This window comes from Leucopleurus acutus (assembly GCF_964270905.1).
Source record: "Leucopleurus acutus genome assembly, chromosome: 7".
Lineage (NCBI taxonomy): Eukaryota > Metazoa > Chordata > Mammalia > Artiodactyla > Delphinidae > Leucopleurus > Leucopleurus acutus.
In genome coordinates this window covers 41255524-41327612 of record NC_139150.1, presented here as the reverse complement: position 1 = coordinate 41327612, position 72089 = coordinate 41255524, and the positions used below count along the sequence as shown (strand labels likewise).

Below are 72089 nucleotides of genomic sequence, written 5' to 3'. Positions count from 1 at the left end.
TGGACTACCCAAAACTTGCTTATTTCTGACCTACTCTTAGTTAAATTCAGTTTCCTATCCACTTTTCATTCTAATTTCCTTTGAACATGTAGCAGCTCCTATGATCTTAAAGTTTATTTTTACTCTTTCAAGCTCCTGACTTTGACTCCAACTCAAAGATTCTGGTTTGGATTGACCAGTAAACATTCTTAATTTTAGTTATCTAATAGTTGGATGTTTTCCCCACTTGACTCAGGCCTAGGACTCTAAGTGCTTTCTTATCATATGCGAGCTTGAAGAGGGGTAAGGGTGGTGAAGCTTCAGGTACTCTGCTAGACAACTAGAATTCAAAGATGGCTAAAACTGTGTCTTGAAAAACAGCACCAAGTTAGCAATTATTGGTGCAGTGGCTCTAAAATTCTAAGGGAACACCCTTAAAAATACATGGAAAAGGGCTTCCCTGGTGGCGCAGTGGTTGAGCGTCCGCCTGCCGACGCAGGGGACGCGGGTTCGTGCCCCGGACCGGGAAGATCCCACATGCCGTGGAGCGGCTGGGCCCGTGAGCCATGGCTGCTGAGCCTGCGCGTCCGGAGCCTGTGCTCCGCAATGGGAGAGGCCACAACAGTAAGAGGCCCGCGTACAGCAAAAAAAAAAAAAAAAAAAAAAAAAAAAAAAAAACATGGAAAAAGGAGAAAATTTGCAACACTATTCCAGCTCTGAGTGACAGTTAACCTACTGCAAGTAGAGATGTCCACTTATAACCAGGTCTATGGAATAGAACTGACAAAACATTGGTGGCATCTGCTGCATAGTAGCTATCTTGAAAGACAATAAGGAGATCTTTCATCAATTATATGCTGCCTATTCCTGGAATTTAAAAGACAAGGTCTTTTGTTCACCCTATCTAGAAAAATGGACAGCTATCTTTCTAACGCAAAGAAAATACTTTCTACAATGCCAGAATGCACTCTTTTCTCTAGCATCAATACCAGTTCCAAGATTTTGTACCAAGCCAAGTAGCTGTTCATGTGTAAGGGAGAGACAAAGATGCTTAGAAATGGGTAGAGGCAGAGGCAGGTGGGCATACTCAATACCACCCATGAATAATTTATTAAATAATAATGTATAGATGAGAGACAGTTGACAAGGAGAAAAATCAACACTGAGAATTTAGGAACAAAAGAGGTGTTAGTATAAAATATTGTCCGGTTAGGAGTAAAACCAGTTAAATTTGACTAAAAATTATAAATATAGTTTTAATTTTAAAATTAGTCTGAAAAGAACACATATGTATGAAGAAGTAATCTGAAGCTATAATTTGATTCTAACTCCAGATTTTATTTATTTTAATGCAGATCATGAAATGGAAGGAAAGTTTGTAGAAAGAAATAAAAATTAGTAAATTCCTCATTTTATATAGGGGGCAATTATTTTTAACTTTGTTAATTAGCTTTATATAGGATAAAGTTCTGTTTTGAAAACCTTGAAAGTAACCACAAATAGATTAAGATTTATAGCTTTCAAATTACTAAGGAAAAATGGAGGCAGGCATTTTGTGAAAGAGAGGGAAAAGAAAGAAAAAAGCAAAAATTATATTTTAAAGAAAAGTTTTAAAAGTTATCATATAAAAATATTATAAACAGTTTAAATTATTTTGGTGAAAAAACAAAGACCCAGACTTGGCTGAAAGCAAAATTTAAATGTGTGATGTTAAATTGATACACAGTTGGCCCTCTGTATCCATGGGTGCCACATCTGCATCCACATCCACTGTGGATTGAAAATATTCAGGAAAAAAAATTCCAGAAATTTCCTAAAAGGAAAACTTGAATCCGAATTTGTCATCCACTGGCAACTATTTACAAAGCGTTTACATTGTACTTACAACTATTTCCATAACATTTACATTGTATTAGGTATTATAAGTAATCTAGAGATGATTTAAAGTATACGGGTGGATGTGGGTAGGTTATATGCAAATACTACACTATATTATAGGAGGGATTTGAGCATCTGTGGATTTTGGTATCTGAGGGAGGTCCTGGACCCAACCCCCCATGGATGCCAAGGGACAATTGTATTCTTAAAGCAAAGCATAATTAAACAAAATTTACTTGGGTTTAGAACAGTAAGGAGTAAAATTTAAAATAAAAGGTATAATTCATAATAGATATGGAATAGTAGTTTATCATACAACATAGCATCAATAATTCAAAAGCAAAAATAGAAATACAAAGAGTAATTGATTCTAGCATAATTATTGCTGAATATTTTAATGGAGTTAAAAAACTGAATAACAATTTTATATCAACACACTCACATACACACACACACACACACACACACACACACACACACACACGTACCTAGTTGAGACTACGTATTTTTCTTATAATTCTGTAAACATTTCAAAATTGATCATATGCTAGGCCACCAAGATATGTAAAGATACTTTTAAAAATTTTAAATTAGAAATAAACAAAAAGAAGTTTAAACTAATAAAACACTGAAAATGAATCTTTTAAAATAAAACAAACATAATTTTAGGTAACTATTGGGACAAAAAGAAATTAAATTTAGAAATACATAATTTTAGAAAATAATTAAAATTTAAATTCTACGCATCAAAATTTATGAGATGTGACCAACATGGCGAAGAGAAAAAAAATGCATAGCTTTAAATGTTTTCATTATTTGAAAATAAACACTGATAGAAGTGATTAAAATGCTTCATTCAAGAAGTTATGTAAAACATAGCATACTTGCCTAAAGAAAACAGGAGAATATGATAAAAGCAGAAATCATTAAATTGGAATGCAAAGTTAAATTGATACATCAGTATTTTGTTGAGAAAACATTGAAATAAAAACTTCTAAAAAATCTGAAAAAATGGATATGACGCATAAAGAGAAAATGAAAAAAAATATGGTCTTTTCATCATTCACATCCCTGAAGACACATAAGATAACACATCTGGTTAGTAATGCAGCTGACAGTTAACACCGCCAGAGATACAGTCTTAAATCTTATTGCCTGGTTAAAAGAAAAGAAAAAAAGAAAGAAAATAAGTAATTAAATTTATCTCAAAAATTTCAAAGCAGTTTCTTTAGGAAATAAAGAATAGGAAACTAAAGCTTAGTCTTAAAGAGTAAGTTACATAAAATGTCAGTTAAGAAATGGTAGAGATAGGATTCAGATTTAAGTTTGCTTGATCCTAACACTTTAATCTCTGGAGAACTTGCACAGAGCACTTGTCATATAGTTCTATGTCTCACATTTGGCTAACACACAAAGGCAACTCTAGCAGTATCAGCCTGCATAGCTATATGTGATTTTCTCTAGCAGTACTTTGCAAGTGATTATAGGACTAGATCACAAGGTGTAGGTCCATGCTTTCCCAAGGAGAAATCTACAAAGGACGCTCTAGTTTAAACTTGCAACAATAACAACAAAAGGAGGAATGCATGAGGAGCAAGTTCCTCTTCAACTAAACTTCATCAACTAAAAGAAGGACAATTTGCATACTTCCCAAGGTCCAAATATGGGTGCTAAAGAAGGAAGCAGGTCTGGGTTCATCGGAAAAGGAATACCATATAAGAAAGTTTCCTTGAGGTGGGGATAAGACCCCAATGTGTGGAGGCCAGATGGAAGACTAGGGACTGTTTGGAGGTCCTAAGTGGCAGTCAGATAGGAATTCTTGTTCTCACCAAGTAGCTTCAGTCAAAATCCCAGCAAGGGATCCCTAAGGAATCCACCTAAGTGCTCCAAAAGAGGAAGAATCCTCTTTTTACACATTTTAACACATGGTATCCTAGCAGATAACACTAACCCCAGATCATTATTGCTTTGATCAAGTATATCCTGTCTGCTCTTTTCTTTCCTCCTTCCTTCACCCCAGCCTAAAGAGATCAGAGGAGCAGTTAGGGAGTGGAAGAGGAGGTGGAGAGAGGAAGAGGGAGGAGTTTGGCCACTGGAACTCCATTGCGGGTTCCAGTCTAGGGCAGATGAAAGCCAGGGAAGGAAGAAGCTTTAAGTGGGACAAGAGTCTAGAGTTCTGAGATTACACTGCATGGAAATTGTTAATTACAGAAACAAGATAAATCTTACGACTGAAAAGACTTTTAAAAACTGTTTCTGACCTGAGATTTTACATAAAGGATGGGAAAGCATGAATTCATAGGACATGGCTGAAATGGCAAAAAAAAATACTATACCTACAGACTTTCAACAGGTACATGAAAAGGGGCTCAACCTCACTAATCATCAAGGAAATGCAAATCAAAAACACAATGAGCTATCACCTCACACCTGTTAGAATGGCTGTTATCAAAAAGACAGGAGATAACAAGTGTTGACAAGGCTGTGGATAAAATGAACCCTTGTGCATTGCTGGTGGGAATGTAAATGGTGCGGCCACTACAGAAAACAGTATAGAGGTTCCTCAAAAAATTAAAAATGGAATTACCGTGTGATACAGCAATCTCACTTATGGGTATATATTCAAAGGTAATGAAATCAGGAACTCGAAGAGATATCTGCACTCCCATATTCATTGCATCGTCACTCACAGTAACTAGGATATGAAAACAACACTTGCACAATGGAATAATATTCAGCCATGAGAAGGAAGGCAGTCCTGCCATTTGTGACAATGTGGATGGACCTTGAGGGAATTATGCAAAGTGAGAAAAGTCATACAGAATAACAAATACTGTATGGTCTCATTTATATGCAAAATCTGAAAAAGCAGAACTCAGAGTAGAATGGTGTTTGCAAGGGGGAGGGGATGGGGTGGTGGGAGAAATGGGCAGATTTTGGTCAAAGGGTACAGTTACAAGATGAATAAATTCTGGAGATTTAATCTACTGCATGATGACTATAGTTAACAATACTGTTAAGTTGCTGAGAGATTTAATTTTAAATATTCTCATCACAGAAATGAAATGGTAATTATATGAGGTGATGGAGGTGTTAACTAACTTTACTGTGGCTATCATTTTGCAATATATAAGTGTATCAAATCATCAATATGTACACCTTACACTTACACAATGTTATTTGTCAATTATATGTCAGTAAAGCTAGAAGGAAACTAACACCCACAAAATCAAACCAGTAAATCTAATCATCCAATGATCGAATTTTATGCTTCTGTTGTTTTTCTTGTCACCATCTGATGTCGCTGTGGAGCGCATATTGAGTGAAGCATGGTGAAGTCCTCTAGAATTGCAGCAGCATGATGGTGACCCAGGGACATATGGCTAAACAGCTGGCACTCTAGTAGGTACTTAAGCACTGTCACAAGCAGTGTGGTGACGGAGGTCAGAGTTGCTTGCTGGACAGTAATTTCTCAAGGTTTAAAATAAGTTGAAGTCAGTGTTCCATATGATTCCCCTAAGCTACAGTAGCCCCACTATCCCTTTAGCTCTGCACGTACAGTGTTACAGCCCTTTGCTACATCATTTCCCAGTGCACAGAAGTCCTTTACCTTACCAGTTCCAAAACTTGTTCCATTCTCTGTTCTAGGACATCTGACATTTCCTTGTTCAAATGGACGAGAGAAGGAGATACTGAATTGATTTTGTTATAATTACAAGATTGGAAGTAATTTCTTTTTTGCTTTTGATCATTGTAGGAGTACTGTTTATGTCATTCATTTTCTTAAAAAGAAACCTTCCAAAAAGCATGCTGGGCAAAGTCTTGATTTGACCTCCAAATGCTGCATTGTCTCCATGCAGATTAATCAATATCTTTCTGTTGCTTTGTAAATTGCCAGTCTAATGCACACCAGCCTCGACCAGCCAAAGAACAGAATGGCTTTACAGCACTTGTGGATAGATGGACAACCATCTTCCTCTAAGTTGTGCCTGCTGCCCAGTTCATTATTCTCATTAATGACTCCAACCTCCTGGGGAAATGAAGTGCTTTGTCACACACTGATCTTGCTTAAAAGAAGGTGTCTTCATCCTCTGCTCTTATTATCAAACAGAAAGTCTATTGTTACTCACAGTTCACTATTAACAGTGCAGGAGGAAGGGGTGGACAATGCATACCTGGGCTTTGCAGTGAGGTCTGGCAGGTCTCCTTAGGGAGAGACCAGGAGAAGCGTTTCCATATAGATGTTTTGCCCAGCTTCCCCCATCTACCTCCTGCTCCCATCAAAAAGACGTCATGATTAATAAAAGATGGATCTTTTGAACAAACTTTGAATTTGGTCTCTGAGGCTTTTATTTTTGTTGCCACAAATGGATTAGCAGAGCAGCTTCCTGGCCCCATTGTGTATCTCAGGGCAAGGCAATGACAGTTGTTTCTTTCAGCTTTGATTAGTGTTTGCTTATCTGGGTTCATTTTCAGAAAATTCTAAGCTGAGTACTTTTGCTCTTTTAAGATGTGAATTGTCTCCCCTACCCCAAAATTCATATGTTGAAGCCCTAACCCCCCCCCCCACCCCCATCCCCCGCTTTGACTGTATTTGGAGACAGGGCCTGGGAGGAGGTGATAAAGGTTAAATGAGGTCATAAGGGTGGTGCCCTTGTACTGTAAGTTCTGTGATAGGAGGATTTGTATCTGTTGTGAATTTATCCCCAGTAACTGCCACAGACTTGCCAAAGGATAAGTGCCCAATGAATATTTATTGAATGAATGAATTTGAATAAATGAATTCCTGTTTCATCATGGCCTAACTTATGTTAGGGCTCAAGCCAAAATCCCTGACATCCTAATTCAGGTGACAGCTCTACATCTGGCAAGATTACAGAAGATCACACATAAAGATGTTTGGATGCATGTACTCAGTTTTGGCAGGAGGGACATTTGTCAGAATCTAATCATCCATATCTGTATCAATTCCTCTGCTTTTTTACCCCCTTCCCATACAGCCCACACAAGATCTTTGCAAAATTCTTTTCCCCTTCCCTCCAGTTCAGGGATTCCGAGTTAGATGGTTGTTATCTACCACAGTTCAACCCTAGAAAATGAATCTGATCAAGCAAATCTAAAGACTGAATGAAGAGGTTAGCAGTAAATGGATCCAATCCCTGGATGGCTCTGTCTAATTATTAGCAACCTACACTATATAGAATTAATCAAATTATGAAATTATTTTGGCCAGCGTGCCTGTTAATAAGTTTAATTATTTTAAAACATACATGCAATTGAATTTATTAAATTGTCACAAATTAGGGTCACACCTCAGTTATCCACAAGTTTGTGCATTGTGAATCAGGGTCTTGTCTTTGTACTGAATGACCACACCCTAATCTAAAGAGAATAGATCTGTACTGACAGGGGTTCAGGATAAGCAGAGAGTGCTGGACACTCCAGCACCTTGAGAATTTCCCTGTTTCTAAAAATAAAAAGTATTATTGTTGACCTGGGGATTCATACTTTCTCTAGGTTCTCTCTACCCTATCTCTCTTTCGTCTGCATGGAGTCTCACAGTGTCATAGAGAGAGAGGATGGCATCCTCGGAGATTTACTGTTGCTGGCATTTGTCTTCCCAGGCTTCACTGATGGGGAGGGGGCCATATTTCGAGGCAGCCCATTTTGTTGATAAGCAGCCTAATGGTGGAAATTTCTTATGTTGATATGAAATCTGTGCCTTTATGCCTTTACATGGAGTGTGTGTGTGTGAGAGAGAGAACCTACTGTATGAAATTACACCGATATAGATGACACAGGTTTTTTTTTGTTTTTTTTTTTTTGCGGTACGCGGGCCTCTCACTGTTGTGGCCTCTCCCGTTACGGAGCACAGGCTCCAGATGGGCAGGCTCAGCGGCCATGGCTCACGGGCCCAGATGCTCCACGGCATGTGGGATCTTCCCGGACCGGGGTACGAACCCGTGTCCCCTGCATCGGCAGGTGGACGCTCAACCACTGCGCGCCACCAGGGAAGACCTAGATGACACAGTTTTATTCTTCCTTCCTGCCTCCAGCCTTTCAATCCGTACTTGGGAGCCAGTTTTTCTTTTGCTATTTGGCTGACATTTCAGGCAGCTCCTATACTTTTTGTGGTAACTTGTCGAAATACAAACATCCTCTGGTTATTACTAGTCATTAAAAGTCTCTTTTCAGTAGTTAAATGTCTATTCTGAAACTAATGCTGCTCTAGTCCCCCAGCTTCTTGGTTGCCCTGAGCTCTGAAGTCCTGCAGTGGGGAAGAGCTGAAATAGTTGTCACCTGGTGGTTGGGTCCCAGCCTTTTGTGATCTCAGCCAAAGGGGAGATAAACAGATGCTCCATTTTAATATCCTCTCATGTTGATAGAAAACCCAATTCTTGCTGCATCTGAACAATGCAGATAGAACAATCCTATCTCGCATTTACACTCAACCAGTTCAAATGTTTGAAGACAGCTATTTTGTCATCACTTATACCTAGTCTGCTTTCCATTGCCTGTTCCTCAAAGATGATGGCGGCTTTCAGACCCCTCCCCACTCTGATTTTCTCTTCTGGTCATATTCTAATTTGCCATGGTCCTTAAAATGTTGACCTGTAATTGAACATAATACTCCAGATGTGGCTCAATCAGAATATAGAATACTTCCCATAAACCAGAAATTACACTTTTATTAACGCAGTCTAAGATCCTTGGCTTTTTAGCAGCCACATCACACCGCATTACAGAGTTGACTGTAATTCAGAATAATATCCAATTTAAAGCAAGTGCTATTCCCCTGCCAGCTGGATAGGGTTTCCCATTCAAATGGAGCATTTAAGCCAAAATGAGGTTAATATGTGACCAGAGGTGACGTTAGACCACCAAATCACGTTGTGCTCCTAAATTGGTTGACTAATAAGTGTCACAAATCAGCTCAAGTGAAAGTGGAAGTGTCAACTACCCTGACTACTTGTCAACAGGAGGAGAAATTGGGGTGGTGGTGATAATAAGTCATTTTCCAGAATTATTCATAGGTGTTTTGTCTGAAGGAATAGGCTTATTTATTATACAACTTGCTCTCTTCAGATGTTAATGGAATATTTAAAGTTCGGCTCCCTTTAATTTTTAAAAACAACATGTTTCTGATTTGAAAATACTTGCTCATTGTAGAAATTTGGAAAATATGGTAAAGTGTAAAGAAGAAAAATTAACCTGTATCTGCAGAGATAATTACTGATAGCGTTTTAGTGTCATTGCTTTTTTGTTTGAAATTGCTTTAGCAAAAGGGAACAGTCACATGAATTAACACAGGTTTATAATATTCATCTTTACTAATCAAAAATAAATGCCCCTGAGTTTCTTCAACCAGGAAGAGCTTCCCTGAACAATGTTCATGGAGGACTTGACTGATAACTTATTATGCAAGAATTAGAGAAGTGTGATCCATAACGTGTCTGCGTCTTTGTGACACTACCATATTTGTAGGTAAAAAATAGTTGAATATTGGCAATATCATATGGTTCAGCATAGTCAATTTGTGACAGTCTTGCAAAGAGTTTCTTGAATTTTGTGGGTGTTAAGACAGTTCTTCTGTAGTTGATATAAGTAGCTCCATTTGACAGGAGAATGTCGGAGACTAGATAAAAGCTGCCCACTCTTATGTTTTTTAATGATTAAAATGCAAAGACTAAACAGCCAAAACACTTTGCATAAATGTTGATGTGTTAAGTATATTTTAATATACCTTTAATGTGCTTGGTAACTGGTCTTAGATAATGTACTTCTAAATATGAGCTTTTTATTGATGGTGTCTCTCTGTTTTGCACTCTCTGTCTAATATAAATAGTGCTGACCAGGAGCTTAGATTGATGTCCTCAGGAGGGATGAAATAATGCAGGAGTTCTATTCCCACTCATTTTCGTTTTAAGGAAATCCCAGGCCTGTGTGTCCATACAAACACATTTTCAAATAGGTTGAATAAAGCATCCCTCTCTTGATCTAAATAAAATATCTTAAGAAGAGTGGTATAAATCTAATTACTGGTACCAATCTTCCATGTGGGCAGCACTTGCGTGAAAGAGAAATAAATACATTTCTTTGTGGTGATTATTGCTTAGTGATCAACTGTTCAATTGAATTAGCCTTAATTTTCCATTTTGCTTGCCTTTCAAGGTATAATTAAAGGCTGATGTCAAATCTCACTCCAGCTCTCATCGATAACTTCCACTTAACCACTTTTAAGAAGACAGCCAGGCTTTAGGCTCAGACAAAGAGGCTACAATTCACAACTTACTGTTTAGATGACCCTTGAAAGCCATCCCTGGTCGATAATTCAAAACAGTGTCCAAGTCTCTGTATAAAGGGAAGGAATTAACCTTTCATGCCCTCATAGCAATGTTTCATCTAGGTAATGTAAATCATTTAGACTGAAAACATAACAAGATAAAGAGCAAATTTTTTCTCTGAATGTGAGTGAAGTGGGCTAAGAAAAGAAAAGCAGTCATTTCCTTTATATTATGCTAGAAACAGAAAGAATAACACTTGCTGTGGTTGGGCTGAGAAAGCTACTTGTTAGGCTGGTGTTGGCAATGGAAGAGGTCAGAAGTGGCACCAGATAGCTGCAGGGATCGCCAAGAAGCAGGTTACACGGGAAACAAATGACGTGCAAACTGTTATATTAACCATTGTTTCGTTACTTACAGCAGAAGAATACTCTCCTATTTGTAACCTCCATTCATTCCCTCAAAAAATCTCAAACACCTCTTTTACACAAAAGAAACTGAATCGAGGAGAAATTAAGTGATGGATTGGATACGGCACAGTAGAGTCAGAACTTGAATTCAAAACTTCTAAATCCATGACCCGTGCTTTTTCCACTAACCCACAGCTGCTGGAATGGCCTTGTGTCTTCCTCTCCATTCTCATAGAAAGCCACGTAGGGAAGTACTAATATATCCACGACCAAGTGGTGGAGGGGTTCATCTCTCTTCTGAGTGCTGGATATCAGAGGTGATGACCTTTGACAAATGAGGGTGAAATCAAATTCAGTGTCATACGTAGAGTTAGCAATGAAGTCAGCATGGCACTTGACAAGTAAGTGTTGTTGCGTAGTGCGGAGTTTAGTCACAGTGATGATATTTTCTCAGTTCAATTTCTTGGAAATCATAAAATAAGTACATTCTTTTCTTTTTAATTGAGTCCAAATAGTACAGAAGGATATAAAGTGGAGACTAAATCATCCTTCCATCCCACTTCCTCACTCTCATGCCCACTCCTGTTCCTAAACTGTAACCATTTAAATTATATTCTAGTTAATCTGGTACTTGTCACCTTACTTTAAAATCGTAGGCTCACACTTGACTCTGTTCTTTGCTTTATAAATTTACAATTTTCCTTTAACTTGTATTATAGAAGATTAAAGTAAACCCATTTTTTACTCCCTCCCATATAGCCTCCATTCCTTTTTTCTGCTTTTAAAACAATAAGTATTACATCATATATAACATATTATTATATTTTATAACATTATAGTTAAGAACACTATTATATTATAATTTGTGTATTAAATATAATATTGTATGTTCAATTTGTAATGTATGGTTATAATATAATATATATTATTTTTATTTTGGATACCTTTGCAACTCCAAATAATTCAGCTGTTTAAACACTCATATGTGAGACTGAAACAACAGAAGGTTTGATAGAGAGTTTTCATACATAGGTAGGGCTTGTGGATGGGGGGAGATACAGGCTTTACATGAGAGGACTTGCTATAAAGCTAGCTTCTATTTATTGCATTAAAATATGGGAAAAAATTTAACTAAAGTATACATAGGAAATGTTCTTTATCATAAAAGATTCTATATTTGACAATTAATGTGGGAATATTTTGTATGTTATATCTTGTTAGTAGAAGTAGACTTCATTAAGTCAGGAGATTTAGACAAACATTGCCCCATCAAGAAGAAGAAAAAATTTTGGTCAGAAAGACACTTGATCCAGAAATGATAAAGGAGCAGAGGTAATTCTTGAGGCCATCACAAAGGGAAATGAGAAGCGGACTCTGAAGTGTTTGAGGAGAAAACAGTAGTCAAAATATCATCATCATTATGTAGATGTTAAACTAGGGGTAGAAGGGCAAACAGTGAGTCTGCAAGATCTCAAGAATGTGCGGCATGTTTTTTGTCTTTCTCCCTCTGGCATATTTTTGAACAGCAGAGATAAACCAAGTGTTTCGGAGTCAGCTTTGATTTGCATGTATGACTTGCTAACTCTGTGAAGGAAACCTGGAAATGAGGAATTGTGGAGGCCATTCGCCTGGAGGTTTCTGTGAATTAGAGTAGAGCAGGTTGCTAGAAACCACACAGCAATTGCTTGCTCTCCCTGTCTTTCGTACTCACTGGCCGAGAGTCTTTGGCGCCCTCAGATAAATTAAAGACACGCACGCACACACAAAACAAGCAATTATCTTTTACATAACTGCCCTTAGCGTAATGAGTTCTGGCCGAGATTCTGCTCTTCTGTTTCTGTCTTTCCCATCTTCAGCAGATAGAATTATCACATAAGATTTTAAGGATATCTCTCTCTCTTGAAACAGATATATGGCCTCAGGACTAGAAGCAGTTATTTCTTCTGATCAACACTGATGTAGATATCCATAGACACTACATTTGATCATTAAGAAAAACTGAAGCAGTTTCAGTGTAGAATAACAGTTTCATTTTGCCCATGAAAACTCACCCTCCGTGCATGCTCTAAGGAAAAACTCACCTCCTATATTTCTCCTCTTCTGTCAACTACTTCACTTCTGACACCAGGTATGTGGATTTTCTACATACAAAGCAATGCTGTAATACCAGCTGGAGGTTGTGCGATTTAACTCTATTCTGACACTGTCTACCTGGAGTTAGCGTCAGATACCACAGGCTAAGGGTTCAGTCCCACAAGCCTGTCTTTCCCTTTCCCCCAACTTCAAGTCTAGGCTGTTACCTATGCTATGAATTGTTATGTTACCTGTGCCATGACTGGATATGAGTTAGAGGTTTGCATAACCCCCTCCTCGGATTCAGTAAATTTGCTAGAACAGCTCACAGAACTCAGGAAAACAGTTTACTTAGTAGAGTAGCCATTTATTATAAAAGGATATACAGTAGTCTCCCCTTATCCATGGCATATACATTACAAAACTCCCAGTGGATGCTTGAATCTGCAGATAGTAGTGAATTCTATATATACTGTGTTTTTTTCCTATACGTACATAACCTGTGATAAAGTTTAATTTATAAATTAGGTACAGTAAGAGACTAAAAGTAATAACCAATAATAAATTAGAACAGTTATAACAATATGCTGTAATAAATATGGTGTCTCTCTCAAAGTATCTTATTGTACAAATTTAATGCCTTTTCCATTTTATCTGAGCACTGTCACATACCGTGGCCATAACTTTTACATTTTGGTGTATGACGGCAAAATTAGCACACATTTATTCTTCCTTTTTCACACTTCCATGGGTAGAAGATTCATTCTTATAGTAGATCTTAGCTTCCTCAGCATATGATTTTTTTTCTTACTAAGTGGAGAAGTTTCACCTTTTCCCTTAAAGGAAGCACTTTACGGCTTCTCTTTAGCATATCTGAATTGCCAGCATCACTACTCTTCGATTTCGGGCCGTTATTAAATAAAATAAGGGTTACTTTAACATGAGCACTGCAGTTACGAGACAGTTGATCTAATAAGACGCTACTAAGTGACTAAGGGGCGGGGTAAGCTGGACAAAGGGATGACTAACCTTCCAGGTGGGACAGCGCAGGACATACTACTCTGAATGATGCACAATTTTAAACTTATCAATTGTTTATTTCTGGAATTTTCCACTTAATATTTTCAGACTGTGGTTGACTGTGGGTAAGTGAAACTGCAGAAAGTGAAACTGCAGACAGGGAGACTATTGTAATTCAGATGGAAGAGATGCATAGGGAAAGATGTGGGAAGGGGCGCAAAGCTTCCATGCCACCTTCAGGGACACCACGCTCTCTGAGCTTACACAAGTTCACCAGACCAGAAGGTCTCCCCTTAGTTCATGCATTTTTAGGGGAGACTTCATTAGATAGGAATGCTTGATTAAATCACTGGCCATTGGTGATTGATTTAACGTCCACCCCTCTCTCCACCCCTGAGGTCATGGTGGGCTGAAAGTTTCAACCCGCCTATCACATAGTTCGCTCCCCTGGTAACCAACCTCAGTTCTTATGCTTTCTAACGGTCACCTCATTAATGTAAACTCAGGTGTGGTTGTAGGGGGCTTGTTGTGAATAACAAAAGACATCCATTTCACCTTTATGGATTTAAAGCTATTTCAGGAATGGAGGACAAAAATCAAATATTATATAAAAAGAGGCCAATGTTGCTCTAATCACTTGAGAAATTACAAGGGTTTCGGGACCTGTGAGCCAGGAACCAGTGGTTAAGACCAAGATATATATTTCTTATTATAAATCACATTATCAGACAAGTGTTATAAACAAAGGTGAAATTAATGATGAGATTAATTCCCATAGTAAGATGAACTATTTTATAGATTTATAGCTTATCATTTCTTCTTTACCAAAATATATTGATGCTTGGAGTTTAAGAAGTCAGTCGCTTTTCATCATCATCAGTTTTAGGAAGAGAAGCTGTGAAAGTATTTTATTACTAAGTCCTAACATAAAACGTCATTTATGGTTCAACAGTTTTCCTTAAAATGTGCTTAATCACCACGTATTTCACAATCTACAGTTTTCCAATATACAGTTTCTAGATAAAATTCTGGAAAGTAGAAATTTCCAATACCTATAATAATATTTTTTATTCTACAGTTGAAGTATGATTTGATAAACATCACCAATAGGAGACAATACTACATAAAAATAATCTACTGTTACTATAAATTTCATATAAAAGTTTTAAATTATTTTTCCTGCATTTATTAGGAATTTTCTTCTACCTGTATTTTTTAATTGACTTGGAAATATAAGGAGGAACAGATACTGTCTTTTAAGGTTTTCCCCATACTAGTCCTTCTAATTTAATTATAACACATTTCACTTGCATATAATTTTAAGATTCTTGAAGTGACTATGAAAGGAACATCACAAGTAACCACAATTAATTTAGAGACATTTTGATTCATCGTGATTTTTATCATATCATTCATATGTCAGTAAGCTTGTAGAGTTGAGTGAGAGTTTTGATCTATAAATCAGTGGTGGGTAGTGTTTACCCACTGGGCATGGTATGTAGTCTCTGATGACTGTCATATGTTATAGTCCATTGACTATGCAGCATTGCTGTGGTACATGTATATCCTCACAGTTTGAGGACACATAAAATTAGCAGCTTATACAATTGCTTTTAATAATGATTTCCTGAATATATATCATGCTTGAGGGTAACTCTCTCATGGATCTAGTTTCTCATTCTTTCCAAGATTAAAGCTGCTATCATCTAATTGCAAACAGTCCTCTGACATTTCCTAGACTATTCATTATCACGTATCTGTCATTTTATCATCAGTTAGTAGACATAAGTATGAACTTCATTAATTAGTATATGGTTGTTCATAGTACCATGTTAGTTGATGTGCAAAACTTCTGCCAATTTTGAGCTTTTTTATATATATTTGAGATAGATAATATTTACATGGGTACATTTTCAAGGACCTCTAGGTAGCCAAATAAAATAATACACCCAAACACTGCCATGAGGTTATATATTTCAAACACCAATCTGAGTAAGTCCTCTTTGATATGGGAGAAGGGGATTGATGTATAATCGGGGGACTAGATAATAAAGTTCCAATTGTAGAGTAGAATTCTAGGGCAGTTAAGAAGAGCTTCATTATTCAGCACCATGGACAGCTCTGCAAGGATCACAACGAATGAGACATTTATGCTATAAACAGGTTCAGAATTCATCAACTTTGCTCTATAAGGAAACAGAATTTAACTTTAAAAAAATTGAGGGATTTGGTAAGTATATAAGTGGTAGAACAACAGCACAGTTCCTTGCTAGTGGTACTCACTGATTAAAGGCTGTCTGACTGAACGGATGAATGAGTGAGATGCTCATGAAATGAGTGAGTATAAAGAAATAGTGTTAAGAAGTTCATGAGTTGGGTACAGGTGGCTCCTACGGATAGAAAGTCTGTAACTCAGATATTTTGGGTAGGGATAACTTTAAGTGATCGCAGATTTACTGTTTTCATGGTCCAAATATTACCAGATTAATTTTTTTAAGGAGAAAAAAAAAGCACTGGAAAAATATGTTTCCTGATTTGGGGCTTGGAAATTGAGGTCACCATACTTAATCAGTGTGTATTTTAATAACACTGATGGGCTTTAAGGTCTTGGGTTATGTATGTTTCCTTCCAGACAACACAAACTACACAAAGATTAACTTCTCCAAGAACGTACTCTACACTAAATATCAAATATTTGAAATGAGAGGATTTATGGGAGGTTTTGTGCTTGCTATTTTAGCGTGGCCTGTCCTCTTTTGCTTATATTGTTTTTTCCTTTCTATAACAGATCGGTAAATTTTACCTGACTAATAAAGCAGTTATTCAATTCTGATTTATTCTGAGTGGTTCGCGTCAGTGACTGGGAGATAATTCACAAGATCTGTCTGCTGTTTTTCTGCTAAGGGGTCTCAGAGGCTGGCCAGAGAACAGTTGTATCTAATCCTTCTCTTTAACTCCTCTCCAGAGAGTCTTCATTCAGCTGGTCTGTGAAATTGCTTGGGTGGCTAGCATTTAGGAACAGGGACTTAGAAAGATGAGGGAGACAGAAAGAGAGGTGGGGAGAGGAAGAAGAGGGAGGGAGGAAGCAGGAGAGAGGGGGAAAGAATAAGAGCAAGAGAGAATTTTAATTTGGTCCGGTGGGAACAAATTTTTGTTGTACATGTTAGGGGTCAGTGTTTCCTGACAGAATGAAATAAGCAATAATGGTGGGTTAGCAAAAGGTCCCAGTTTATTAAAGGAAATGTGGTAATTTTCTCAATTGACATAGAAGCTCACAGGAGGAAGCTTCATAAACAATGCATGGCTTAACAGCTGTCTTTTGCAGCCACCAGCATTTTTAATATGGTGGGAAAAGATGGAAAGCCAACATTGTAGAGTCTTCATTTGCCTCTTCTTTCAACACGTGTGCACACACACACACAAGGCAAATGTTTTAATGATTAACTCTTCAGACTTTCATTTGAAAGAGATAAAAAAATAATAAAAGGTGCCAGCAAGAACCACAGCTCCTACTGGCAAGTGGAACAGACCTATAAAGGGCTTTTATCTCCTGCCCATCATCTCCGATTGTATTGTTTACCCCCCCTAAATCCTGATCAGGCACCATTACTGCACTCAGTGTCCACAGCACTCCTATGAAGAAAAAATTAATTCTGAATTACTGGCCCCATAACTGCCTGTTCTTCACATTATCTGTCAGGAAAATAAGCAGACAATAGCTAGCTAAGTGGATTTCTTAGCCACCATTCAAAAAGAAGGGACAGGTGTTCAACAGGGCTTCTTTCTTTCCTCAACTGCTATTTAACAATACATACAGTAGGAGTTTAATTGCCTACACCCACCTGCACCCTTGTCATTTCTTGGTTTTATTGGTTTTAATGAAAGTATTAAGTGCACTCTAGGCACAGCGGCTAGGTGACATTTTGATTGAAATATACAGGGAAATGTATAATGGAAGCAGGCACTGTTACAGTTTTAATAGAAACTGAAAGAAGTAACCTCCAGAACAACATTTTTTTGCTATTATTATGCATATAGCTAGTCCTGAGAAGGGTAACTGGGGACTGAAAAAAAAAAATGGTTGTTTTAAAAAAAAAAAAAAAGAAACAACTTTTCACCTTAGCTACCTGACACTTTTTTTCCTAGAAGAATAAAGTGGCCAGGCTTTGACATGTTTTCTTTCATTAGTTGCCCCTCAGGTAGCATCCAGGTCAAGTATGCCTTGGAATACCTTTCCTCTTCTCTGGAATCACAACACATTAGCGTTTCTGGAGAGAACTTAGATTCATTGGCAAAAGTGTGGGATGAAGAAGAAAACAATGATTCACTGCAGCTGACCTGGTGGGATAGGGACTAGTGACTTTTCTCACCAGCCAGCAAAGACTTGTGTTTGTCTGAACCCATCACCCAGACTCAAAATAGAGAAAGAAGAATGTCAGTGTAAAAATCGTGCTATGAATCATCCTCACTGCACATAATGGCTTTCATTTTTGCTGTATTTCAGTCATGTTCATTATAAGAACAATAGCTGATTGTGTAATAAACATAAAATTAAAAAACCATCATTCCCACGTGCATGCTCATACATGCACACAAATATACAAATTACACCTTCGAATTTAAACTGCTAGTATTGGAAATTAAAAATCCCAGAAGTTTCCCATTTTTCTATTTAAAAGAATATTTTCTAGTGGGTGGCAGAGAAGAACAGGTGTCCTTCATTGAGAAGGTTCCTGAATGTATATAGCTATGTAAATGGGTAATGTTCATACTCCTTTAGTAAGAAGTTCTCTGTTCACACATGATTTTAAAAAAAGGAGAAGTTTAAAATAAAGTAAAAGTGCAGTGGGACATGTGTCACATACCTGTGCATACATGGAATTGTCCCAGGTATTTTTTTGCCCAGTACACATCTAAATAAATGATCTCATTCATTCATCCATTTATTCATTCATCCTTCCATGCATCCACCCATCTGTCCATCCATCCACTGTAACTTTTTGCTGCAAGTTATAGAATATTCAATGAAAATTGCCCTAAGAAATGAAGGTCATTTGTTGACACTTCACAAGATACCTGAGGCAGGACATTTCCACATTTGATCCTGGGTCATCAGAAACCCAGGGATTCTTTTTTCCTTCATATTTCTTTTCATTCATTGTAAGCCTCTTTTTCATTTCTAAGCTTGCCTCTCTGGATTGCAAATTGGCTACAAGTATCACATTTTTAAAAGGCAATATTCAAAGGTAGGAAATCCAAGTATCTTTCTTTTTATTTCAGAAGCAAATCCAAGAAAGCCCAGATCCCACTGATAGAAATGGGTCACAGGCTCTTCCCTTAATCAATTCCTAAAAAATGAGGCTTGGGATTTCCATTATTAGCTTAGACCAACCATGATTCTGGCTGTGCCAGTAGTATGATGGTAAATGTTTAATAGCCTGCACTCTGGGGAGGAAAAAAAAAGCAAGCACTGATTGCAGCATTGACTGATTTCTGTGGTGCAAATACTCTCATCATGGCTGATGATTTCAAGCTACAAACATGGCTTCACTAAGGCAGAGTTGGGAAGAGAGGTGCGTAAACTGGCTCCCTCAAACCAATGTAAGCTATCTCCAGTACCCCACCAAGCTGGGTCCACATTCCCTGAGCCTAATTCCACCTAATATTGAGCTAAAGAAGGATTACTTTAGAGGGAAGTAAGGGGAAACTGTTTGACATGTTACCTACAATGTCTGCCACATTCATTTGTTCATTCATTTAAAACATAATTTTGATGGCCCTTAGGTATCAGGTATTAAGTATGGGACACCTTTGAGGGAACTGCCTTGTTTGTGCTGCTTTATTAGGGAGTCTGCTTATTCCCACAACTTTTGTTGCTTGGGGAGTGAGCAGTGTACCATATGACTGTTCCCTTTCATCCCCCACTAACATTGACCTGAAGGGAAGTATGTATTGATACAGGCTGATGATAGGGCCCTGCACAGGAAGAAACTGGACAAATTAGACTTTCTCTATGAGCACTTGGAGGTGATTTATCAGTATTTAATGTTGGACTAGGGAGGTTTTATTGAAATAAGCTAAGCTGAGTTCATGCAGTATGGATAATCAATAGCATGTGGTCAAGAAAGGGAAAATGGAGAGCTACTCAAGAGTAGGAATAAACAAGAGACATGATGGGGGTCAGAGAGATGTAAAAAGAGTGATGTCGGTTCCATATTTTTATTCTAATCCACCTTGAGGTCCAGCTGCATCTCACTCCCTGTACTTGGATAAAGCCTTAAAATATATTCTTGTGGGCCATTTTATTTAGTCCATATTAGGGTTTTTTAAACAATTATTTTTATTATCTCAAATGTGTTCCCATCCTTTGCCATCAAAACTGGAGTAGAACACAACAGTGAGTATGAAACTACTCTGTCCTCCACGAACTCATGATCCAGTAATGACAATACAGAAATAAACCAACAGACAATGACTTTTCAGTGAAAGAAAATGCTTCACTTAGACAAAGTACACAACATAGTGGGAACACATTGGAGGGACACTTTTGCCTAGTCTTTATGAGGCAAGAGGAAGTTCTTTGATGATATTTTAAGAGTTTCAGAATTAATGTGTTATGCTATATAAGAATTCTTGTTCACTCTGGCTATAAGATTATGTTTTCGGGTATAAAATTTTTGGCCTCAACTCTGTCCCTATTCTTTCAGGTTTTACATTCTGGGGACTCTTATTTATTGGATCACTTTCAGACTCAGATAAAAAAATAACCAAGTATCATCAGCAGCTTTAAGTCAAGGTAGAAACTCTCCCTAATGAAGTAAGGGAAAGGTATGTGTCTCACAACCTTTAACACAGAGCACATTTGTGCAAAGGGCCTTAAGGAATGGACATGTTGTCATTATTTTCTCTAAAGTACTTGTGAAGAATTAGTCTGTTCAGGCACAATAAAACAAGACCAAACCAAAAACAATAACAAGAAAAAAAATCAGGAAAAAATATTGTTGAAAACACCTTTCTTCTGCAGTGTGATTTAGGAGTCCTACCTTGTATAGGTAAAATAGAGTGTGTGGCTCTGTAAGCAGAGTTCTGTGTTTTAGGGGACTGTTGACACTCAATTAAGGCCTTCCCAGTGATTTCTGGGTTATAGACAATCTTATTTAGAGGCATGTTTCTACGTAAAATACAAAAGAGTCTGTTATGTATTTCAGAAAAACCCTTCCTCTTCCTTCATTGTTGGCCTTTACTCCCTAGCTTAATTCCAGTTTATGCAATTACACCCTGATTATCTGAAGCTCACCTTGCTGTCACTTCAGTTGGCTAAGGGGTCCTTCTTTATCTCTCCTTCAGCAGTCTTGCTAAGTGGCTGAAGAGACTGTTATTACATTTGCTGCATCTTCTGCTATCACTGAAATGATCTTAGGGCCACATATTAGTAGCAGAGACTGCCAGTATTGTATGGCAGAAACCATACAAGTGTGTTAAAATGTCTTTGTCTTCCAATGAAAGAGTTGAAAACGTTATCAGTATGAACATAAAAGGTATGTCCCGTCAGCCAGTATGCATCAGATTTGTGGTAAAAGGTAACCCTTTATAAAATGACCTTAATAATTTATTTTATTTATAATAATTTCCAAAATAGTTAAAGCTGTGTTTCTTAAGTGTGATTCATAGATCACTGGCATTAGGACTCTAGGAATGAAGAGCTGTTAAACTGAAGATTTCTGTGGTCCATTTCAGACCTCCTGAATCACAATACCTGTGATTAGGGTCAGGAATCTGAATATTTAACAAGATTTCTAGGTGATTCTGATAGGCAATAAAGTATGAAAACAACTGATTTAGATGACACTTCTAGAGAAACTGACAAGAAATAAGAATTATTATGAACTAAAGTTCTCTGGCCTTACCAAAAGCATGGTATATCATATTTAATCTTTATATTCCTTTTATTTTTCTTTGGGTTCTCCTCAGAGCACCACCATCTCCACTGAACTGTTAAAATAAGACATTGTATCAATTAGAAAGGGCTAAGTTTTAATACTTGCAAAAATAAACGCCCAAACGTCAGTAGCTTACAAAGAAGAACTTTTTATTTCTCATTCATGCTATTAATACATGCCCGTTGTAGGTTAACTGATGGCTGTGCTCCATGTCACCTTTACTCAAAGACATAGGCTACCATCTTAAGCATTGTATGTCACCTTGGCAGAGGGAAAGAGAGCTCTGGAGGGTCTCCATTAGCAATTGAAGAATCCTTCTGGAATCACTTCCTTCCAGAACTCAAATTATCCCAACCAACCACCAGGGCCCAGGAAGTAAAGTTCTACCCTACCCCAGGGAAAGAGAGAGAAAGAAATCATTTTGAAAAAAACATTAATGACTATGATGCACAAACCTGGAAAATTTCTCTTGGGCAAGACCTCTAAGCAGAAGGAAAATCAAATCACACGTTCTTGCTTCTTACTTTTTATTCTTCCTCCCTTCACAGAGAAAATACAATCCAAACACTGCTAATTATATTGCAGGCCATAGAGAATACAGTCAGTTCTCATTATTCACAGTAGTTATTTTATATAAAATTATTGGGAACACTATGGTTCATGAATACTGAACCATTGCTCCTAGAGGAAATACAGGGTTATATTCCTGTGAATCTCTAGTCACAACATTTTTGTCAACCAGTCAATACAGAATCTTGTTTTAGGTGTAATTCTGTTTAAATACACTTTATTATATATTGTTGATTCATTAACATTGAACTCATGGCCAACAGCACTATAACTCATGTCTGAACAAGGCTTACCTGGTGCATGTATTTTCTCCATAAGGCACATCCCAATCTTCTTGCACCTAGGAACACTAGGCAGCACTTCAGCACTATGCTTAGGGGACATTTTAAACAGCAAAATCACCAGGAAAAAAAAAAAAAAAAAAAAAAAGCACAGAAATGAGAGACATTTGGCACTAAGTAGATTTTAAAAAGAACACGCCTACACACCTATTAAAGTGGACAGAATCCAGAACACTGAAAATACCAAATGCTGGCAAGCATGTGGAGCAACAGGAACTCTCATTCATTGGTGGGAATAAAAATGGAATAGCCACTGTGGAAGACAGCTTGGCAGTTTCTAAACATACTCTTACCAAATGATTCAGAATCTTATTCCTTGATATTTACGCAAAGGAATTGGAAAAACCTGCACACAAATGTTTATAGCAGCTTTGTTCGTAATTGCCAAGACTTGAAGACAGCCAAGATGTCCTTCAGTAAGTGAATGAATAAACTGTGATACATGCAGACAATAGAGTATGTTTAACACTAGAAAGAAATAAGCTATCAAGCCATTAAAAGATATGGAGGAAACTTAAATGTATATTAGTAAGTGAAAGAAGCCAATCTGAAAAGGCTACGTGCTGTGTGATCCCCACTCTTTGACGTTCTGGAAAAGGCAAAACCATGGGGTCAGTAAAAGGATCAGTGGTTGTCAGGGGTTAGGAAAGAGGAAGGGATGGACAGGTGGAGCACAGAGGATTTTTAGGGCAGTGAAACTATTCTATATGATACTAAAATGATGGAATCATGTCATTATAAATTTGTCTAAACCCACAGAATATACAGCACCAAGAGTGATCCCTAATGTAAACTATGGATTCTCCTACCGTGATTCTTGATTTATAACATATATCTGGCTTATGGTAGATTATATCTATCATTCATGTTATTTTAATATGAGAAGCTAAATTTCCTTTTCCTCATAAGATCTCATCGTTGTTGATTTTCAGAGTGATCTGCTTTCAAATACTGGTTTGACCATTCATTAACTATGTGTCCTTGGACAAGTTGATTAACCTCTTTGAACTTGAATCATCCATAGATAAGAGGAACTAATACTGAATCCTGTATAATTATTGTGAGAAGTAAGGAGATGATGAATGTAAGACAACTACCACCCTACCTGGCCCATTGTAGGAGTTAATATACGGTAACTGCTCTAATACCTATTACAATGGCTACCAAAGAAAACTACACTTATCCTTCAGTATCCATGGAAGACCGGTCCCAGGCCCACGCCCCCCCACCATACCAAAATCCACAACTGGTCAAGTCCCTTATGTAAAATGGTGTAGTACTTGCATATAACATATACACATCCACTCATACTTAAAATCATCTCTAGATTACTTATAATACCTAATACAATGTAAATGCTTTGTTAATAGTTGTAAATACAATGTAAATGCTCTATATAAGTAGTTGCAAGCACACAGGACATTCAAGTTTTGCTTTTTGCACATTTCTGGAATTTTTTTCTGAATGTTTTTGGTCTGTGACTGATTGGATCTGCAGATGTGGAACCTGTGGATATGGGAGAGCTGACTGTAATTAAGTCCTGTGAGTTTGACACAGGTACATATGGGAACTCACTTATGTAAAGATTCATTCTTTCAATCATTCATTCATGCATTCAGAATTTACTGAACGCCTACATAGAATAACATTGAATTGAGTAAGGATACATCTAAGCAAATCACATAAAATATAGAAATACATGTTTGGTTGAAGGCAGTACAGACTACCAAGGTTAGGGAAGTCTCCACCAAGGAGGTGATGACTAAGCTAAATCTTAAGGAGGTATAAGAATTTACCACATGAAGAAAATCGAGTTTGCATGTACAGAAGCATTGAAATGAGGGAGAATATGGCGTATTTTGAGAACACTAAGAATTTTGATATCACACACACAGGGTTGAGTGTCCAAAAAGAAGTAAACATGTATGAAGAAAGCAAATCAGTCTAGCTAAAAACTTTAAACCTTACTCTGAGGTCGATGGAAAACCAAAGCAGTGTTAAAACAGGGATTGATATAAATTTGCATTTATGACAAGCACTGGGTCATGAATGCAAAACAGTTTGGAGGAGCAATACTGAGGGAAGGGAGGTAATTTATGAGGTTGTTATACGGGTTCATGGTGGAGGGGTTGGCAACTAAACAGTGGGGTGGAAATAAACAAAGGCCTACCCAAATGATAACAATTAAAGGCTCTTTATTCAGAGCTTGCTGTAGCGAGGAAGTCAGCCACAACCAGTTGACGTTTGACAGAGATTCAAAGCAGGCAAAAGAGTGGAAAAGCTTTATACTGGAAAGAAAGGGAAAGTCTCCGGTATCCTTGACTGGAGGAAGTTGACATGCAGAAGCTGTAGGCAGCTAACTAGAAGCAGGACATATTATGTGATTGACTTTCTCTGGTTGGTCCGAAATTGGAAATAGAGGAAAAATTCATGACGTTTTTAATCGTTACTCAAGTCCTGGCCATTTGGAGTCAGTAGTTTCAGGGATGATTGTTTGGCTTCCTGGACTGCTTGACAGTGACAGTAGTCAGACTTCTTGGGTTTATTATTATAGGTAGTAAGTTGGCTTCCTGTGCCGATTGCTGAAAACTGCAGATCAGAATTTCATTTTTACGTATAGTCTGGCCGTTGTCTGATTGTGTATCTTAGTCTGTAAGTGGGTAGTGCATTCTAGGAAGATCACAGGGGATCACTGAAATAGAAGAGAAAACTGATATTCAGACAGGATATATAACTTGCTCATGGTCATATATGGCAACTCTCAGCCCAATCTAGTGCAATTACTAATTTACAAAACTGCACCTAAACTAACTGATAAACAGCTAGGGTAAAAGGTGGAAGCATGGCACAGAAAATTCCCCTTCTACTTTAAGAGCAAAAGTAAATGAGATTAGCATATACTACCATGTTATGGTCTTGATATAATCTCCACAGTGGGGGAAAAATCTCCATTGTTTGAACTTCAAAATATTATCTCCTGTCCTGAAAACATGATCCTTTTCATCAAGTGGCATTCTGATTTTCCTACTACTATGTACTTTACTCTGGTATATTCTGCACAAACTAGAAACTGAGGATGGAACAGTTTTTATTTGGATGACCTGCCTAAACCTGTATGTTTTATGTCAAGGAAGGATACTTCTTTATTTCTTTTCTTCATGCCATTTAAAGTACTTTTTTCTTACAGGATGAAAGGAAATACTGGACAATTTAATTTGAGACATTGAATTAAATGTTAGTAAATTTTCAGATTTAGTTCTGAGTAATAGGGATCAGTGTCTGAAGATTCAAAAGCTATTAGCAGAGCAGTGAAGCCTGACAAAAACTACAGCTGAAATAGAGCTAATAAGTGTATCAACTTGGTCATTGGTGCCCACAAAAGCCCAGGACATAAATACTGATGACATGAAAGTGCTTTTTAAAATAAGGGGTTGGGGGAAGGGATGAACAGAAACTTCTAGCAAATTGTTTCAGAATATCAAAAGCAAAATATTTCCTCTGCCTCAAATGCAGTTATTTGAACCCAGTCAGTAACAGAGGCAGGGTGAAGAAGCTGCTTACCTAGAACTAAGGCCTTTTGTACCCCGGCCTCTTCATTTATTTAACCTTGCCAGAGTCCTCACATTTTGTAGTCAAGTTGCACCTCAGTGAACACCTTACAATGTCTAATGACTGAAACCCTTTTACTTCATAATTCCTTCAGTTTTGTTTTCTCTCTCTGAAAACTATTGGAAGAAATAGTTTAGGACTAGAGCATTTCCTGTCTCCTCCCTTTTAAACAGGGGCTTTAAAGGAAAACCATAATTCAGGGAGGGGAAATTCTCCTCCCATGTTGGGGTTCACATTCCCCCTCAACCCTGTCTATGCCCCCAGAACTAACTACCTAGTGTCAGAAGTATGAGGAACCACGACTAAAACGTCACTATGATCTTCAGGAGGAAAACACTAACCTTAGACCACAAGGCTGAACTTGTGCTCAAGTTTTACTGATTGACAGTATTAAAATAATATCCATAATCATGTGGATCAGACACTACGAATCTCCTTTCATTGTTTTACCAAAGTAGGGCCTCCAGTTAGTCAAAGAAGAAGTAGACTCTCAAGACCTCATTTCTAGATAACCACATGCCCCCAAAATGAGATCTGCAGAAGGTACTAGGACTGCGATTGCGGAAAACCCTAATACTCCTGCTTCCTGGGAAGATGGAGAAGCAGCAAGAACCCAAACAACTGAGCAGCAGAACTGTCACATTGTGTTAAACCCACGATTCATAGTGCCTCCCTCATTAAAATTCTTCAACAGCTCCACACAGTGTAGGATAAAGTCACGCTCTTGGCCAAGCATGTTCAGCCTCTTGACAACATGGCCCTTGGCCACTTTTCCAGCTTCTTCTGCTGTCAACCCCCCCGCCCCCAACTTCCCCAAACTCCACTGCCCCCAGTGCCCCTCTCCAGCCATAGCTGGAGCATTTTAGGTTGCCCTTCCCTCCTTATACTTTTCCTGCCTGACCAACTTTTCCATTTCTTGAGACCTTAGGCCATTATTATTTCTTCTATGAAGCGTCTTCTGACTTCCCTTCTTTTGTCCCAGAGAATTCTCTCTCTTCTTCCTTTGTTCTACCACCATTTCTTGTATTTGCTCAATAATCTTTGCACTCTGTAATGTTTATTGCAAATATGTCTGTCTTCTCTCCCAGAAGGAGAGCCCCTTGAAAGCAGTAAATGCATCTGTCATAACTCATTTCCAGATCCAAACACATTCCCTGGCACAATAGTAGGTGATTGATAATTATTTACTGAATAAATGAATTAATATATGACAGAGGTAGCCCCAGATTCTGCTTCTGACAATAGACTTAGCATTTTTTAAAAAGATATACCCAAATAACTTGCATTTCCGTTGTTAAGGCATTGTAAAAATAGCATTTGTAAATGTAACTAAAGCTTTTATGATATACATATTTTTTAACCAGCACAAACTCTTTAAGTAATGCAATTCACATTTATTTCACACTTTCTAAATGTTTAATTCATCTCAAAAAACTTTTGTTGCATGGTGGGGCAGCTTCAGGGGATAATATCAATTTCTAAAATCTGCTGCATAAGTCCAGTCGAGTTTTGTACTATTTTGCCTCTTCATGATTTTCCGGTTATACTTTATCCCTTTGGAAGACTGAAAAATCATTACTTTAAAACAGTGTATTGGTCAGGATAATGGGAACTGACTGACACATGGAATTTGGAATTCTGGCCAGAGCTGTACCTAGCAGTTCAAATGATGTCATTAGAAATCTCACATTTTCCCTGTTTCTCCCAGCTCTGCTTATCTGTGTGTTGCTTTCTTTCCAGGTAAGCAATATCCATATGATAGCAAAGATAGCCACTGGCAACTTTAGGTTCCCCTGGTATTTCCAGTAAGCGATCCTAGTTAAAGCCTGTATTTCTTTCCCCATAGCATAAACACAAGTCATGTAGATGACTCACTGGCCTGAATTGTATCCCATGTCCCTCCTTGGATCAGCCACTATGACATTCAACACTAATTGGATAGAATAGGTTATAAATAAATCTTCCTGCTGGGGATGGTATGGGATTCATTCTGGTGTACTCTGTGAGAACTGCATTTTTAAAAATGTAAAAGAGATGACTTCCCCAAAGAGATGCCAAATAAACAACACAAAACAACAAAAATATTTTGACCCACCACAAAAGACGCTTGTTGTCTCCACAGCTGTTCTGTGTATTCCTTGAAGTTAAGGCAATCAGAATGCCATAAAGTATACAGTATTAAAATGGCCATCATATTATACAAGACAGTAACATTTTGTTTTGCTTCTAAACATTGGTTCTAAACATTAGATGATTTATGTGTTTCTTTTTTGACTTTTTTCTCCATAAAGCTTCATCTTGAGAAAGTATTTACGATAATTCTTTGCTCCCATTCCTGAATCATAATTGATTGCTTTGGGCCCAAAGCAATTGGATTCTCTGAATAGAGTTCAACTTTTATTTTTCTTGAATGTTTTGCCTTGCCCTAAGATCATATTAAATTCACTTGCCACTTTTCTGCTCACTTTCACAGCTTCAAAACTTTCCCTACCATTACCGTACCCTGTATCTATCCAAGGATGGAGCATTCAGAAGAGTTTACTGTAATACTTAAACTAAGATTTTTGTGCCTATTTTCTTCAAAGTAATTTATGGCATCATCATCATCATCATCAAAAAGCAGTTACAATGAACTTAACAACAACAACAACAGCCACAAAATATGCAAGCTTGATAACCCTTGCTTTTTATACTGTGAGTGTCAGTGATCTTATTCTCATCTTCTAAGCCACAGGTAGACCTGGGGGATGGGATTATGGGAAAGGAAATTTCTACTTCTGGAGTGCAATAATAGTGGGGGAAACTTCATTCCTGAAGAAGACAAAACCTGACTGCAGCTGATATATCATTTCCAAATATCCATTTGAAATTCATCTCACCGGAAGGAAATAAGGTTTCCTTTTCAGAAAGTCCCTTTGATCAGTTATACAAAGAAAAGTGTAAAGAAACAATAAAATACTTCAGTAATCATATGGTTAATTGGCAACTTCCCAGTTACCAAATACAACAATTTCTAGAATTTTACAATTTCTAGAATTTTTTATTGTAGTGAACTGTGAGTAGATTTTGTAAACATATAATCATCCATATTGTTCATAATGGAAATTATGGCAAATGGAGCTTAACTCTTGTAAAAATTTTTGTGTCCTTGCATTTCACATGGAGTCAGATGGTGAAAGTAGCTGTTTACTGTCTGTCTAACCTGAAACAGTCATCTTCGGAGTAAAATTCCTATTAAGGTAGACCCTTAAGAAAATCCCTTACGTGGGGCTTGAGAGCCTCGTGACCTCCATTTTTCCTTCTAATGGGAAGCAGTTCAAATGGAAAGACTTTAATTATTATGCACAAGCAGCCTATGCAAAAATCTCTGACTCCTTCCAGAAAAAGGCTCTCTGTTTCCAATTAGAGAGAAGAACCTGTAATTTCTGTGAGTCCCCTGTCATTCATCTCTTACTTGTTTGCTTTTTTGGTATACCTGTAGGATCTCTCTTTTTTTGTTTTCTGGAAAAGATTAAGGGAAAATTTGTTTATCAGAGTAATCAAGAAGGGGAAAGAAGAAGATATGATTCTAAGTCATGATGGATACTTTCATTCTGCAGTGAGCAAGACAATCCCCCATTCAACATTTTCTTGATCGTCCCTTTGGGAACTTGACTATAGGCAACAGGGATATACCTCTGGAGTCTATTCCCATTTTAGCTCTATGATCTACTCCTATAGGAGTAATGCAGTCTAGAAACGGCTCAGGCAGCTGAATGTTTTATATATATACTCTCAAAAACTTTTTTTGGTTTAAAGCCACTAAGATAAGTGTTTAATAGAGATGATATTCCACTGTGTGACTCAATGGTATATGGTTACCATCTGTTACATACAACCTTGAATAACATGAGATAGTTTAATATTGGAGGCTTCGTTCATCTCACATCAGGGATACATTAAAAACCATTCAGTTTTACTAATTAAAACATATTAAGTTCACACATAGCCTAAACGCACTGAAGGTTTAAACCCAGCACTATAATTACTAGGACATAATTAGACTTTGATTTTCATTACCTTATGACTTCAATTTCATTGCAATCAAGACCTAAAATATGATCTGCTCTGGGGAGAGGAGGGCAGCCTTAATTTGGAAGACTCCAAGATAATTCTTTTCTGCCTTAACTCCTTCAGTAATCAAATATCCCTTTTATGGCTTACCTATACTTCCTTCTTGCTTAGCATCTGATAGTCAACCTTGATCACTAGCATCTGATAGTCTATCACTTCATCACTAGTGAGTCATGTTGACTCACTGAAGACAAGTATTACAACTTTGAATCTTTGTGTCCATGTGTCTACCACAGTAAATAGCAGATATTTGCTGAAAGTTTGTTGACTACAAAATCAACCTACTTTCTGATCTCTCTACTTAAAATTATTTTTTAAAGCAGATCTTAATCTTGACACTGGGAACTCTCCTGTGTATATCACTCCCCTGTCCAAAACCTTTTATTGGATCTCTGTTATCTAAATACTAAAGTTCAAAATCCTTAGCCTGGTATCTTGCACAATCTGTTGCTAATCTGATTTTCCAACTTCATTTTCCATTCCTCCAAGGTACCCTTACATTTTAGCCATCGAATTTATTTTCTGTATATATGCTGTATTCTTCAACGTACATATCTTTGCACAAGCCTTTTCAGAAGTCTGAGATGTCCTAATCTCCATCCTCATGTTTTCAAATCCTACCAATCCTTTAAAGCCTCCCTCAAATAATAGTTTCTATCGAGGTACAGCCTCCTATCCTGATCCTTCCTGTGCCAGTCCTTTATCTGCACATTCATTAGGGCACTTTATCTGCACCTTAATTAGGGCACTTATTCCATTATTCCAATATTACCATTATTGTTCTGCATGTTACTCATTCCCCCAATCCCAGACCAAACTAAAGCTTGCTTGAAGTCTGTTTCTGATTCATGTTTTTTCAGTTCCTACACCTGTGTCTTACACTCAGCAGGTATATAATTATCATTGTCTGAACAGATATGTATTTAACACCTATTATGCTTTCCAGAACATCATTCTATTTAAACATGACAATAGTCCTGTGTATTTATCATTATTATTATCCTCATTTTGCAGATGACAGTCTAAGACTTCTTGTGTTGTCTATGACAGTGCTCATCAAACTTTAGGGTGTATCAGTATTATCTGGAGGGGTTTTTAAAACACAGATCACTGATTTCTGATCCAGTAAATATGGGGTGAGTCTAAGAATTTGCATTTTTATCAAGTTCCTAGTGATGATGGTTATGTTATTCCAGGGACTACATTTTGAGAACCTTGGTCTGTGGCCTTACAGCTGCATTCCTATGTCAACTTCATTGAGTGAGGCGGAGTGAGTGCTTGAGCAGTAATAATTTTCTTTATTGACATATAGTTGATTTACAATATTATATTAGTTTCAGATGTACAGTGTAGTGATTCAGTATTTTTAGATTATACTCCATTTAAAGTTATTATAAAATAATGGCTGTATTTCCCTGTGTTATGTAATATATTCTTGTTGCTTATTTATGTTATACATAGTAGTTTGTATCTCTTAATCCCCTAACTCATCTTGCCCCTCCCCCCTTGCTTCTCCCCACTGGTAACCACTACTTTGCTCTCTATATCTGTGAGTCTGTTTCTGTTTTATTTTTATTCATTTGTTTTATTTTTTAGATTCTACATATAAGTGATAACATACAGTGTTTGTCTTTCTCTGTCTGACTTATTTCACTAAGCGTAATACCCTCTAGGTCCATCCACATTGTTGCATATGGCAGAATATCATTCTTTTTATGGCTGAGTAATACACACACACACACACACACACACACACACACACACACATCATATCACATCTTCTTTATCCATTCGTCTGTTGGACATATGGACACTTAGGTTGATGGACACTTAGGTTGCTTTCATATCTTGGCTATTGTAAATGCTGCTATGAACATGGTGGTACATATATCTTTTCAAATTGTGTTTTCATTTTCTTTGGATATAGATCCAGGAGTGGAACTGCTGAATCATATGGTAGTTCTATTTTTATTTTTTTTCGTATGGTCCACACTTTTCCATAGTGGCTGCACCAATTTACATTCCCACCCACAGTATACAAGGGATCCCTTTTCTCCGCATCCTCTCCAACTTTTGTTATTTGTAGACTTTTTGATGACAGCCATCCTAACAAGTGTGAGGTGATCTCTCATTGTGATTTTGATTTGCATTTCTTTGATAATTAGTAATATTGAGCAACTTATCATGTGCCTGTTCACCCTCTGTATGTCTTCTTTGGAGAATTGTCTATTCAGGTGTTCTGCCCAGTTATTGATTGGGTTGTTTTTTTGTTTTTTTAAAAATTTATTTTATTTGTTTTTGGCTGCATTGTGTCTTTGTTGCTGCTCCTGGACTTTCTCTAGTTGTGGTGAGCGGGGGCTACTCTTCATTGTGGTGGCTTCTCTTGTTGCAGAGCACAGGCTTCAGTAGTGTGTCACACAGGCTCAGTAGTTGTGGCTCGCAGGCTCTAGAGCTCAGGCTCAGTAGTTGTGGCGCATGGGCGTGGTTGCTCCACGGCATGTGGGATCCTCCCGGACCAGGGCTTGAACCCGTTTTCCTGCATTGGCAAGGGGATTCTTAACCACTGCACTACCAGGGAAGTCCCCAGGTTGTTAGTTTTTTTGATATTGAGCTGTATGAGCTCTTTACATATTTTGGATATTAACCCCTTTTGGGGCATATTATTTGCAAATATTTTCTCCCATCCCATAGGTTGTCTTTTCCTTTTGTCAATGGTTTCCTTTGCTGTGCAAAAGTTTTAAGTTTAATTAGGTCCTATTTGTTTGTTTTTGCTTGTATTTCTTTTGCCTTAGGAGACAGATACAAAAAATATTGCTACAGTTTATGTCAAAGGGAGTTCTGCCTATGTTCTCTTCTAGGAGTGTTATGGTTTCCGGTCCTACATTTAGTAGTGATTTAGTTCTTTAATCCATTTTGAGTTTATTTTTGTATTTGGTGTGAGAAAAATGTTCCAATTTCATTCTTCTACATGTAGCTGTCCATTTTCCCCAGCACCACTTGTTGAAAAGACTGTCTTTTCTCCACTGTATATTCTTGCCTCCTTTGTTGTAGATTAGTTGACCGTTACTATGTGGGTTTGGCTCTGGGTTCTCTGTTCTGTTCCATTGAGCTGTATGTCTTGTTTTTGTGCTAGTACCATGTGGTTTTGATTACTGTAGCCTTGTAGTACAGTCTGAAGTCAGGGAGTGTGATTCCTCCAGCTTTGTTCTTTTTTCTTAAGATTGTTTTGTCAATTTGGGGTCTTTTGTGGTTTCATATAAATTTTACAATTATTTGTTCTAGTTCTGTGAAAAATGTCAGGGGTGTTTTGAAAGAGATTCCATTAAATCTGTAGATTGCTTTGGGTAGTGTGGACATTTTCAAAATATTAATTCTTTCAATCTAAGAACACAGGATATCTTTCCATTTCTTTGTATCATCTTCAATGCCTTTCATCAGTGCTTTACAGTTTTCAGAGTACAGGTCTTTCAGTTCCTTGGTTAAGTTTATTCCTAGGTATTTTCTCTTTTTTTGATGCAATTTTAAACAGGATCGTTTTCTTTCTTTCTCTGTCAGTTCATTATTAGTGTATAGAATCGCAACAGCTTTCTGTATATTAATCTTGTATCCTACAGCTTTACTGAATTCATTTACTAAATCTAGTGTTTTTTTGGTGGAGACTTTAGGGTTCTCTATATAGAGTATCATGTCATCTGCAAAAAATGACAGTTTTACTTCTTTCCTTTCAATATGGATGTCTTTTGTTTCTTTTTCTTTTTTGGTTGTTGTGGCTAGGACTTCCAATACTAGGTTAAATAGAAGTGGCAAGAGTGGGCATCCTTGTCTTGTTCCTGATTTTAGAGGTAAAGCTTTCAGCTTTTCACTGTTGAGTTTGATGTTAGCTGTTGGTTTGTCATAAATGGTCGTTATTATGTTGAGATATGTTTCCTCCATATCAGTTTTGGTGAGAGTTTTTATCATGAATGGATATTGAATTTTGTCAACATCTGCATCTATTGAGAAGATCATGTGATTTTTATTCTTCCTTTTGTAAATGTGGTATATCACATTGATTGATTTGTGGTTATTGAACCATCCTTGCATCCCCGGAATAAATCCCACTTGAACAAGATGTATGATCCTTTTTATATATTGTTGAATTCAGTTTGCTAATAATTTGTTGAGGATTTTTGCATCTATATTTATCAGAGATATTGACCTGTAATTTTATTTTCTTTTCCTCTTTTTTTTTTTTTTTTTTTTAGTGTTTTTGTCTGTTTTTGGTATCAGGGTGATAGTGGCCTCATAGAATGAATTTGAGAATGTTCCATACACTTCAATTTTTTGTAATAGTTTGAGAATAGGTATTAGTTCTTCTTTATATGTTTGCTAGAATTCCCCTGTGAAGCTCTCCAATCCTGTACTTCTGTTTGCTGGGAGTTTTCTTTATTATAAATTCATTTTTACTACTAGTGATTGGTCTGTTCAGATTGTCTGTTTCTTCTTGATTCAGTCTTGGAATGTTGTATGTTTCTAGAAATTTGTCCATGTTTCATAGGTTGTCTAATTTGTTGGCACATAACTGTTCAGATTATTCTCTTATGATTTTATTTGTATCTCTGTAATATTGATTTTTATTTCTCCTCTTTAATTTCTTATTTTGTTTATTTGAGGGTTTTTTGGTCTCCTTTATTTATTTCCTCTGATTTTTATTATTTCCTTCCTTCTGTTGACTTAGAGCTTTGGTTGTTCTTTTTCTAATTCCTTTATATGGTAGGTTAGGTTGTTTGAGATTTTTCTTATTTATTGAGGTAGGCCTGTATTGCTATGATCGTCCCTCTTAGAACTCCTTTTGCTGCATCCTATAAATTTTGCAAAGTTGGGTTTTCATTTTCATTAGCTTCAAGGTGTTTTCTGATTTCCTCTTTAATTTCTTCATTTGCCCATTGGTTGTTTAGTAGCATGTTGTTTATTCTCTAAGTGTTTGTGTTTTTCCCATTTTTCTTCCTATAATTGATTTCTAGTTTCATACCATTGTGGTCTGAAAACATGCTTGATATAATTTCTGTCCTCTTAAATTTTTTGAGACTTGTTTTGTGGCCTGGCATGTGATCTATCCTGGAGAACATGTGTACTTGAAAAGAATGTGTATTCTGCTCTTTCTGTATAAAATGTCCTGTAAATATATATTAAGTCCACTTGATCTATTTGATCACTTAAGACCACCATTGCCTTATTGATTTTCTGTCTGGATGATCTGTCCATTGATGTAAGTGGGGTGTTAAAGTCCCTTACGATTATTGTATTATTGTCAGTTTCTCCCTTTATGTCCATTAATATATGCTTTATATATATAGGTGCTCCTGTACTAGGTGTATATATGTTAACGAGTGTTACATCCTCTTCTTAAATTGATCCCTTTATCATTATATAATGTCCTTCTTTGTCTTTTCTTATAGCCTTTGTTTTAAAGTCTATTTTGTCTGATATGAATATTGCTACCCCCACTTTCTTATCATTTGCATTTGCATGAAATATCTTTTTCCATCCTCTCACTTTTAGTCTGTGTCTTTGGCCCTGGTGAGTCTCTTGTAAGCAGCATATACATGGGTCTTGTTTTTTAATCCAGTCAGCCACCCTGTGTCTTTTGATTGGAACATCACTTCCATTAACATTTAAAGTGATTATTGATGGGTATGTGCTTATTTCTAGTTTGCTACTTTTTTTCTAGTTGCTTTTGTAATTCTTCTCTGTTCTTTTTTTCTTCTTTTAGTTTCTTCCCTTGTGGTTTGATGGTTTTCTTTAGTGCTATGCTTGTGTTCCTTTCTCTCTAATTTTTGTGTATCTACCGTAGGTTTTTGATTTGTCATTTCCATAAAGTTCATACATATTGCCCTATATCTACTTGTTTTAAACTGGTAGTCATTAAAGTTTATGTTCTAAAAGATCTGCATTTTTAGTCCCCTACCCAACATTTTGTGTTTTTGATGTCATATTTTACATTTTCATGCTTATCCCTTAGTTCTTTATTTTAGTTATGGTTGATATAGTTTTTGTCTTCTAATCTTCATACTAGCTTATTTAAGTGGTTGATTTTCAGCCTTTAGCATATATTTGCCTTTAGTATTGAGATTTTTCCTTTCATATAAATACTTCTTAAATAGACTTTTCCTTTCCACTTAGAGAAGACACTTTAAGTTTCTTTTAGAGTAGGTTTAGTATTGATGAGCTCTTTTATTTTTTGCTTGTCTGAGAAGGTCTTTATCTCTCCTTCAATTCTAAATGATAGTGTTGCTATGTAGAGTATCCTAGGTTGCAGATTTCTCCCTTTCAGCACTTTAAATATATCATGCCACTCCCTTCTGGCCTGCAAAGTTTCTGCAGAAAAATCAACTGGTAGCCTTATGGAGGTTCCCTTGTATATGAGTTTATATACTTGCTGACTTTAGAATTGTCTCTTTAACCTTTGCCATTTTAATTATGATATGTCTTGGTGTGGGTGTGTTTGGGTTGATCTTGTTTGGGACCCTGTGTTCTTCCTGCACCTGGACATCTGTTTCCTTCTTCAGGTTCAGAACGTTTTCAGCCATAGTTTTATCAAATACGTTTTTTACACCCACCTTATCCTTCTAGGACCCCTATAATGAATGTTGGTATACTTGATGTTGTCTCAGAGGTCCCATAAACTATTATCATTTATCATATAAATGATAAATGATATATCATTTATCATATCATTATCATATAAACTATTATCATTTTAAAATTTGTTTTTCTTTTTGCTATACTTATTGGATGATTTCCATTATTCTGTCTTCCAGATCACTTATGCATTCTTGTATCATGTAGTCTGCTATTAATTTCTTCTAGTGTGCTTTTCATTTCTGTTATTGTATTTTTCACTTCTGACTGGTTCTTTTTTATATTTTCTAGTTCCTTTTTAAAATTCTTATTGGTTTCATCTAGTCTTTCCCCTAGTACAGTTAGCATTTTTATTACTAATGTTTTGAATACTTTATCCAATAAATTATTTATTTCTGTTTTGTTAGCTGTTTGGGGTTTTTTTTTTTTTCTCTTGTTCTTTCAAATGAAACAAATTACTCTGTCTTCTCATTTTATTTAAATTTTTCTGTCTCTATGAAATTAGGTAGAATGGTTATCTATTACAGTCTTGAAGGGGTGTCCTTGTATGGGAGTGTCCCTAAACAATCTGTGTGTGCCCAGTGACTTTGGTGTGAGAGCTGGATCCAATGTGAAGAACTTGTTGTTTCTTTCCCCAGGGTGTGCTGACAGCTTTCACCTTGGTAGGAGGTGGGGCTGGTGATGGCGGGGATAAGGCCAGAGCCAGGAGTGAGCCAGGGCTTCTCCTCTGTTCAGTGGCAACACCAACCTTTTGGGGTCAGAGTTGGGTCCCAAGATGCTGGAGCAAAAGCCCTGAGTGTTGGGTCCGATCTGGCTTTTTTACCTCTCCCTCCCAGCACTGGCACTCTCAACCAGTGCTGGAGCAAGAGGCGCTGGAGAGGGTGCTTGGTGTGGGTCTGGGTGTAGGCTGTGATGGCTCCAGCCCCAGTCAGGGTCCTGGATGCACTGCCTCTGTAAAGTGCTGGTAGTGGCTTCCACTGCCTTTCTCACATGCCATTCCAGGTCTGAGCTGGTTCCATCCCTTACAACTGAGTTCTCCCTCCAGCTTCCTTCAACTGCAGCTCATCCTAGTGTGGAGCTGTGGCACAAAGCTAGTGGGGCCGGAGTGTGGGCACTCAGTTCAGTCTGGGGCATGTGCTGGAGCAGTCAGGGGAAACCGACCAGAGTCCTGGGCAGTTTCAATCTGCTTTTTCCACCATGTTTCGAGAGCTAGCAAGTGTGTGTATGCTCTTCACCAGCAGAGTCTAGGTTTACTACAGCCCTCCTTTTAGTTTCACTGGTTTTCTAACCAGCTAAGGGGACTCATCTTCCTGGTGTCAGACTCCAGGGCTGGAGTGCCCAATATGTGGCTCTAACCACTTATGACCAGGGAATAGCTCTGTCCCTGTAATCCCCCTCTTCTTCTGTGTCCTCTCCCAGGGCTACAGGTCCTGACCTCATCACCTCTCTTCCCTTCCTACTTGATTCTTTGTGTATCTTTCTTATGGCCTTGTTTGTATAAGAATAAGAATATTTCTTCAAGTCTCCAGTGAGTTTTCAGTGAGAATTGCTCCACGTGTAGATGCATTCCTGGAGGGAGGTAAGCTCAGTGTCTTCCTACTCTGCCATCTTGATCTCTCCCCAACAATGATAGATTTTACATGATTGAAAGAAATAGTGAATACATTTAATTCCAAACTGCCTCCTCTGTAACTGATATTTAATTTAATTTAATTTGTGAGATTAAAAATAAATTAGAGGGAAGGGCCACAAAGTGAAGGAAGGAAGGGAGGGAGGGAAGCAGGGAGGAAGGAAGGAGTTTTGTGAGGAAGTCTATATTGTTAACTTATAGTAAATTACATTCCAGTGATAGTGGAAAGCAATTGAGAATGTTAAGTCATGATCCACTACTGCCCAGTGGTAAAATTTTAGGCCAGTTGAGGAGAATGTAAAATATTTCTACTATTCCAAGTTTATGGATGAAAAAAGGGCCTCAGGAAGTTTAATTGTACTTTAGACTCAGAAGTGTCCTTTTTAAAATCATGTTGAATGAATGAAAAATTTGTCTGCCAAGAACAAGTTTTCTGACTTTTAACCTTAATTTTCTCACAAAGGGAATAGGAAAAGAAGCTCTCTGGAGGATTGTTCAAATGCAGACGTATTTTACTTCTTGGATGTTGTTAATGGGAATGCTGTAATATAGATTTTCTTTTCTTTCTTTCTTTTAAAAAAAATTCCTGAGAAGTAAGATAATACAACACTTAAAAATTGAATAATATAGGGCTTCCCTGGTGGTACAGTGGTTCAGAATCTGCCTGCCAGGGTAGGGAACACGGGTTCGAACCCTGGTCCGGGAAGATCCCACATACTGCGGAGCAACTAAGCCCGTGTGCCACAACTACTGAAGCCCTTGTGCCTAGAGCCCGTGCTCCCCAACAAGAGAAGCCACCACAATGAGAAGCCTGCACACCACAACGAAGAGTAGCCCCCGCAACTAGAGAAAGCCCACGTGCAGCAACGAAGACCCAATACAGCCAAAAATAAATAAATAAAATTAAAAAAAAAAATTGAATAATATAAAAAATACCCTCCATTTTGGGCTTTTAGGACTGGAATTAAAGTTTCTCATAGGTGATTTCCCATCAAGTAGGGCAAAGGTTCACCTGTGTGGATCTTTCTGAGATTGAAATTTATTTTCCCAAAGGTTTCTGAGAATTGACCTGTTACTGCTCTTTGACTGTCTTCAAAGATGGTGTGACCTGGTATGACCCACAGCATATTAAAATTCTGAGATAATGAGTTAAAAAAAAAGAAAACTCCACAATTTATGGGCTGTCATTAAAAGACACAGGGTTGTAAATAAGATGATTATTTGAAAATAGAAAAAAGACATTCTTAGAGGATATTATTCAGGTCCTCATTATCTCTAGTATACTCCTGTCCTGTATGCTTAGCTGCCCCCTGCCTAGTGACCTCCATCCAAGGGCTCTTTCTAATATGATTGTATTATTACCCTGCTTAGAATTCCTCAATAACTCACCATTGTCTACAGGAGAAAAAAAATCTAAATTTTGTTTTGTATCCCATAGAGAGTTGTATGTGAGCCATTCCACTGTCCATTTTGTCTTAAGCTGCACTGATATTGAGCTCACTGCCCTTCCCTCAAACATGACGTTCTTTCTCATGCCCCCCCCCGCCCCGCCCCTTTACGTTTCCCTTAGCTTTCTTCACTCTGGAAAAACCCTTCTATTCCAAACCCTGTCTAATCCCTCTTGTACTTTGTTCTTGTTATTATTAATTTTTAACAAGCCACATGCTGTCCAGGCCTTGTACTAACACTTCCTCTTTTGTGAGGCCTTAACTACCCAGGTTGACATGGGTGTGCCTTCTCACATACCCCTCCCTCTGTGGGAGGTTGAATAATGCCCTCCAAGGATATCCAGGTCCTGATCCTTGGAATCTATGAATTTTACGTTATATGTCAGATGTGACTTTGCTGATGTGATTAAGTTATTCCGGATTATCCAAGTGGCCCCGAATGTAATCATAGGTGTCCTTGAGGCAGAGGGAGAAGGCTACATAGTGACAGCAGACACAGAGATTGGAGTGACATGCCTTAAAGATGGAGGAAGGGGTTGCAAGCCAAGGAATACAGGCAGCCACTAGAAGATGGAAAAAGCAAGGCGGTGAATTATTCCCTAGAGCTTCTAGAGGTAGTGCAGCCTTGCCAACACTTTGATTTTAGGCCAGTGAAATGCATTTCAGACTTCTGGTCTCCAGAACTACAAGGGAATCAATTTCTCATACGTTAAGCCACTAAGTTTATGGTAGTTTTTTTTACAGTAGCACTAAGAAACTAATACAACTTCTTTGCTCTGTACATTCCTTCATTTTAGAAGAGTTTCATATTTTAATAATCATTTGTGCACTTGCCTTCCCTTTAGATCAGTGGATATCTGCTCTATCAGATCCAACAACCTAATTTGTCATGCTGCTTTCACTGTCCTGAAGTGAAATTCATCTATACTCGTAATCTGAAAAATCTAACACAATTCCCTGCATATAATATATGAAGAAATGCAAGTAGTTTGTAATAAAATGATGTTTACTTCTATGTGTTAATATTTGGGCATGATTATATGTCAAGTCAGCTAAAATAGACACTAGCTCCTATAATAGAACCATTATGAATCTGGCAGCTCCATATGCAAACCAATGCAGATGTGTTTTGTTGGTGATTCAAATCCTGTAAGAGACATTGCTGTTCATGACGTTTGTTCATGAAACCACGTAGAACTCTCGGTAAGTTCCAGAAAATAAAAATAAAAACCAAATGAAAGCATAGTCATCCCTTGACTTTCATGGGAGTTGCATTGTTGGAGAATTCAAGGTAAATTAAAACTGTATGAAAATTCTTTGTGCTTATTGGTTAAGTTCTGGGCTTAGATAACTTCAAAAAATGTTTTTACCACATGTCTGGTAAGAAATTGGGAAGCCATGTTGGATAAGAAACTTTTCTTCATGTGTGAAGCATCCCATGACCTGCAGAATGTCCAACATCTTGAGCCTCTGGCCACTAAATGCTAATAGCACCTTGTAATCATTGTTGTCATAACGATATCCCCACAAATAGTCAAAATCCTCTGCTGAGAACCACTGCTATGTACTCTCAGAATTGCTGTTTCACATATTTTGAGGATTTTTAGGCATATATACATTTATTTTATAGTCATGCAATGTAACTCTTTATCTCTGATCATGCTGTTTGCCTTAAAGTTTATTTATGTAAAAGCATTAAATTCAGGTCAGCGTTTTATACTTCCTGTTTGCATCATATATTTTTTTCTGTGTGTTTACCTAAACATTTTCTTTGCATACAGTTAGATCTTGCTTTTGTATCTACTCTGATAATCTCTTTCTTTTAATTGCAAATTTTAGTCTACTAACATTTATTTTCAATTTGTTATCTATATTTTCTCATCCTTTGTTTTCATTTCCTACATTACTATGAATATTTTATAGAATTCTAATTTTTTATTGACTGCTTAGTTCTAGCTCTTTGATTACATTATTAACTCCTCAGTTTTTTCTAAAGTCATATATATTTTAAATAAATTGTGAGAGAAGAAGTCTTTTATAATTACCCATGCTTTTGTAATCATTTGTTTAAACATTGATTGCCATTTTGGATGCTTTTTATTCATTCCTGAAGATCTGAATTTCCCTCTGATATAATTTCTCTTCAGTCTGAAAAACTTTTTTTTTTTTTCAGCATTGTCTTGTCAGGACAAATTCTCTTAGCATTCCTTTATTTGACTTGATATGTCCAGGTATGTGTTCTTGGAATTAAGTCAATTTGAAATTTGCTAAGTTTTTTGAATCTATAAATGTGTATCTTTCACCAAATCGGGAAGTTTTCTGTCATTATGTGTCCAAATACTTCTTCTGCCCCATTTTCTCTTCTGGGATAAACAGCTGTATATAAGACCTTTTGCAAGTGTCCCATAGATCTCTGAGGCTCTTTTTACTTTTTTTCCAGTCTTTTTCTCTCTCTTCTCCAAATGTAGTATTTTCTATCGATCTGTTTTTAAGATCGTCACCTCTTCCTTTGTCATCTTGTATTCTGCTATTATATTCTCCAGTGAATTTTTAATTTGAGATTTTATACCTTTAAAGTTTCCCTTTGGTTCTTTTTTTTTTTTCATTTTTCCTACTTATGTGCTGTTTCTATTTTTCCATTCAACAGAGGTTTTTTTTTTTTTTTTTTTTTTAACCTCACTGATAATAGTTAAAATAGTGACTCTAAAATCCTTGTCTAATGGGTCCAACATCTGGGTCATCTCAGGGTTAGTGAACTGTGGGTAATTATTAGTCAAATCCATTTCACCTGCCTTAACTAATCAAGGTCCTCTACAAAAGACCTGCATGTCCTTCAAGTGGCGTGTAGCCTAAACAATAAGATGTTTGCCTGAATTGTTTTATAGGAACTTGGAGTCAGCTGTGTCTAGTTCGAACTGAGCCAGTTAAGACTGGATAGGACCACTGACTTTCCAGCTGGGCATGTGTGAGTGTCTGCTTGGTGACTTTTTGACATCAGAAGGCCAAAAGTCCACCCTCATATCATGCTAAGTGCTTCTATTTTTTGAACCTACAGAGGTCTGTAGCTTAGCTACACTCGTGCAGAACAATTACTGCACCTTTTTGTAATCACCGTTCCTCAGGCCTCAGATAGCTGTACTTTTTTATTCTTTACCCCATAAATACCCCAAGCCCTTTGTCTTCGGGGAGGTGGATCTGAGACTTGCTCTTCTGTCTCCTCTCTTGGCTGCCTTGTGAATAAACCCTTCCTTTGCTGCAAACCTTGGCGCCTCAGTGTTTGGCTTGCTGTGCATCAGGCAAAGCAAACCTGGTTCCGTAACATTAGCATTTATCAATTGTCTTTCCCTTTGAGAACAAGTTACATTTTCCTGGCTCTTGGTGTGTCAGCTAATTTGGGGGTTATATACTGGATATTATAAATGTTGTGTTGTGGATTATTTGGATTGTTATATTGCTTCAACAAATGTCGATAGTTTTGTTTCGTTCAGACAGTTAATTCAGATAGATGAAAATTGCTGACCGTCACTACCTGTGGTGGGCAGTGTTTCAGCTCTGAGTTCAGTTATTTAAGCCTCAGGTCTTCGTTGCTTTTAGTCATCCCTGTGCAAGCCTGATTCAGGGTCAGCCAGTGATTTCCTTCTCTGCCTCTCTCCACTCTGGGGTTCCTTTATCACTCTCTAGTAGTTGTGGTTACTCTCAGCCTCCTTTCTCTGATTCCTCTGGGTTAAAAGATGATTAGTTTTTTTAATTATAATTTTAACCATCACTTCAACTGTGGCTGACCTCAGGGTAAAGCTACAATAAAACAAGGAACTCTATTCAGTTGCTCCAAATTTCAACTCTCCTAACCAGATATGCCTGCTTATTAGTCTTCAGATCCCTCTAGATCGTTCCATTAGGGTTTTTTTTTGGGGGGGGGGGGGAGGGTGGTTGTTTGTTTTTTTTATTTTTTTGCATTTTGCCCAGGGATGATGACTGTTCTTTGTGAGAGGACTGGTTTCTTAAAAGCTCACTCTTCCATATCAGAAGCATATTAATTTTCTTTTTAGCAAAAAAATAAGTCTTATAGAGGTATTAAAATAAATAACTGCTAGTTAAGCTCTGTCTTATTTTACATGAACTTGAAGTTGTCAAGCACAGTTTGTGATATGTGTTCTGCTTACATAGGTATTAGACTGTCTTTTGCTCTAGAAATTCAACAGTTTCTACATCTGTAATAGTTCAGACCTCTGGATAGAAGAGTGCTTGTTTAAAGCTACTACCATGTCTTGGTTAAAAGTGGGAAGGTTCTGTGATAATTTTGCAAATGGATGAAAATACTAGTGGGCTTTCTTTGAACTCACCCTGGGTGTTAATTGCCCCTATCTCTGAAGGCAGCAGGGAAGAGGGAAGTTGGCAAGGAAGAGTAAGAGCAGCCAACATTGCCTCTCTTTTCTCTGTGCTCTAGTGAAAAGGGGATGAAACATCACAGAGAGATGAAAATCTTTTGGTTTGCCCTGAATCAGGCCAGCCCGCTTGATGACTCAGGGAAGGCATTGACGGGTACAATGTTAGAAGAAGAAAGTAACAGCAAGGGCAGGTTATGAACATATTGTTCTGCCTATAAAATAGCTACTTGCCTACTTGCCTGGTACAAAGAATGATTTATCCAGGGAAGAATGCCCTGTAGGGAAGTGGATCAAAGGAGAAAACCAAGAAGTGAGATGAACTGGAGAAGGGCTTTTCAAACTTTAATGTGCAAGCCAATTTCCTGGGGACCTTGTTCAACTGCAGGTTTAGACTCAGGAGTTCTGGGTAGCCCTGAGATTCTGCATTTCTAACAAGCTCAGGGGTGATGCCAATGTTGCTCTAAGTAGCAACAAGCCAGAGGCTTTCTTATAGCAGCCTTTTACCTAGAGCTGACCCCTGGTGCCAGGTGAGAAGAGTTAAATGATGATTTCATTTATTTTACTGCCAGGGAAAATTCCATGGAGGAAAGCAGAAATATTTTTGCTTGGGTTGGTCAATTTTTGTGCATATTCAAAGTATGATGTTAATTTATTGCCAAGGATAGCACTTATTAAGCTCCCACTCATTCTGACTGCTGTGCAACAACACAGCTTGTTATGTGTTGTGAGGTGTCAACAGCTGTGTTACAGATGCTAATGCAGTTTCCCTCACTAATAATTATTATCAGCTACTATTTTAAATTTGAGACTATTTTACTCTGGTATTCTTTTTGGTGCACTTCATACTGTACTTCAAATCTTTGGGTTTTTTGTTTTCCCTGTGTGTTAAGAAATGAGCATCTATTCCTATTTGTAATTAAGCATGAGTTTTTATGCTATTTTTTACTCTAGTTTTTAATATTTATGATTAATAAACACAGAAAAATTAAATACCTTATTCTTTGCTTTGTAGCTGTATTCTCTGAAACACAAATTGAGACTGGTAGAAAGACAAAGGATTGTCATGCCTTATCTGGGTTTGGAGAGCAAGGACACCAAAATGTTAGAATATTAGGAATCAGAGTGTTATGATGGTTTAGTAGGGTGATGGAAAATAATATTAGAGAACTATTTCCAGGGAAATTTGTTAAATATTATTGGCTAATTTTTAAAATATGTCAAAAATAGTCTTGAAAATTTATCTGACACTCCCTGCGTTTCAGTCACCCCGATCTTAGCATTGTCCAAACAGAACTCTTTCCCAATTACTTTGTCTTTGCTAGTTCCACAGCATATTTTGCCCTGAAAAATTAGCTGCACATTGAGGATTTATAACTCTCATTCAACAAATATTCTATTATTTCTATAATGCATTGTTGAGAGGCACAGATGAAGAAGTACATTTTAATTCAGTAGACAAGAAAGACCTATTCTCAAAAAGCAAAAGACAAAAGAAAATTAAATAAACCACATAAATGAGAGGCAAAGTAATTTGGTGATTCAAAAGAGATGGACAAAGCCACATTCCTTTGAAAACTTTAGGGGAGCTCATAGGAAAAGAGAATCACAAAACCTGATCTTGAAGGATTGGTAAGTTTTTAATAGGCATACAGGGCTGTCCATGCTTGGAGACCTTCCTCTCAGAGGCTCACATGATCATAGACTTAGAGATAGGAGAGTATAGCATGTTTAGAGAATAAATGCTGTAAATCAGTTATAAGTAAGCTGAGTCTCACCCTGGTCAAATCTCAGCTTCAGTTCTTTACACCATTGAGGTATACTAATGTTATTTTCACACAGATTTAGGTTGGTGTTTGGATTATCTACTACTGTGAAATAAGCTACCCCTAATAGCTTAAGAGAGCAACCCCACTTATTTTCGCCTCATGATTCTCTGGCTTGACTGGGTGGATTTTCTGCTGTGTCATATGATGGAAGTCAGAAGTCGGTTGGGGCTGAAGTCATATATAATCTTGACAAGAATGCTGCCATAGCTAGTACTCTCTCCCTCTTCATGTGGCCTCTCCCCATGGTTTCTTCAGGTGTGGATTGGCCTTCAGGAAAGCAGGACTTATTACATGGTGATTCAGTGTTCCCAAAAGTGAGAATTCCAAGAGAAAGGAAGTGAAATCTGCCTGTCCTCTTAAAAACTAGTCCTGGAATTGGCACCCCTGCCATATTCTGTTGGTTAATATGTGTCCCAAAGCCAGCGAGCTTAGTTTCAATGTGGGAGGGGACTATATAGTAAGGAATATCAGATGATGTGGTTCATTTGGGACCATCTTTGGACACTAGCTACCCCAGTAAGTAATATTGAAGGTTTAAATTATGAAATGTCCATGGAAATTTAAACAGGAAGACACCATTTTGCCTTGGTAGAACCATCTCATGGTTGCATTAAGACTTGGTGATCAGTTTGGCAGTGGAATGTAGGGAAGAGAATATTAGGACAAAGCTAAGATTTGAGCTTGTGTAGCTATAAACATTGTGGTATAGTAGTAATGACTATTTATACAAAGCAAAGAATTACAGTAACTTATTCATAGAAAAACAATGTCAAGAAGCAGATCTTCAGTGTAAGATTATGAACTTGGCTGAATCTAGGTTACCAGCAGAACACTTATGATATGGAAAGGCAAGTACGCAAGTGTGTCGTTCGTAGTGGGTTAGAGCAAGAGATAACAAATGTGAAAGTTATGCCAACAAAGGTGATAGGGGATAAGGGTTCTGGTGCATACAGCTGATGAAGGAAAGCTGGTGAAGGAAAGACATCCAAAGGTTGGATTTGGGAACCTTTTGGAAAACTCTTTTTATGATAGAGAGAGGGAAAAAATGAGCCAGAATGGGGAGAGTGGTAATGAGGTAAGAGATGCATAATAAGTTAGATCAATATCATAGTGGCCAAAAGAGTGTTTAACAATGCTAATTGCTCCAGAAAGTTGGAAGAACATGAAGCCTGAGAAATGTTGTTTGAATAGTAATTGAAAGGACAGAAATGAAGGCAGTGATCCTTCCAGGGAATCTCTCAGCAAATGTTCTCTGACCTCAAGAGATGCTGGAAAAATACATGTATGGTGCTTATTGCCTCTCTAGAGGGAAGCAAACTCTAGCAGCATAGAAGGCAGAGGAAGAGCTATTGGGTCAGCAACCAACAATGTTTGCCATACTTCAAAAATCTTTATGTATTTTACTCTTTTTCTTGTTTTGTTTTTCTGGCTAAAATTTTCAGTACATTGCTGAATAGAAGTAGTAAGATCTTGCATTCATGGTTTTTAACTGGACTTGAAAGTTTCTAATATTTTACATTTGAGTATGAAATTTACTGTAAGTTTTGGAAGATAACTTTTATTGGTTAATAATAGTAGTTAAGAGGGTTTCCCTGGTGGCGCAGTGGTTGAGAGTCCGCCTGCTGATGTAGGGGACACGGGTTCGTGCTCTGGTCTGGGAAGATCCCACATGCAGCGAAGCGGCTGAGCCCGTGATCCATGGCCACTGAGCCTGCGCGTCCGGAACCTGTGCTCTGCAACGGGAGAGACCACAATAGTGAGAGGCCCGCATACCGCAAAAAAAAAAAAAAAGAATAGTAGTTAAGAAAATTCAATTTACTCTCTGCATTACATTTTCTGCTTCTGTTGAGATGATGATATGTTGTTCTTCCTTTAATTTGTTAATGTAGCAGATTATATTGATAGTTCTCAGTGTAAAACCATCCTTGGACTCCTTGAAAATTACTTGACTTCCAGTGAAAAAGCTCAGATTGGTTGTGATTGTTATTATTGTTTGTTATGCATTGATGGCCTCAAATTTTGTCTGCAATTTATTTAAATTTAATTACAGTTTACTTAAAATTTAAATATTATTTGAAATTTGTCTGCTGTGGTCCTTTCTCATAATGTTCTTGTCAGATAATAGTATTAACAGTTTAATAGTGTCATAAAATGAGTTGAAAACCTGTTCCTCTCTTTGGTTTTTCTTGAACTTTGCATTAGAGGAGAATGATCTGGTTTCAGAAGGCTGGTTGTAATGTTCATTTGAATCTTGTAGGCTTAAAAAAAATAGTCTTTTGTACATTTAAAATTGGTACCACATCCAGAGATTTTTCCATTCTTCATTTTTGATTGTGTTTGTGTGTGTATCTTCACTTTACTGTTTTTTTTCCAAAAACAAAATTGCCCTTAATTTAAAAAATTCTTACATCCTATCTTTGGTAGGCAGAATACTGGCACTTCCACTTCCAAAGAGGTCCACTGCCTAATCCTTAGAACCTGTTAGTTTGTTTTGTTGCATGATGAGGGGCAATTAAGATTGTAGACGGAATTAAGGATTCTAGGCATCTCACTTTAAAATAAGGGCTTTATCATGGATTATCTGGGTGGTCCCAGTATAATCAGCAGGATTCTTAAAAATGTCAGTGTGATGCAGTATGAGAAAGAATTAACTGACTATTGGCTTTGAGGATAGAAGGGGGCTACAAGCCAAGGAAGGTTGATGGCCTCTAGAAGCTGGAGAAGGCAAGGAAATGGATTTTCCTCTAGAACCTCTACAAGGAAGGCAGCTCTGCTGACACCTTGGTTTTAGCTCATTGAAACACACTTCAGACTTTTGACCCTTCCCAAATTGTAAGGTAATACATATGTATTATTTTAAGTTACTAAATTTGTGGAAATTTTTTATAGCAGCAATAGAAATTTGCTATTTTGGTATCTGGAATGTGAAACCTTAAAATGTGAAAGTGCCTTTGGAATTAGCCAGTGAGCAGAGGAGGAAAGAATTTTGAGGAGCCCGATAGAACAAGCCCAGATAGCCTTAAAGAGACTGCTAGTAGAAATATGGATGTTAACTGTTACTGAGGGCTCAGAGAGAAGTGAAGAGCATGGTAGAGAAAACCTAAGTCCTCATGAACAGACTTTGTAGAAATATGACATGAAAGGCTCTGCCAGTGGGGATTCAGATGAAAATGGAATGAGCATGTTATTGGAAATTGGAAGAAAATCGTAGAAACTTAGCTGAATTGTGTCCTGCAGTTATGTGAAAAGCAAAGCTTGTAAATGATGAAGTTGGATATTTAGCCTGTGATTTCCACACAAAGGGTTTAAAGTGTGGCCTAGTTTCTTCTTATTGCTTATAAAAAAATGCAAGAGGAATGAGTTGTATCGAGGAAGAACTGTTAATCAAAAAGACACCAGGACTTCATGATTTGAGACATTCTCAGTCTGTTGCAGGCTGAAAAAGATGCTAACATGAGGATATTCACCCTAAGGAAAGTGTTCTCTGAAGAGAAAGCCAAAAGCGTGTCTGGACAAACTTTTGCCAGTGCCTTAGAATAATCAAAAGGTCAGAGTACTTTTGGACAGAGAACATTTTTATCATTATGTCATGGATTTATCCATAAAAGTGCTTATTTCCTTAGTCATTTGTCCTGTATTATGTTTTTTGGATAGGTTTTATATAGTACTTTTTGCTTATCCCTTTACACGAAAGTGTCTTGAGTTTTGTTTGAGGCATCACTTTTAAAATGTATAGGGGTTGCGGTGGGCACTGGAGTGGGTTGGGGCTTGGCCTGTGTGAAGGGCGGCCGAGCTGGAGGGAGGGCGGGGTTCAGGCCCCTATCCTGGCCAGCAGCAGCTGCTGCCATGGCTAGTTCGAGTCTGGTCCTTGTGCGCTTATGGTGTCTGCGAGTCCCCAGAGAGGCCGCTGTAGTGTTGGCGGCCACTGCCCTGAGGCCATGGCACACTCTGTGAGGATGGCAGGGAGTCCTTGCCCCCCCACTGCACCAGGTCCGGAAAGTGATCAGAGTGGCTAGCGAGTGCCTCGAGACCACAGAGCCGGCGGGAGGCGGCGCTAGGAGGCACATCCACATCTGCTTCCTCCCTAAAAAACAGTTGTGCCTAAATCTGGCATTGTGCCCGTCCCTGCACTGAGCCAAAGGACATCGCTGTGAAGTTCAGGTCCTGGTTCCTAGGAACAAAGCCGATCTTGTGAGATAAAGAGGAATCCCACCAGGAAGATGCCTCATCTGAGTGGAGGCCTCCCGCCAGGGCTACAGAACAGAGGAGGATCAAGGCCAAGAAAGAGCAGACCCTAGATGTGCATAGCTGATTGCACTATGTGATCCTTGTGCTCCACAAGCCACCCGTCAGACTGTGAGAACCTGAGGTTTGAGCCAAGTTTCAGGAGAGCCCAAACTTTGTAGTTCTCTACATGTTTCCTCGATCCACAGAAAATGAACAGATCTCAGGGGCCAGTGTCATTTGAGGATGTGAGCATGGGCTTCACTCAGGAGGAGTGGCAGCACCTAGACCCTGCTCAGAGGACCCTGTACAGGGACGTGATGCTGGAGAACTATAGCCACCTCATCTCAGTGGGGTACTGTGTTATCAAACCAGAGGCGATTTTCAAATTACAGCAAGGAGAAGAGCCATGGATGTTAGAGGAAGAGTCCCAAAGTCAGAGCCACCCAGACTTCTGCATAGTTGACCTGATGGAGAAGAGCCAGGAAAAGGAAGACCAGCGTTGGTGGAAAGTTGGTTTTGTCAACAACAAAACACCGACTAAAGAGAGAAATAGTGTATTAGGAAAAACATTTTCTCTGGATACAAACTTCATTTTATCAAGAAAAATACCTGGTAAATATGACTCATATGGAATGAATTTGGATTCTCTTTCAGAATTAATCATTAGTAGTAGACACTCCTTTGTAAGGCAGCTTGATGAGTTTAATACACATGGGAAATTACTCCTCTGTACAAAGCACAAGAATTCTCATTCTAGAGAGAAATCTTTAGAACATGATAGAACTGGAAAAGCCATCAGTCAAAATGAGGACTTATTTCAGCATCAGGATACTCAAACCCTGAAGATTCCTTTTGAATATACTGAATGTGGGAAAGCCTTCAATGAGGGGGAAACTTTCATTACCTATAAGAGAGAAAGCTCATGGGAGAAGCCCTATGGATGTAATGAACATGTCAAAGCCTTTTCTGATAGACCAACATTCAGTGTTCATCAGGGAACTCATACAAGGGAGAATCACTATGAATTGAATGACTGTGGGAGGTGGTCTCTTCATGAGAAGTCAACTTTAAATAAGCACCATGGAGTTATCATGGGGAAGAGATAATATGAGTGTGTTGAAAGTGAGAATCATTTCAGCAAGAAGTCACTCCTTCAGTGAATTTATAAAGGAGAGAAAACCTTTAACTGTTATGAAGATTGGGAAGTATTCTGCAAGAAGCCAAATTTCATTCAGCATCAAGAAACACATATAGGGAAAAAAGTCTATAAAATTAATCAGTGTGCTACTGCATTTTGCAAGAAGCCAAAGCTTCCTACATATCAGAAAACAGATATAAGAGAAAAACTCTATGAGTGTAGTGAATGTGGGAAAACCTTCAGCCATAAATCATCTCTCATCCTACATCAGAGGATACACAGAGGGGAGAAACCCTATGAATGCACCAAATGTGGGAAAACCTTTGGGTATAGGTCAGGCCTCACAGTACATCAGAGAACACACACAGGGGAGAAACCCTATGAATGTAATGAATGTGGAAAAAATTTCTGTGAGAAGTCAAATCTCCATGTACATCAGTGAACACATACAGGGGAGAAACCCTATGAGTGTAATGAATGTCAGAAAACCTTCAGTGATTGGTCAGCTGTCACAGTACATAAGAGAATACATACCGGGGAGAAACCCTATGAATGTAAGGAATGTGGGAAAACTTTCTCCCAGAAGCCAAACTTCATTAATCATCAGAGGAGTCACACAGGAGAGAAACCCTATGGATGTCACAAATGTGGAAAATCTTTTTCTGTGAAGTCGAAACTGAGGCAGCATCAGAAAACACACACAGGAGAGACACCTTATAAATGTAATGAGTGTGGGAAAACTTTCTACCATAAGTCATCCCTCACAGTACATCAGAGCACCCACACAGGGGAGAAACCCTATGAATGTAACCAACGTGGGAGAACCTTCTATCAGAGAACACACTAGGGAGAAACACTACAGGTGTAATGGAACCTTCCACCAGCATCTCGACTTCACTAAACAGCAGAGAAACAGCACTAAGAAGAAACCCCTGTCAACATCCTGAAACCTTCACCCTCTTTTTGGACTCACTGCATAGCAGAAGCAACCTGGGGCTGAGGTGGGGGACCCAATATATATGAGAAATCTTTTGCCTAGAAGTGACATTTCATTGAGTAGCAAATAATTAATATTTGATAACTTTATTAATATTTTGAAGATGTTACAGTGTCAAAAAAAAGTTTAAAAAGGAGTCCTTTTCTTTTGCAGAATATATATAAGTATGCTATATAGAGAAACTTTACATGATAGGTTTGCTTACTGGAATGCAACATTATAGTAGGAAGTATATATATATTTGCTTAATAACTCAAAGTTTTTATTTCATAATTTTAATATGAATATGAAATGTATAAGTTGTCCCATACTTAATACCTATGTATTTTTTGTTTTAATTGAAATTTTTATTGAGATAATTGTAGATTGTAAGATGCAGTTGTAAGAAGTAATACAGAGAGACCCCATGTACCCTGTACCCAGTTTCCCCCAGTGGTAATATCTTGTAAAAATATAGTACAAATATCAGCCAGGATAATGATATTATTGATATAATCCACCAATTAGTTCAGAGTTTCTCAATTTTATTTCTACTCACTTATGAGTATGTGTGTTTAGTTCTGGGCAATTTTATCACATGTGTAGGTTTATGTATCCATCATTGGCTGTGGCATCTGTTGACTGTGGTATCTACGACCGCAGATATTTCATGATATTCAGGGATTATTAGTTTCTCCGGTATTGTAACTATGTTTTTCAAAAGAGTCTCTATATTTTAGAGATGGAAAAATAACATTTGCTACAGCATTCAGATAATTGAAATATAGGCAACAATACCATGAGCTTGGAGATATATATGTATTTAATTGGATCACCTGTTCTTTCATTTCCAGGATTTGTTTATATAACTTGTATATTTATTTGTTGACTACATTAGGTTACAAATACTTTCTCCTAGACTGTGGCTTATCTTTTAATTTTATTTATGCTATATTATACTTTATAGAAGTTTTAAGTTTTGATGCAAATATATCAATCTTTTCTTAGGTCTTTTTGCTTTTTGTTTAAGAAATTCTTTTCTAGACTGAGATTACAAAGATATTCTTCCAAAAGGCTGAAATTTTGCTTTTCATGTTTATATTTTTAATCTATCTGGAATTTTTTTTTTAATGGTGTAAATTAGTGGTCTACTTTCATTTTTTTTTTGCAAATGGAAAAGTCAGTTGTCTCAGGGCCACTTTTGAAGGTCTGTGTATTCATTTCCCAGGGCTGCAGTAACAAAGTACCACAAACTGGGTGGCTTAAAATACTAGGAATTATTCTTCCAGTTCTGGTGGCTAGAAGTCTGAAATCAAGACGTCAGCAGGGCCATGCAGTCTCTGAAGGCTCTAGGGGAGAATCTCTTCCATGCCTTTCTCTCCGCTTCTGGTGGTGGCTCTCCATTCTTGGTGTTCCTTGGCTTAAAGCCGCATAACTACAATCTCTGTCTCCATTGACACATGCATTCTCCCTTCCTGTGTCTAGTTCTCTGTGCTTCTTTTGGAGCCAGCAAGGCCATGGCCCTTAACTGTCTGCTTGTCCAGACCCTTAGGTGCAACCTAGTTGCCTCAAACCTAGCTTCTGCCGGTGCACAGCATGCGCTGGTGAAAATGAACAGAACCCTGCACCCACCCCCATCCCCCTGCCATGGACAAAGCCCCCTCCATATCCCCTGCCTCTTGTTTATAAAAAGTACTAGATCTATGGCTAGCACAGTTTCAGGAACTTGGCCTTAAGAGAATGGGATTAACACTGTTGCTTATAATAATCTGTATCTTTGTGGGCATCAAAATAATTGTAGCTTGTTCTGCCCGTATATGTAAATGGGCAACTACAATTGTCAGCGAAGGGATGCTACAGACCCATGTCAACATCTCCCACTCTAAGAATATGCTGCCCTATGTCAGCATGAAGTTACAGAAGACAGACCTTCGACCATAATCCAATAAAAATGGAATGATGTTCTGACAAGTGGGGATTTATAAGCAGCTTTTGGCAGGAAAAAGCTCTTTGCAGGAAAGAGCTCTCTGCAGGAGGCCCCTTTTGTCTTGTCACTAACCTTAAACCAGTTTCCCCCATGCTTTACTCATCTCTGGCCCTAGCACACTTTCAAATCTTTTGATCACATAATACCTTGCCTAATCTGTTGGTTCTTTCCATAAATTAAAGAAGCAGAAATAAAGAATAAGTAATTAACAGATGACCCTAGCTTCCCCTTCAGTAATCTCGTGAACAAACTGTGTGAACAAGATGGTATTGAAAGAAAGATCACAAGAAGTCAGCAAGCCTGCATGACAAGCCTGCATGACAAGCCTGCATGCAGTGGGGGATGGCAATGACTCTGACCTCCTATCTCAATGATTAACTGAGATTACTTACCTTTTTCCTTTAAAAACTTCTCATGGCTGAGCAGAATCTTGGGAGGTGGTTTTTGGGGAGTCCACTATCTCCCCAGCATTCTGATTAAAAGCAACTTTCCTTTCTACAAACATTTGTCTCTCTTGAGTATTGATTTCTGAGCAGCAAGCATCCAGACCTGATTTGGTAACACTGGGACTTGCAGCACGAGGTGTGTGGAGGGTGGGGGGTCTTTTCTTTTTATTGCCTTGTTGCACAGACTAAACATCTGAGACAATGTTGACTAGAAGTGGTGAGTAGACATCTTTGCCTTGTTCCCAGTCTTAGGAGGAACCTGCTGTTTATTTCACCATAAAATATTATGTCAGATACATGTTCTTTCATAAATGCCTTTTATTAGATTGAGGATGATTCCTTTACTTCCTAATTAATTGAGAGTTTTAAATCATGAATGTGTTGAATTTTTTCAAATGCTTTTTCTACATTATAAAGAGATGTTTTTTTCTTTTTTAGTATGTTAATATGATGAAATACATTGATTTTGAATACTAAGGCAACCTTGCATTTCTAGGATAAATCCTACTTGGGCACGATGCATTACCATCTTTCATAGATTAGAAGTTTCAATTTGCTATATATATATTTTTTGGTGGTACACGGGCCTCTCACTGTTGTGGCCTCTCCCATTGCGGAGCACAGGCTCCAGACGCGCAGGCTCAGCGGCCATGGCTCACAGGCTCAGCCGCTCCGCAGCACGTGGGATCTTCCCGGACCAGGGCACGAACCCGTGTCCCCTGCATTGGCTGGCGGACTCTCAACCACTGCGCCACCAGAGAAGCCCATCAATTTGCTATTTTTTAAAAGAATTTTTGCATCTATGTTCATAAGAGTTATTGATCTATGATTTTCTTTTCTTGTGATGTCTTTGTCTGACTTTGTTATGTAGGTAATGCTGGCTCGTAAAATAAGTTGGAAAGTGTTTATTCCTAAAAGAGTTTGTGTACAGTTGTTACCATGTCTTCTGTAAATGTTTGGTAGAATTCACTTGTGCCATCTGGCCTGTACTTTTTTTTGTGGGAAGGTTGTCAGCTACAAATCATTTGTTTAATAGGGCTATTCAGGTTTTCTCTTTCTTCTTGAGTGACCTTTGGTAGTTTGTACCTTTCAAGGACTTTCTCTATTTCAACTAAGTTGCTGAATTTATTGGCATAATTATTAATAAAATTCCATGCTGCTTTAAAAAATAAATAAAATAAAATATATAGAGAGACATAAATTATACATTTTTAAAAAAATTGAGAATCTTCATATTTGGTGGTTTTAATTCATTTATATTTATTGTTATTGCTGGTATATTTGCTTATATATCTACCATTTTATATTTTCTTCTATTTGATATAATTTTCTTTGCTTATTTGATTTATCTTTCCTGCATTTTATATGATTGATAGAGTTTTCTTTTTTATTATTGTATCTTCTTTCTACTGGTTTGGAAATTATACTTTCATATCTATTACTTCAACATTTATGCTTAAATTTTTGCATAGGTAGAATGTCCAAGCTACTTTTCTGCATTTAAAAAAGATTTTAGCAATATGCTCACTGTCATTCCATCAAACTCTACTCTTTTGTTAATTCTTGGTTATTTGAATAGTCCCAAGAATGTTCCTCTTAAAATCCTGCCTCTCAGTTCCTTGACCTTTTCTCCTCTAATGAACTTAATCTTTCATCCAGCCACAAAGTGTCATTCTATTATCCTACCCTGGACTTTTTCATTACCAATAAGTGCACTTCTTCCATAATCCCAACTGTAAGCATCCTGATTTCCAACCACTGCCTCTTCTCTTTTTATCTCATACCTTCTGCTTATGCCTTAAATAAGGTTTATTTTAAAACTTATTTAAATAAGTTTTAAAAAGCTGACTCAGACCTGTAATTCATTGATTTTTACTATACCATATCTCTCTTTGATTTTTCTAAAACTGAAATAAATTACCAACTTGACATCTTGAATTTCAACTTGATATTTTTAATGGCATACTATCATCCTCCAAAAGATGAGGAAATATAAAATGAGAAGAAAACCAGAACAGTCCTAACATTAACCACAACTTTTCACATGTTTCTTCTTAAAAGAAAGAGCTGATAGAGGATATTAGGAATAGGATCTTTAATGTAGTACTGTATGTGTCCATAATGAGGGATTTAAAGCAACTAAAAGAAAAACTCTGAGTTTCCTGAATTTTAAATCCCACTTCACTGATAACTCAGGTTTTTTTTTTCATCATTTGGGATTGAACTCAACATGAAAACTTTTATTAGAGGATCAAGTTGGAAAAATTGATCCAAAAATCATACATCTAGATATATACAACCAATTGTCATATATCTTGTAAAAAATAGAATTTGTTCATTTATATATACACTGATCACATTTATTAAGCATCTGTTTTTTGTCAAGCACTGGAATAGAAGCTGGGGATTCAAAGATGAGTAAAAGGCAGACAAAAACAATTGCCAAATATATTTATTAGGATAAGAATAATTTAGAAAGAAATTGATAGTTTAGTTTCCCTGAACATATTATTTGTTCAGAACAAAAGACCCTGATTACGCCCTTAGTGAACCTCTTCTAAAGACATCTATGAATAAGAGGCTTGATAATATATTCTAAATTATTTAATTAAAATGTACTTAGAGGCATTTTAGAAAAGATAGAGTAGAAAGAACTGAGGAATAAATTCAAAGACTATACCTACATTAGTACAGCTTTCAGTAAAACCCCAAAATGGTTTTTTAGAACAAATTATTTATATATTTATCAGATTACCTTGGTCTCTGGGTCATCTGTGGTTCTATCTCACTGTACCTTCACTGCTTTGGGTTCCAAGGTGAGGAAGCATACTTTATCCGAGGGAAATCATTCTTGTGGGAGAGAGGAACTAGCAATGTTGAACTAGCCAATGGCTCTTAAAGTGTCTATTCATACATAGCTATGTTCTACTCACATTCCACTGACCAAAGCAAATCAGATAGCCAAGGCATTGTCAATGTGTGAGAGGAAATATGTCTCTAAGAGAGGAGAGAAAATAATTGGGAACAATAAACTAATATAAATGAGTTTTTAAAGAAAACAGAGTAGAAAGATTGGTTAAAAAAAAATAACAGAGAACATATATTCCAAATAAATTTGTCAGTGTTTTAGAAATTCTAATTAGTATTGGCCTTATATGGTTAAAGAGGAAGATGGTTATACTGATCAGGGTTAAACTGCATATAACAGAATTCACTCTAGTTAGTCAGAAGGGAATCTTTACACCAAGAAATAGAAATTTACAATATTATTGAAAAGGCCAGAAATAGGTTCCAGGCTAAATTTAAGGAACTATTTCTAGGCTCAAAATTGATCTACCTCTGCTGCAATTATAAATTTACCTCTGCCTTTAAAGAAAGCTGACAATTTAGGAAGCTGCTGTTACCAATGTTGACTGCAAACTACACTGCTTCTGCCATGACCAGGAAAATAAGCTGCAAGTTGAGAAGTGGCTAATACATTTCTAGAGCCACATCATATCTGCTATATTCTGGGCCAGCAAAATACATGCTCTACTCCCTATCTCTTCACATGACGTTTTAAGGAATCAAAGTTCACACAAAAGCATTAACTGGTGGAATATGTCTCATTGAGAAACCTAGCTACAAGAGAATCTGGGAATGTGTTCTTTTTTGTAATAGAAAGGGTTTATTTTCACTTTATAATATTTATGCTATTTGATTACAATGTTTTTCTGATCTACCCTAATCACACAAATAAAGAGAAACAAAACTTAATTAGAAATTTGATAAAATTATGCATGTTTTATATTGTCTTTTTTCAGAAGTCTTGTATATTAGGTAGAAAATTTAGAGTCCTAAGAAATGAAGGATATTCTTCTTGAAGCCTAATAAATAAAAACAAAATTAGCAATGGTTTACATTTAATGAACTCATTTGAAGAGAACAAACATACTGATTAAAATTTGTCATGAAATTAAATATACTTTGGTTTGTTTACTTATTCACTTTTTTTTAAAACATCTTTATTGGAGTATAATTAGCACTTTTCCTCCAAATTTTGTTTAAAAAGAAAGAAAGCTACAGGTAAATTGAAAGAACAGTATTTGAATGCGTGTTTACCATTTACTTATTTCACCACCTGTTAAACTATCGCTACATTTGCATCCTCTCTCTCTCTCTCTCTCTCTCTCTCTCTCTCATACATGCTTTATTAAGGCCCTCTACACATGACTTAGTTTTTGCGGGACCATTTGAAAGTAAGGTACACATATCATGATACTTCACCCTTAAATATAGTTCTCAGCTTATGATGGTTTGACTTATGATTTTTCAACTTTATGATGGTACAAAAGCAATACACATTCAACAGAAACTGTATTTCAAATTTTGAATTTTGATCTTTTCCCGGGATGGCAATATGTGGTAGATACTCTTGTGATGGTAGGCAGCAGAAGCGAGCCACAGCTCCCAGTCAGCCATGCAATCACAAGGGTAAACTATTGATACACTTACAACAATTCTGTACCCATACGGCCATTCTTTTTTTCACTTCCAGTAAGTATTCAATAAATTACATGAGATATTTAATACTTTATCATCAAATAGGATTTGTGTTAGATAATTTTGCCCAACATAGGCTAATGTAAGTGTTCTGAGCAGGTTTAAGCTAGGCTAGGCTAAGCTATGATGTTCAGTAGGTTAGGTGTATTCAATGCATTTTTTTACTTTTAAGATATTTTCAACTTACAATGGGTTTATTAGGATGTAACCCCATCATAAGTTGAGGAGGATCTGTAATTCAACATGAATATCCTAAGAACAAGGACGTTTTCCTACATAAGCACAATACTATTAACACATCCAAGAAATGTAACATTAACTCAATGGGAAATGTAACTTTTAGCTTTCTCTGCATTAAAAATGAGGTTGGAATGGATGTTTACTGAACCTAGGTACATTATCTTTCATTTTTAAGTTCAAGAAATGCCTTCCCTTGTATAGGGGTTGACTTTGATGTCTCAGACTGTCACTATCCTGTCAGCCCCTGAAGGTGAATTTTCTACTCAGTTCCATTCAAAATCATTTTCCTTCTGGAAAGAAATAACCATAAGTGGAGCAATTTATTCCTATGATGGCCTGAGAATAAACTCAGGGTAAGTTGAACTTGCCATGCCAAGTCAGGCTCTGACAGAACACATGTGTTTGGTGTCAGCAGCTGTGGTGTTGGCCATGGAATTCCTTTTCAAAGTGATGAACAGGGATAAAATGTGATGTTTTGGTTTACTGTTTGGTTTTAATGAAGTGCACAGATAATAAGAATAGAAGTAAACATACTCTAGTTATTGCCTCTGTTACTTGTGTAACTGATGTGCAGCACATTAATATAAAATAAAATTCAGAAGGAAAAGCAAAAATATCTGTTTTCTTTTATAAATTTTATAATTTATAAAATTCATCTGAACTCCCTTTGTGGCAGTAAGTTGCAAAGTCACTACCCAGACCATAACTAACTACAACCTCTTTTATATTATTCATGTCTACAGAGAAGACCTTTAAAAGCATATAAAATTGTTTGTTAACCCACTTTAAGAGCAGTCCAAAATGCAGGGAGAGAAAGGTGGAGACTTTTGAAATAGAAAGAAGCAGTTTCCTGGGTTGATTGCCCCTTAATAACCCTGGATTTCCTTTGGAGATATAATTACTGTAAGTCAAACTTGCACATTTCAATTTTAAAAATGGCACAAGCTTTCTGTATACCCAAATATGAGTATTTCTGGAAAAGTTTAAAGCCCACTATTCTTAGATGTTCGTTTAGCTGTTCCAACACCTGCCACTTCCAATACAATGATGAAGAGGCTTTCATTTTATTCTTTTCTTATAAGAATTTAAAATGAATCCAGATTGGACTTTACACTGTTTTCATTTTCTTCCTAGAAAGTTAAAAATTCTGAGATAGAAATTTCAGAATTTTTAAGGTTAACAATAGGAAAAGTGGTTCATGAAGAAACCAATCTCCACTGAGGGCTGAGGTATCATCTATGGTCTCCTCCATCATTTTGGGAAATGTCTACAGATTATTTGATAGTATTCTTTAATGCATATTATGAGGAGCTAATAGATGTTTATTTAGTGTTTATTAAACACTAAGATACATTCAAACCTTTGGGAAAAACTTAATTCAATTTGAACATATAAGTCTAACAAAAGGGGAAGACATTTGTTCAAGGGCTTAAGGGCAGTAATCGTAACAGGAAATGTGTATCTATCTTTTTGTATTTTAGCTAGTTGGGAGATACCAGGTTGTTTAAATGATGGTCTCGAGAAATAAAAGTACATTGCGGTAGACCTTAGAAAGAAAAGTTAACCATTTAAAAAGATGATTTAAGAACATATTTATAAGGATCTGCCATGTTCAAAGAGCTGTGTAAAGCATATCTCTAAAAAACAATGAAAAAAGGTTTCATATATTAGTTCTCTTTAGAAAAGAGGTACCAATAATCCAAATGAAACCAAAAAAAGCATCATCTAAGACTTTCATGCCAAACCCCCTTTCACTCCTACACACACACCTTTGATCACTCAACTGGTAAGAATTCATCAATGGCAAAACATTAATTGGTATATGGAGAGAGATGCTGTTTCCATTCTTATGAATTGAAGTAGAAGAAGTATCTTATTTTTCTATCTTGACTTTGCTTTTATCCCTGTGCACTACCCTTAGTTAATGTCTGATATCTTTGTCTAGTAATATGGCAGATACAATGCTTAAATCATGGACCAATGGATACAACCCATCATTCCAGTTTTATCTTCTTCAGTGTCCCAACATGGACCATGCTCCCCAACCTTTGAAATTTTTTCCCCATTCTTGAACATTCATATTTTCTTAGTTTAGATTCCACCAAAACAGTCTTGGGGCAAGGATTCAAGTTTGTTTGGGAGGTGCAGGAGATACTAGTAGGAGAATGGAAAAGTGAGACAGAGAAAAGAAGGCAGCCAATAACAGGTTATGAATAAAGTGTTATAGATTCTCTTCTGTTGCAGGTAACTAAAGCTTAAATTCCACTGGGAAAACTCTGAGAGGCAGTGCAGAATCATCAGAGGCAGGGGAGCTGGGCATTTATATACAAATACAGGAGGTATTACTTCCCCTCATTTTGGCCAGTCATATCTATGGGAAGAGTGGCATTCTACCCCTTCAGAGAAAGCAGTCAAGCAAATGGATAAAGACATTAGTGGTTGGAAGCTGGCCACTGAAGTAGGATGCCCAAGGGATATGAGCAGGGTGCCTCTGCCATTTGTGGCCTTGCTTATTCTTTTCCGTAACTCTTTACTCCCTGTCTCCTCCAACCTTCTACTTAACCAATTTCTTCTCAAGTTACCTCAAATATCATCATCTTAATGCCTCCCCTGATTGCCAAGTAAGGTTTACTCCTTTACTTATTATCCTCAGTAACAGCTATAGTGGTTCTTATCTTGTGCTATTTTGTTCTGAGAATATTTAGGTACATGTTTCATTTTCACTCTTAAAAATGTGGTTAATAAAAACAGGGATTTTTGTAAATTTATACCTCTTTCGGTATTTAGCAGAGTCTTGCACACAATTGATATCCCAAAAACCGTTTTGAGTGAATTTACTGAATTGAATGTGCCATGAAAACTGGGAATAAAATGCCAGTATTTTAGTATGATCTAGCAAAATGTAGGTAAGCACATTTACTATAAAAATGCATTTATTCATTGTACCAAATGAAGCAAGGATTTATAAAGAAACAATTGAAAGTACAAAGTGATTTGATATATATTCTTTTCAACCTGATTGTGATAACTTTTCTTTAGCTTTCTCTCAGCTTTTTGTTAGCTGGTTTCAAGCCCTCAAAGTCCCACAAGTTAAATACATTTTTAGTATTATTTACAACATTATTATAAATCCCGTAGGACTGAAATCACTGCAGTTGAATCTTTCATTATTCTCACAGCAGGTAGTGTCTGTTTGTCTTTATCATTCTGAAAGTATCTCTTTTTACTAACATCCAAAAGATATCTTTCTCTTGCTCCATATGCTTTTTTAGGAATGTGTCAGATGTCATTCTGTCTGTTTTTTTCAATTTTCCTTCCTACACTATTGCCCTAGGCTCTCTCTTGTTCATAGTCTTGTTTCAAATTTGGAGTGCAATCTGCATATACTTAATTTATTAAAATTATTTAAAATCATAGCCTATTTTTAAATAGATTTTTTAAGAATAGAAATGGGGAAAAGTTCTTGATAATCATCTTTGGACTGATGGAAAGAAAAAGTAGAGAAGATGAAATTGTAGGAATTTATTGGTTGGCTTTCATTCAATGGGTAAGGTTTTTCTTCATGCACTATTTGAAAGATAGACGTTTTATTTCAGGATTTCATAAAAGTATTGTCCATAATTTAGAAAGCATTTCACAAGCATTCAAGCATATCTATGTCAGGTCTTGCCTTTGGTTGTCCAGCATTTTTAAGTGATACTTTATGAGTGCACATGGGTAGAAATATATCCAGGGATTATTGATTTACAATTCGATCAGTAGATTATGATGACCATGTGAAAGACAGTACCTGAACATGAATGGACCTATGTATAATAAATAATGCTATTCCGTGACTTCATAGATGAATAGTACTATTATCATATGCAAACATTTGGCTAAATTTACCCTACTACCATAGTTAAAACATCCAAGAAGAATAGCAGTGGTTTTAGTCATTAGTATGGGATAAATTAATATGTACTCATTTTCCTCTTGAGTTAAAACTCAAAACATAATGTTTGCAATATTCTTTCCTAAATGTATGGATATCACCACCTTTAATCTCTAAAAAGGATGAGATTTGGATATGGCCCAGTAAGAAGGTAAAATCAACTATTATAATTAAAACATTTATTCATCTCTGCCATGATATTTTATGCAGAATTTTGTACGTTTATTGTATGTCTTTCTACACTGAGACTTACAGAAATGAGATAATATGTATTATTGGTCTATACTGTGTCTCAGCCAAGAAAGCTCAGATTTGAGCCTTTTAAATATATGAAATGGTAATTTCCCTTTAAAACAAACCATTTTCTAAGGCATTCTGGGCTTATTTCAAAGATGAGATTTAAGTTCTGTGTACTTCTATCACTTACTACCTGTATGATGTTGGATAAATTACATAAAGTTCCTGAGCTTCACATTTCTTGTTTTGTAAAAGGGTCATGATTAAGTGAGATACTATATTTGAAAATATTTTACAGCATGTTTACTGTACTTTATAATTCTTTATAATATTTATGTATCAGATAGGAAAATTAAAATTACCTTGAGAGGAAAAATAGGTACCTTTATCTGATTTGACATTTAATCTTCCTTCACAGCTTGTTGTTTTTAATATCAAACAATCTTTTTCCGTCCCATCTAAGTCCCACTTGTTGCCTGATAATCTCAGGAGAGAACTTCTTAGCACGTAAATTTTACCAGACAAGCAGATAAACAAATATATCTGAAGTCCACTAATTCTAGGATGGAGATTATTCCTAGTGGATAGTATCCAATTCAGCCAAACAAACATTTTCAAAGCCTCATGTTGTTGAGTGAAAGCAAACCACCCTGTGAATTTAGTTATGAAAAAATGCTGTAAAATCAATAAAACAGCAGGTTCTTCCTAACCCAGCATCTTTTCTGTCAATAAAAGTATACAATTATATGATGGAAAATATGACATTTAGGGAGATTTCAGTAGAACTAAAAACTATATTCCACTTGATATATTCAGAGACAATTTGTAGGTGACATGTTTAAACTTGCCTCTAAAGAGTATTAATTTGTTATGACTGAAAGGGAACAGCTGGGGCCAAGGACTGAATTGAGATCACAGCTGGGTAAACAACAGCCTTACACCCCCAACAAGGATATGTCTGGTCAGAGCCACCACTTCCTGCCATTGCTGTTTTAACCACCCAGGAATATCCCCCAATTTATCTTCCTGAATTGTATCCTCCATATTCCCAAGTGTCTGAAATTTTTATCAGTTCTGAGAAGAAGGGATGTTTAGAGTACTTTTATTCTGGGAATATTTCTACTTCCCTCAGTATTGACTCAGTGTTGGAGAAACCCCAGGAAATTTCTTGAGAATATTGCTTGGGAAAATCATTCCAAATTTTATTCCTGTGATAGTGGGAAGAGGCACAGACTAGAAATTTAGGTGAGTCTGAAGGAAGAGTTGACAGTGGTTTCCCTACTTCCATATACCTTAAAAGATAACATGCCTAAATAGATACTTCTTCTTCGGGTTGTTTCTGTGAAGTTTTTGCTACATTTTGAATGGAATGTGTTTTTCTTGTTCATTTTTAAATAGAAACACTGTTAATTTTTATTTTCTATTATTTTTCCTTCATTTTATTGAGGTAATTCACATATCATGAAAGTCACAATTTTAAATCATTTTAAAGTGTACACTTCAGTAGTTTTTATTATAGTCACAGTGTGGTACAATCATCACCACAATTTAATTCCAGAACATGTTCATCACCCTAAAAAGAAATCCCATATCCATTAAGCACTAACGCTCCATCTTCCCCTCACCCCAGCTGCTAGCAATCACTAATTTACTTTCTGCTTCTATTTATTTGGACAAGTGCAATTGTTGGGTCGTATGGTAACTCTGTAGTTGGCTTTTTGAGGAAAGGCCAGAATGTTTTCCACAGTGGATGTACCACTTTACATTCCCACCAGTAACATAATTTCTCCACATTCTTTTTTTTTCTTTTGAGATCTTTATTGGAGTATAATTGCTTTACAATGGTGTGGGTTAGTTTCTGCTGTATAACAAAGTGAATCAGCTATACGTATACATATATCCCCATATCTCCTTCCTATTGCATCTCCCTCCCACCCTCCCTATCCCACCCCTCTAGGTGGACACAAAGCACCGAGCTGATCTCCCTGTGCTATGCAGCTGCTTCCCACTAGCTATTTTACATTTGGTAGTGTATATATGTCCATGCCACTCTCACTTCGTCCCAGCTTACCCTTCCCCCTCCCCATGTCCTCAAGCCCATTCTCTACGTCTGCGTCTTTATTCCTGTCCTGCCCTCAGGTTCTTGAGAACCTTTTTTTAGATTCCATATATATGTGTTCGCATACGGTATTTGTTTTTCTCTTTCTGACTTACTTCACTCTATATGACAGACTCTAGGTCCATCCATCTCACTACAGAAAACTCAATTTGGTTTCTTTTTACGGCTGAGTAATATTCCATTGTATATATGTGCCACATCTTCTTTATCCATTCATCTGTTGATGGACACTTAGGTTGCTTCCATGTCCTGGCTTTTGTAAATAGAGCTGCAATGAACGTTTTGGTACATGACTCTTTTTGAATTACGGTTTTCTCAGGGTATGTGCCCAGTAGTGGGATTGCTGGGTCGTATGGTACTTCGATTTGTAGTTTTTTAAGGAACCTCCATACTGTCCTCCATAGCGGCTGTATCAATTTACATTCCCACCAACAGTGCAAGAGTGTTCCCTTTTCTCTACACCCTCTCCAGCATTTATTGTTTCTAGATTTTTTGATGATGGCCATTCTGACTAGTGTGAGATGATATCTCATTGTAGTTTTGATTTGCATTTCTGTAATGATTAATGATGTTGAGCATTCTTTCATGTGTTTGTTGGCAATCTGTATATCTTCTTTGGAGAAATGTCTGTTTATGTCTTCTGCCTATTTTTGGATTGGGTTGTTTGTTTTTTTGTTATTGAGCTGCATGAGCTACTTGTAAATTTTGTAGATTAATCCTTTGTCAGTTGCTTCATTTGCAAATATTTTCTCCCATTCTGAGGGTTGTCTTTTGGTCTTATTTATGGTTTCCTTTGCTGTGCAAAAGCTTTTAAGTTTCATTAGGTCCCATTTGTTTATTTTTGTTTTTATTTCCATTTCTCTAGGAGGTGGGTCAAAAAGGATCTTGCTGTGATTTATGTCATAGAGTGTTCTGCCTATGTTTTCCTTAAGAGTTTCATAGTATCTGGCCTTACATTTAGGTCTTTAATCCATTTTGAGTTTATTTTTGTGTATGTGTATTTTGTGTACTAATTTCATTATTTTACAATTTCTCACCATTGTTACCGATACTTGCAGTATTATGAGTTTTTAAATTTTGTTTGTTTAAAGTATAGCTGTCCTCACAGGTGTGAAGTAATATCTCATTGTGGTCTTCATTTGCATTTCTCTAATGACCAGTGGTGTTCAGAATCTTTTCAATGTGCTTATTAGCCATTTATTGACTTTGGTAAAATGTCTGTTTAAGTCCTTTGTCCATTTATTAACTATCTTTTTGTTGTTGAATTGTAATAACTTTTTTTTTTGCGGTAAGTGGGCCTCTTACTGTTGTGGCCTCTTCCGTTGTGGAGCGCAGGCTCCGGACCTGCAGGTTCAGCGACCATGGCTCACGGGCCTAGCCACTCCGTGGCATGTGGGATCCTCTCAGACCGGGGCACGAACCCATGTCCCCTGCATCGGCAGGCAGACTCTCCACCACTGCGCCACCAGGGAAGCCCATGAGTTCTTTATATATTCTAGATACTAGAACCTTATCGGATATATGACTTGCAAAGATGTTCTCCCATTCTATGGATTGTCTTTTTACTTTCTTAATAGTGTTCTTTGAAGCACAAAAGTTTTTAAATTTGACAAAGTTCAATATATCTAACTTTTGTTCCTTGTGCTTTTGGTGTTATATTTAAGAAACAATTAGCTAATTCAAAGTCACAAAGATCTGCACCTATATTTCATTCTAAGGGTTTTATAGTTTTAGTGCTTACATTTAGGTCTCTGATCCATTTTTAGTTAATCTTTGTATATGATGTGAGGTTAGGGTCAAAGTTCATTCTTTTGCATGTGGATATCTCGTTCCAGCAGCATTTGTTAAAAAGACTATTCTTTCCTCAGCAAATAGTCTTGGCAGCCTTGTCAAAAATCAGTTGATCATCAATGTATGAGTTTATTTCTGGATTCTTGATTGTGTTCCATTGACTATTTTATTTGTCTTTATGCCAGTACCACAGTATTTTGATTACTGTGGCTTTGTATTGAGTTTTAAAATAGGAACCTGTGAGTCCTGCAGCTTTGTATTTCTTTTTCCAGATTGTTTGGCTATCATGTGCCCTTGCAGTTCTATATCCATTTTAGGATCAACTTATTCTTTTCTGGAAAAAAAAAAAAAGGAAGTTAAGTTTGATAGAAATTACATTGAATATGAAAGTAAATTTAAGGAGTATTGCCATGTTAACAATATTAAGTCTTCTAATCAGTGAACATGGTACTTCCATATTTAGGTCCTCTTCAGTTTCTATTAACAATGTTTTATGGTTTTCTACATATCTTACACATCTTTGACTAAATTTACTCCTAAATATTTTATTTTATTTATTTATTTATTTATTTAGCGGTACGCGGGCCTCTCACTGTTGTGGCCTCTCCCGTTGCGGAGCACAGGCTCCGGACACACAGGCTCAGCGGCCATGGCTCACGGGCCCAGCCGCTCCGCAGCATGTGGGATCCTCCCAGACCGGGGCACAAACCCGTGTCCCCTGCATCGGCAGGCGGACTCTGAACCACTGCGACACCAGGGAAGCCCCTATTTTAATATTTTGATGCTATTTTACTTCTGCAACTTCGATGAATTAGTGTATTAGTTCTAATTGTTTTTTAAGTGGATTCTTTGGGCTTTTCTATATACAAAGATTATGCCATTTGCATGATTCCTAATATATCATTTATTCTTAACCATCTATTCATAATAGATAGTTTTACTTCTTCCTGTCCAAACTAGATGCATTTTTGTATCTTTTTCTTGCTTACTTGCCCAGGTGTGAACTTCCAATACCATGCTGAAGAGATGAGAGTGGACATCCTTGTCTTGGTCCTGATCTTAAAGGGAAAGCTTCCAGTTTTTCACCATTAACTATGATACTGGCATAGATTTTTCATATATGCTCTTTATCAAGTTGAGAAAGTTCTCTTTTTTTCCTAGTTTGTTCATTGTTTTTATCATGAAAGTGTTGTATTTTGTCAAATGATTTTTTGTATCGATTGAGGTGATCATGTGGGTTTTTTTCTCTTCATTCTATTAATGTGGTATATTATATTGATTGATTTTTGTATGTTGAACTATTCTTGCATTGCTGAGATAAATCTCACTTGGTCATAGTGTTTAATCCCTTTAATATACTGAGGTATTTAGTTTGCTAGTGTTATGCTGATAATTTTCATATGTATATTCATGAAAAATGGTGGTCTGTACTTTTCTTTCCTTGTGCTATCTTTGTCTGCTTTGATAATAATGGCCCCATAGAATGAGTTAGGAGGTATTCCCTCCTCTTGTGTTTTTTGGAAGAGTTTGGGAGGAATTGGCATTAATTATTCTTTAAATGTTTGATAGAACTCACCAGTGAAGACATCTTGTTCTGAGCTTTTGTTTGTCAGAAGTTTTTTGTTTTGTTTTGTTTTTGTTTGTTTGTTTACAGTAGGTTCTTTTTGGTTGTCTATTTTAAATATAGCAGTGTGTACATGTCAATCCCAAACTCCCAATCTATCACTTTCCCCTACCTTCCACCCCCGGTAACCATAAGTTCATTCTCTAAGTCTGTAAGTCTGTTTCTGTTTTGTAAATAAGTTCATTTGTATCATTTTTTTTAGATTATGCATATAAGTGATATGATATTTGTGAAGTTTTTTGATTAATGATTCATTTCTTTAGTTTTTGTTGGTCTGTTTAGATTTTCTTTTTCTTCTTGAGTCACTTTAGTTGAGATTTTGAAAAATTTGTTCATTTGTTCATTTCATCCAGGTTATCTAGTACAATACTATTTCCTTATAATCTTTTAATTTCTATAAGGACAGTAATAAATGTCTCCACTTTAGTTCCTGATATTACTGATTTTAGTCTCCTCTCATTTTTCTCTCAGTCTAGCTAAAGTTTTGTCAATTTTGGTGATCTTTTCAAAGAACTGACTTATGCTTTTTTTTTTTTAACCCTCTCTATTGCTTTTTTATTTTCTCGTTTATTTATCTATGCTCTACAATTTCCTGTTTCCTTTGTTCTCCTTGTTTTGGGTTAAATTTGTTCTTTTTCTAGTTTTTTAAGGTGGAAGATAAAGTATTGACTTGAGATTCTTCTTTTTTAATGTAGAATTGAGAGCTGTAATTTCTCTGAGTACTGCTTTATCTACATCCCATAAACTTTGGTATATTTTGTTGTCATTCATTCATCTCAAAATATTTCTAGTTTTCCTTGTGATGTCTTCTTTCCATTGGTTATTTAAGAGATTCTCCCATTAGGTTGTTTAATATACATATATTTGTGTATTTCCAAAATTTCCTGTTGTTATTGATGTCTACTTTCATTCCATTGTAGTTGGAGAACATACTTTATGTGATTACAGTATTTTTAAATTTATAGAATTTATTTTGTGGCCCAACATATGATCTATTTTGGAGAATGTTCTAGTGCACTTGAGAAGAATATGTATTTTGCTGTTGTGAGAAGTGTTTTAGGTCTGTTAGGTAAAGGTGATATAGTGTCCTTCAAGTCTTGTATTTCTTTGCTGATCTTTGTCTAGTTGGTCTGTTCATTATTGAAAGTGGGTTATTGAAATGTCTGACTGTAATTTTGAAAAAAAGAAACTGGCTGTTTCTTCCTTCAGTTCTAACAGTTTTTGCTTCATATATTTTTGGCTCTGTTGCCATGTTCACATGTGTTTATAATTGCTGTTTATCTTCTTGATGACTGACCCTTTTATATAATCTTTGTCTCTCAAATCAATGTTTGTCTTAAAGTCTGTTTTGTCTGATATTAGCATAGACATTTCAACTGTTTTTTCTCACTATCTGCATGGAATATATTTTTCAATCCTTTTTCTTCAAACAATTTATCTCTTTGGTTTAAAAATGAGCCTCTTATCGACATGTGTTTATAGTTAGATCAGGTACTTTTTAAAAAATTCATTCTGTCATTCTACCTGTTAATTGGAATATTTATTTATTGTTAATCACATTATTGTTAATGTGATTACTGATAAGGAAGAACTTAAGTTTGCCATTTTACTGTTTTTTTTCTATGTATCATATATTTTTTGTTCCTCAGTTCTTCCATTACTTCTTTCTTTGGTTAAATAGTTTTTGTGCATTATTTCAATTCACTCTGATTTCTTTTACTGTGTATTGTTGAGTTATTTTTTAGGGTTGTCTTGATCACAGTGAACACGTTCATTTATAACTATCTAACTCAGATTAATAACAACTTAATTATAATAGTATACATAAACTTTGCTCCACTGTGGCCCTAGCACCCCCTTTATGTTGTTATAGTCACAGATTACATTAATGAACTCATTAATAATAGATTTAATATTGTTTTATGCAGCTGTTTTTTAATCACATAGAAAAAAAGGAGTTACAAACAAAAATACATAAATAATGACTCATATTTACCTCTGTAGTTATCTTTATTTCAGTTTGAATATTTGAGTTACTGCCTACTGTCCTTTCATTTCAGCCTAAAGGATTCCCTTTAGCATTTCTTGTAGGGCAGGTATACTAGCAACAAATTTTCAGTTTTTGTTTAAAAGAAAATGTATTAATATCTTATTTACTTTTGAAGATGTTTTCACTGGATATAGAATTTTTAGTTGATAGGTTTTTTTGTTTAGTTTTTTTTTTTCTAGTATTTGAACATGCCATCCCACTGGCTTGTGTCCCTAATGGTCTGATGAGAAATCAGTTGTTGGTCTTATTGATGCTTCCTTGTATATAACAGGATGCTTCTCTCTTGCTGCTTTCAGTTTCTCTCTTCATCTTTATTTTTTGACAGTTTAATTATGATGTGTCTTGGTGTGGATCTCTTTGAGTTTATCCTACTTGGAATTTTTGAAGCCTCTGGAATGTGTAGATTAAAATTTTTCATCAAATTTGAGAAACTTTTGGCCATTATGTTTTCAAATATTCTCTCTCTCTCTGCACCACTGCCCAGTCTTTTCATTTTCCTAATTTTTTTGTTTTTTGTTTTGTTATTTTTGGTTTTGTTTTTTGCTTCCCTGACTGGATAATCTCAAAGACCTATCTTCAAATTCACTGATTCTTTCTTCTTCTTTCTCCAATCTACTGTAGAGCAACTTTAGTGAAATTTTCATTTTATT

At 36.8% G+C, this 72089-nt stretch overlaps 1 protein-coding gene across 1 annotated transcript; it reads left to right on the top strand.

The window, feature by feature from the left end:
- Positions 1-50564: 50564 nt before the first annotated feature.
- Positions 50565-51461, top strand: ZNF487 (zinc finger protein 487; the record flags this gene model as incomplete). Its single annotated transcript, XM_082843701.1, has 1 exon — positions 50565-51461. One exon carries the CDS (start codon positions 50565-50567, stop codon positions 51459-51461), a length of 897 nt encoding a protein of 298 aa, XP_082699827.1.
- Positions 51462-72089: the final 20628 nt, after the last annotated feature.